The 72089-nt window shown below is 47.2% G+C and overlaps 1 long non-coding RNA gene across 1 annotated transcript; it reads left to right on the top strand.

The window, feature by feature from the left end:
- Positions 1-1991: 1991 nt before the first annotated feature.
- LOC130357643 (uncharacterized) lies at positions 1992-57340 on the top strand. The gene is made up of 3 exons (XR_008889208.1): positions 1992-2060; positions 3310-3423; positions 57232-57340. It is a non-coding gene; the product is annotated as an uncharacterized LOC130357643 (long non-coding RNA).
- The last annotated feature ends 14749 nt before the right edge of the window (positions 57341-72089 follow it).

The raw sequence follows: 72089 nt of genomic DNA on the forward strand, positions 1-72089 counted from the left end.
TCAAAACCTATGCTGAGGAAAAGTTGCCCATAGCAACCAATCTTTCTTTCATTTTTAAAAGTGCCTCTGCAAAATGAAAGAAACGATGTGATTGGTTGCTATGGGCAACTGGGCAACTTTTCCTCTGTTAAATCTCCCCCATAGTGTATAAGAAAAGAGTATAAATCGTTGAGTGATAAACCAGATGAAGCACAGGCCAGTGCTTTCCACAGGAGGGAGGGGGTGCTGGTGCAGTGTGTCATGCCTGCTTGAGAGACGCATTTCTCAGGGCGCTGCAGGTTACCTTGATTGATGCCCATTCCTGTCATATGTGCACTTATTGAGGAGGGATGAAATATGTATGTGTCCCTGATGAGGTTATTGATATACAGCGGTGAGACTCGTGGTATGTCATGCACACTGGCATATCATGAAAACAAAGACTGGAACACTATTTGTTTACAATAAAAACGCCCCAAGGTCTCACAGTTGCATAGACATGATTTTATATTCATTACATATTAGGTTCATGGTGAAAAACGGACGCAACAATACAGTACTGTGTGCTTACAGGGCGGTATTTATGGTTCGTGGTCCCATAGATATTGTTATTGTTCTCTGTCTGGGAAACTATGTATATATCCATGTCTATCAAAGGGAATATAAGCTCTGGTGCCTTATTATCCAAATCCCTCCCCCACCGCCGATCCTTAGATTAAATTGACCAGTTACCCCTAGCGTTATTATGCCTTTATCCATAAATGGCGCAGCCCCTGGTGCTTTAGGCAACCCAGGGATAGACACAAACCACACACGCAGCCCTATAGAAGAATATATGATCTCCAATACTTTATTGTAAAGCTCTCCCTTCTGGATCTTTACAGTCAACCAATCATTGTAAATCATGAAATTTGGTATGTATTTTTGCTTGTATTATGAGCCAAAGTACATGCCTAAAAACATGGCCCATTGTTGCCAATGGCAATACGTGCCGTAGTTCACACTCTGAATTGCAGTGCATATTTTTTTCGCCATGCATTTTCAAATATGCCAGAATATCTTGTCACTTTTTCAAGCATATTCCTTAGGAATGCATGTGTTGGAAAGGCAGGATGTATTATTTGTTTTAAAAAATGCAGCCCCAAAGTGACAAAACATGCTGCAAAAATTATCAGAATCCTTCGGGTCCATTCACACTGCGTATTTTCCGAGCAGAATTTTACTCCGGAATTCCTTGTTCTTAGGCTAAGTTTCCACTTGGGTTTTTTTCTGGTAGTTTTTGGAAAACTGCCACTGCAGTTTTTGAGCCAAAGCCAGAAGTGTATTCAAAGGGAATGGGAAATATAATGGAAGGACTTACACTTCTCCTCCCTTATGGATCCACTTCTGACTTTGGCTCAAAAACTGCAGTGGCAGCTATCCAAAAACTGCCAGAAAAAACCCAAGTGGAAACAGCCTAAATGGGATTCTGCTGCACCGGCCACTGATGGAGCTGGCTGAGGAGGTGCTTTTTTGTATTGCCGTGGTACAAACTTCTTTAGCACTTTCTCTTACTTGGCAATTGGTAAATTAAATTATTATAGTCAAAATAATTTTTGGCGACATGCTACATATGTCATGAAACCTGAATTCCAATCCTGGTGAGAACTGCTCATCTTAAATCTTCCCATAGCTGACTTTAGGGTTGAGCGCCACCTCAGCTTTAAATGAAGTGCGGCCTCACCTAATACACCTGTGCTTTGTATGTAATGATCCTTATTTGTGCTGGCTGAGAACACAGGGCACCATCCAATAAGGCTTACCCTTTCCTCTAACCCTGCGCAAGAAGCAACATTTTGTAGCGTCTTGTACCATTGAGTAGTTATGCATTTTTTGGTCCTTCCGCTTTTGGTCCTCCAGATTACTGGCTACTAGAGGGGATAACTGCATACTAGGGGGAATTACTGGCTACTGGGGGGGGGGGGGGGGGGGGATAACTGCCTACTAGGGAGACTACCTAACTGCTGTGGGAGATGAACTTAAAGGGGTACTCCGGTTGCCAATGTGTTTTTTCAGTTTCTACTTTCTACTTACCCTTGCAGGTGAGTTTTCTTGTTATCTCTGGTCTCGTGCTTGCTCTTTGTTTGTCTTTCTTTTCCTTTCTATGCACAAGTGTGTCCATGTAGTGTAGCATCTATTTCCGTTTTGCCTTGGTTTTAGAAACTACAGCTCCCAGCATGCCTTGTAGCCTGTCTCTTTCAGTGCCCTCCCCAACATGTTTTGCGTTGCCCCGCTTTTTTTCTTTCCCCTTTAGCACTCCCTTTCCCCGCCCTGCTCATTAGTATACTCATCCCACCATCACTGTCAGCTTCTCACCCCACAGTCCCCACATCAGGGAATGAATGAATTGTCAGGAACTAATCATATGTGACCCACCGGTGCTGCTCTTCTCCCCCCCCCCCCCCCCCCTCAATGAATTGTTATCTGCAGCTTACTGTCCCCACATTAGGGAACTAATCATATGTGACCCGTGGGGGCGCTGCTCTGCTTCCTGCCCATCCCCCCCTCTCCCCCCCAAAGTGATGTTCCCGGAAGGGTTAAAGGACATCTGTACTGATGAATTTTACATATTCCTGTGCCCGGGCTGCAAAAATAAACAAAATAAACTTTGACTCACCTTTCTGCATTCCCCCTTTGCTACGGTAACGGCCTCACAGTCCTCCGCTGCGATCATCATGCTGCTTCCTGGGGACAGGAACGTCACAGAGCCGTCAGCGTATCACCGGCCGCAGCGATGTCCCGCTGACAGCTATGTGACGTTCCTGTCCCGAGGAAGCAACATGAGGATCATGAAGCCATTACCGTAGCAACGAGGGAACGCAGGAAGGTTAGTCAAAGTTTTGTTTTCTTTATTTTTGCAGCCCGGGTACAGATGTCCTTTAACCCTTGTGGGGACATCGCTTTGGGGGGTGGAAGGGCAGGAAGCAGAGCAGCCCCTGCGGGTCACATATGATTAGTTCCCTAATGTGGTGACAGTGCGCTGTGGATTAGTTCCCTGATGTGGGGTGAGAAGCTGACATTGCGCCCCTGGGGGGGAATCATGATAGCGCTGCAGCTGATATGTTACTAATTCCCCCGCCACGGGGACCATGCGCCCCCGAGGGGAATCATGATAGCCTATTCCCCTGATTCCTCCCATGGGTACACGGTCTCCATGGCGGGGAAGGGGTTATATGTCAGCCGCAGCGCTGATACAGGATATTCAGTACATTGTGAGCTGGGCGCAGGGATGGCTGACAGCGGGAGGAGACATCCATCCTCCCGCAACAATTCAATGAAAATTCATTACAGGGGTGTGGAAAAGGGGCAAAACCATTGCAGGAGAACAAAAACAGCAACGCCTGCAGCACTGACGTCTTGTCGACAACAGTGAACAAACTACTGAACTTCAGTCACATAAAAGAGGTCAGTAAAAAAACATATATGCCATGGACAGATGTATAACATATGAATTACAAAAGTGCTAAACTCGCTACAAGCACGCTAAATAACCATAAAACTGTGGTACCGGAGTACCCCTTTAATGGGGGGCCTACTTACATACCAACTTTTACTGTTTGGATCTCCCCTGGGTGGCAAATACTCTAGGTATGCACCTGCTTGTTTCTGGAGTTTATTTGATATATGTCTTGTGTTATTAATCAAATGACTATAAAGTAATGAAATAAAATGGTGACTTTTTTATACAATTAGAATGTACATCCCCAATATAGAAGTCTCTGGACGTAATTAACCCAGTTTTACATTTTTGTCTCATAAATCGGTAGATGTACAAAGGATTTCTGCCTTGTAGGTTGATGCATAGTTGAGAGACTAATACAAGGTGATCATCCCCTATGGACTGTTTGAGTGAATGTGCTGCATTGCTATGATGATGCTAATAAATAATAAGATATATGTGATGCTATATAGTTAGCAGCATGTTGCTGTATCATATCATACAATGGGTGGTCACCTGTGACTGTGTTTTTTTCTTTTTCCCTTTTTCCTTATTCCTGCCCCCTCCATCCCGGTAGATTTTAAGGGGTACTCCAGTGGAAAACTTTTTTTTTTTTTAAATCAACTGGTGCCAGAAAGTTAATTTACTTCTATTAAAAAATCTTAATCCTTCCTGTACTTATTAGCTGCTGAATACTACAGAGTAAATTATTTTCTTTTTGGAACACAGTGTTCTCTGCTGACATCATGACCACAGTGCTCTCTGCTGACATCTCTGTCCATTGTAGGAACTGTCCAGAGCAGCATATGTTTGCTATGGGGATTTTCTCCTCCTCTGGACAGTTCTTAAAATGGACAGAGGTGTCAGCAGAGAGCATTGTGCTCATGATTCAGCAGAGAGTTCTGTGTTCCAAAAAGAAAATAATTTCATCTGCAGTATTCAGCATCTAATAAGTACTGGAAGGATTAAGATCTTTTTTATAAAAGTAATTACAAATCTGTTTAACTTTCTGGTACCAGTTGATTTAGAAAAAAAAAAAGTTTTCCACCGGAGTACCCCTTTAATATGCTTTTTGTGTGTTGCTGCTTGACTTTCATATGCACTACATTATATCACCCTGGATAGGTCTGTGTCACCATTCTTCCTTATGTTATTGTTTATATAGCATTTGCTATAATGTGACAGGTAAGGGGGGGGGGGGGGGTGCAGAGATGGCAATTTATACCAGAATCTCTGTCACTTAACTAAATTCTCCTAATATCAGGAATGTATCCAGAACAGTTTAGTGATATGGCTCATTCACAAATTATGTGTATGGCAAAGTTGGGTAAGGCATGTGGAATTCTGTCCATAAACTGAACATCTTCTTTAAAGGGGTACTCCGGTGAAAACCTTTTTTTCTGTTAAATCAACTGGTGGCAGAAAGTTAAACTTATTTGTAAATTACTTCTATTAAAAAATCTTAATCCTTCCAGTACTTATCAGCTGCTGAATGTTACAGAGGAAATTCCTTTCTTTTTGGAACACTGATGACATCACGAGCACAGTGCTCTCTGCTGACATCTCTGTCCATTTTAGCAACCATGCATAGCAGATGCATAGCAGATGTATGCTAAGGGCAGCATGGTGGCTCAGGGGTTAGCACTGCTGCCTTGCAGTGCTGGGGACTTGGGTTCAAATCCCACTAAGGACAACAATAAATAAAGCTTTATTATTATTATAATAACGTCAGCAGAGAGAACTGTGGTCGTGATGTCATCAGAGAGCATTCCAAAAAGAAAAGAATTTCCTCTGTAGTATTCAGCAGCTAATAAGTACAGGAAGTATTAAGATTTTTTAATAGAAGTAATTTACAAATATGTTTAACTTTCTGCCACCAGTTGATTCAAAAGAAAAAAGGTTTTCACCGGAGTACCCCTTTAACCCCTTGGGGACGGAGCCCATTATGACCCTAAGGACGGGAGCATTTTTTGCAAATCTGACCACTGTCACTTTAAGCATTAATAACTCTGGAATGCTTTTACTTATAAATTTGATTCCGAGATTGTTTTTTCGTGACATATTCTACTTTATGTTAGTGGTAAATTTTCGGCGATACTTGCATCCTTTCTAGGTGAAAAATGCAAAAATTTCATGAAAAATTTGAAAATTTTGAATTTTTCTAACTTTGAAGCTCTCTACTTATAAGGAATATGGATATTCCAAATAAATTATGTATTGATTCGCATATACAATATATCTACTTTATGTTTGCATCATAAAATTGATGAGTTTTTACTTTTGGAAGACATCAGGGGGCTTCAAAGTTCAGCAGCAATTTTCCAATTTTTCGCAAAAGTTTCAAAATCGGAATTTTTCAGGGACCAGTTCAGGTTTAAAGTGGATTTGAAGGGTCTTCTGGTTAGAAATACCCGATAAATGACCCCATTATAAAAACTGCACCCTCAAAGTATTCAAAATGACAATCAGTAAGTGTGTTAACCCTTTAGGTGTTTCACAGGAATAGCAGCAAAGTGAAGGAGAAAATTCAAAATCTTCATTTTTTACACTGGCATGTTCTTGTAGACCCAGTTTTTGAATTTTTACAAGGGGTAAAAGGAAAAAAATCCTCTCAAAATTTGTAACCCAATTTCTCTCGAGTAAGAAAATACCTCATATGTGTATGTCAAGTGTTCGGCGGGTGCACTAGAGGGCTCAGAAGCGAAGGAGCAACAATGGGATTTAGGAGAGTGAGTTTTTCTGAAATGGTTTTTGGGGGGCATGTCCCATTTAGGAAGCCCCTATGGTGCCAAGACAGCAAAAAAAAACACATCGCACACTATTATGGAAATGACACCCCTCAAGGAACGTAACAAGGGGTACAGTGAGCCTTAACACCCCACAGGTGTTTGACAACTTTTTGTTAAAGTCGGATGTGTAAATGAAAAAAAAAAATTTTTCCACTAAAATGCTGGTTTTTCCCCAAATTTTACTTTTTTACAAAGGGTAATAGGAGAAAATGCCCCCCAAAATTTGTAACCCCATTTCTTCTGAGTATGGAAATACCCCATATGTGGACGTCAAGTGCACTGCGAGCGAACTACAATGCTCAGAAGAGAAGGAGCACCATTGAGCTTTTAGAGAGATAATTTGTTTGGAATGGAAGTCGGGGGCCATGTGCATTTACAAAGCCCCCCGTGGTGCCAGAACAGTGGGCCCCCCCACATGTGACCCCATTTTGGAAACTACACCCCTCACGGAATGTAATAAGGGGTGCAGTGAGCATTTACACCCCACTGGCGTTTGACAGATCTTTGGAACAGTGGGCTGTGCAAATAAAAAAATTTAATTTTTCATTTTCACAGACCACTGTTCCAAAAATCTGTCAGACACCTGTGTGGCGTAAATGCTCACTGTACCCCTTGTTACATTCCGTGAGGGGTGTAGTTTCCAAAATGGGGTCACATGTGGGTATTTATTATTTTGCATTTATGTCAGAACCGCTGTAAAATCAGCCACCCCTGTGCAAATCACCAATTTCGGCCTCAAATGTACATGGTGCGCTCTCACTCCTGAGCCTTGTTATGCGCCCGCAGAGCATTTTACGCCCACATATGGAGTATATCCGTACTCAGCAGAAATTGCGTTACAAATTTTGGGGGTCTTTTTTTCCTTTTACCTCTTGTGAAAATAAAAAGTAAAGGGCAACACCAGCATGTTAGTGTAAAATTTTTTTTTTTTACACTAACAGGCTGGTGTAGACCCCAACTTTTCCTTTTCATAAGGGGTAAAAGGAGAAAAAGCCCCCCAAAATTTGTAGTGCAATTTCTCCCGAGTACGGAAATACCCCATATGTGGCCCTAAACTGTTTCCTTGAAATACGACAGGGCTCCAAAGTGAGAGAGCACATGCGCATTTGAGGACTAAATTAGGGATTGCACAGGGGTGGACATAGGGGTATTCTACGCCAGTGATTCCCAAACAGGGTGCCTCCAGCTGTTGCTAAACTCCCAGCATGCCTGGACAATCAGTGGCTGTCCGGAAATGCTGGGAGTTGTTGTTTTGCAACAGCTGGAGGCTCCGTTTTGGAAACACTGCTGTACAATACGTTTTTTATTTTTATTGGGGGGGACAATGTAAGGGGGAGTATATATAGTGTTTTACTCTTTATTAGGTGGTAGTGTAGTGTAGTGTAGTGTTTTTAGGGTACATTCACACTGGCGGGTTACAGTGAGTTTCCCGCTAGGAATTTGCGCTGCGGCGAAAAATTTGCCGCAGCTCATACTTGAAGCAGGAAACTTGCTGTAAACCCGCCCGTGTGAATGTACCCTGTATTTTCCAACCAGTGTGCCTCCAGCTGTTTCAAAACTACAACTCCCAGCATGCACGGTCTGTCAGTACATGCTGGGAGTTGTAGTTTTGCAACAGCTGGAGGCACACTGGTTGGAAAACCTTCAGTTAGGTTCTGTTACCTAACTCAGTATTTTCCAACCAGTGAGCCTCCAGCTGTTGCAAAACTACAACTCCCAGCATGCACGGTCTGTCAGTACATGCTGGGAGTTGTAGTTTTGAAACAGCTGGAGGCACACTGGTTGGAAAATACTGAGTTGGGTTCTGTTACCTAACTCAGTATTTTCCAACCAGTGTGCCTCCAGCTGTTGCAAAACTACAATTCCCAGCATGTCTGATCACAGAAGGGCATGCTGGGAGATGTAGTTATGCAACAGCTGGAGGTACGCAACTACAACTCCCAGCATGCCGAGACAGCTGTTTGCTGTGTGGGCATGCTGGAATTTGTAGTTTTGCAACATCTGGAGTGCTACAATTTAGAGACCACTGAACAGTGATCTTCAAACTGTGGACCTCCAGATGTTGCAAAACTACAACTCCCAGCATGCCCAGACAGCAAACAGCTGTGTGGGCATGCTGGGAGTTGTAGTTTTGCAAGATCTAGAGGGCAGTATAGAGATCACTGTGCAGTGGTCTCTAAACTGCAGACCTCCAGCTGTTGCAAAACTACAAATTCCAGCATGCCCACACAGCAAACAGCTGTCTGGGCATGCTGGGAGTTGTAGTTTTGCAACATCTGGAGGGCTACAGTCTAGAGACCACTATAGTGGTCTCAGACTGTAGCCCTCTAGATGTTGCTATGCAACTACTCACCGGCTTCCGTCGCATCCGGGAGCCGTCCTCTTCTGCCGCACGCCGCCGCAGATCTCCGTCGCCGCCCGCCGATCCCCGTGGCTCCGCTGCCTCCGGAGGGGTAAGTGGACGTCGGCGCCGCTCCTCTTCGTTTTCCCCGTTCTGCCCCGCCTATTGTGGGAGGGCAGGATGGGGAAAACGAAAGTAAACCCCTCCGCCCCAGATCTGCTATTGGTGGTCGCGTCTAGACCACCAATAGCAGAGATAGGAGGGGTGGCACCCATGCCACCTCACTCCTATCGCTTTAGGGGGATCGTGGGTGTCTTAGACACCCGCGATCCCCCTTCTATTCCGGGTCACCGGGTCACCATAGACCCGTAATGACCCGGAATCGGCGCAAATCGCAAGTGTGAATTCACTTGCGATTTGCGCCGATCGCCGACATGGGGGGGTCTAATGACCCCCCTGGGCATTTGCACGGGGTGCCTGCTGATAGATATCAGCAGTCACCCCGGCCCGGTCCCCGCCCGGCGCGCGGCGGGGGCCGAAATTCCCACGGGCGTATTGATACGCCCTTCGTCCTTAAGTACCAGGACGCAAGGGCGTATGCATACGCCCTTCGTCCCCAACAGGTTAAGTTTATCTTAGGAATGTCATCTCTAGCAAACAGCATCCACCAGAATAACTGTACAGATTGAAACATTTACTATTGAGCCTGCACCAAAATTCTGGTAGAATTTGTGCCACAAAAGAACTGGCTTACTTGACCTTTGCCACATTTAACACTTGTCACCACTACTATCAGCATGTCCCCAATCTTTTCCAAACAGAATACAAGGATTACATTCAAGAAGCTTTAAGAGTTTTAACCCCTTAGGGACTCAGCCTATTTTCACCTTAAAGGGGTACTCCGGTTCTTAGACATCTTATCCCATATCGAAAGGATAGGGGATAAGATGCCTGATCGCGGGAGTCCCGCCACTGGGGACCCCCGTGATCTTGCACTTGGCACCCCATTTATAATCAGTCCCCGGAGCATGTTCGCTCCGGGTCTGATTACCGGCGACCACAGGGCCCGACGGCGTGTGACGTCACGCCTCCGCCCCCATGTGATGTCACGCTCCACCCCTCAATGCAAGCCTATGGGAGGGGGCGTGACACGGAGGCGTGACGTCACATGCCGTCGGCCCTGTGATCGCTGGTAATCAGATCCAGAGCGAACATGCTCCGTGGACTGATTATAAACGGGGTGCCGCGTGCAAGATCACGGGGGTCCCCAGCGGCGGGACTCCCGCGATCAGGCATCTTATCCCCTATCCTTTGGATAGGGGATAAGATGTCTAAGCACCGGAGTACCCCTTTAAGGACTCAGCAAATTTTCGTTTTTGCTTTGATAGGAAAGGGGTTAATGAACCTTTATTACAATTTTTTGTTTTTTAGCCTCCATAGGGGGCTACAACATGCAATCTTCTGATTGCATACACTGATCAGTGCTTTGCAATGACAGATTGTAATAAAGTTCATTGTAATAAAGGTTCATTAACCCCTTCCCTATAAAAAGTTGAAAAAAACACCCCCCTTTTCCCATTTTAAAAATAAAATAATGTAATAAAGAATAAAAATAATCAGGCATGGAGCAGTAGAGCAGTAGATCGCCGATCGGACAACGGAGAGGCAGGTGACGTCCCTCCCGTCGTCCGGGAAGCTGACTGGGACATCACGATTTTGTCGTGATAGTCCCGATCAGCTCCGCTAAGCTGCTGGGATTATTTTACTTTCGTTTTAGATGCCGCAATCAACTTTGATTGCGGCGTCTAAAGGGTTAATGCCGGGCATCGGCCCGATCGGCTGTGCGCGGAATTAGCCGGGGGTCCTGGCTGCCCGTAGCAACCGGGACCCACCGGGTTTAACCCGTTCTCTGCTGGTGAGAACGGTTTAAATCCGATAAACGAGACCAGGGCGTACAGGTACGCCCTGAGTTCTTAGGGATCGGGGATGCAGGGCATATGCATACGCCCTGCGTCCCCAAGAGGTTAAAGAGGGCACAAAGTCGCTGTAGAACCAGACGAACATGAGTACGATGCTCCTCTAGGTTGGAAGAAAAGATCAGGATGTCATCTAGGTATACGACAACACAGGTGTAGAGAAGATCACGGAAGATATCATTAAGGAACTCTTGAAAAATGTCTGGAGCATTGCAGAGACCAAAAGGCATTACAAGATACTCAAAATGTCCGTCATGAGTATTGAAGGCCATTTTCCATTCATCTCCCTTGCGGATATGAATGAGGTTATACGCACCGCGTAAGTCCAACTTGGAGAAGACCTTGGCACCACGTAGATGGTCAAAAAGTTCTGAGATAAGAGGTAGAGGGTAACGGTTCTTGACCGTGATTTTATTAAGTCCCCTGTAGTCAATGAATGGACGGAGTGAGCCATCCTTCTTCCCTACAAAGAATAAACCTGCTCCAGCAGGAGAAGAGGACTTACTGATATATCCCTTTTGGAGATTCTCCTGGATATACTCAGCCATGGCTTTGGCCTCAGGAACTGATAGAGGGTATATCCTCCCACAAGGAGGAGTGGTACCAGGCAGAAGATCAATAAGGCAGTCGTAAGGACGATGTGGAGGCAGAGACTCAGCCTGTTACTTGCAGAAAACATCAGAAAAATCTTGGTAAGGTGGCGGCAGGCCAGGTAAAGGAGGAAGACCAGAAACAACTTTACGCAGAACAGGTTGGAGGCAAAAATTTTGTACAGGATTGTCCCCAGCGAATTATCTCTCTAGTTCTCCAATCCAGTTGTGGGGAATGGTGTTGAAGCCAGGAAGGCCAAGAAGAATCTCAGAAGTACAGTGTGGCAGAACATAGAATTCAATCTTTTTTTTATGCGATACTCCCACATGACGAGAGATTCAGTATGTAAGTGAACCTTACAGTCCAGAATTTGTTCATTAACAGAGGAGATGAACAAGGGCTTGGCAAGCCGGGTAAGGGGAAGATGATACTTGTAGACTAAGGCCGCATCAATAAAGTCACCTGCTGATCCAGAATCCAAAAATGCTGTAGCGCTGAAAGAAGACTTGGCTTAAGCGAAAACTTGTACAGGAATAGTTACGCGGGGAGAGGTAGTATTCACACCCAGGGATGCCTCTCCAAGGTGCGGGCGAACTGTACAGTCCTTGAGAAAGTGCTCCAGGCTAGCACAATACAAACACAAATTCTCATTACGTTGTCGTGACCTCTCCTGTTGTGTAAGACGAGAACGATCTCCTTGTATAACCTCTTTGGCGTGAGGCGCAAGAAACTGAAGAGGTGGACGTTGAAACACGGGTGTCAGGGGGGCAGGTTCCCTCTCTAAGCGCAATTCCTCCTGTCTCTCGGCAAAACGCACATCAATGCGTGTGGCTAAGTGGATAAGTTCTGTCAAAGAAGATGGAGGATCACGTGCTTCAAGGGCATCTTTAATCCTGATTGACAGTCCTTTTTTTTGAATGTGGCACACAAGGCTTCATCATTGCAGGCAAGTTCAGAGGCTAGAATGCAGAATTGAACCGCGTAGTCACCAACGGTAGAATTCCCTTGACAGAGGTTCAGCAACGCCGTCTCAGCTGAAGAGGCACATGCGGGTTCCTCAAAGACACTGCGAAATTCTGCCAAGAATACCGACAAATTGGAGGATACTGGATCACCACGGTCCCAAAGGGGTGTAGCCCAAGCCAGGGCTTTTCCAGACAGTAGACTAATGACAAAGGCCACCTTACTACGTTCCCTCGGAAACAGTTCAGACAGGAGCTCCAAGTGGATGGAGCACTGTGTAACAAAGCTTCTGCACAACTTGGAATCCCCATCATACTTGGAAGGCAAAGGCAAGCGCAGCTGGGAGCCAGAAGACATGGCAGGAGCTCGAGGCGGTAGTGGGCCAGATTGTGGTACCTGCTGCTCTTGCACGGACAAAAGCTGTTGCATCATGGCTGAAAATTGAGAAAATTGCTGTGCCTGTCGGGCCAACTGCTGCGACTGACGTACCACAACGGAGGGAAGATCTGCGACTTCAGGCAGGGGTACCTTAGTGGGATCTATGGCCGGATCTTACTGTAACACTCACGTTTCTGAAGACAGGAACCCCGGTGGATGTGGATCTGCTGGACCTGTGTGCCAGATGACTCAGACCGTACCAGGGAGCGAAGTCTAAGGTGCCACTGGTTTTCATCAGAGCCTGCTGCAAAGCGGGATGGACTTGCTGCTGCATGGCGGCACCCAGGTCGCTACCCCTGGCATGGCTCGACCACACAAGCGGCTGAGGAGATGCGAGGCACAGGAGGGATAAGGCAACTCGTCTGGATAGCAGAAAGTCAGGGCTGGTGGCACAGTAGTGTAGTCAAAGCGAAGCAGGAGTTCAGTAGGCAGGCGGCAGAGGAGCAAGGTCAAGTCACAAGAGCAAGAGATCTGATACACGGCAAGGCAATACAGAGGAATGCTTCCTCAAAGGCACAAGGCAACAAAGATCTGGCAGGGAACTGAGGAGGGTGGAGGAATTTATAAATGTGCCACAGGTGGATTACACTAATAAGCATACTGGCCCTTTAATCTTAACGCAGAGCAGAGAGGCCGAGGCAGGAGAAACACCCGGAGAGTGACACACTCGGGCTCGCATGTGGGCGCATCCCGCGATGCGAGTCCCAGCCTCGTCAGCAGCAGAAGGTAAGGGGGCCATGCGCGTGTTGCCGGAGCACATAACGTTACATAATTTACAAGTCTGTTTAACTTTCTGGCAACAGGTGATTTTTTAAAAATAGTTTTCCACCAGAGTACACCTTTAACTTTCTGGCACCAGGGGATATGAAAAAAAATGTTTCCACTGGAGTACCCCTTCAACCACTGTATCTTACTATGATGGTATGGTATGCTTTTTATGGAGCTTTTTTGGTACTTCTTTTAAACATATGACAATACTTAACAATGGGTCATTTTATGTTATTGTGGTTATTGATATATAAGTATATTCATAGGCATACAAAGGCAGCCTGTGTAGATTCTATGTGAACTACAAATAAGGGACATCCTTTAGCTGATGATAAGGGTTCATGGCATGAATCAATACTGCAGCTCTATGTGAGACAATGAATATAGTTGTGACTAGAGGGAAGTGCAGTTATGGAAGCCATATTCTATGTTGATACATGATCATCAAGAAACACTCAATATAAGTAGTGTAGACTTGGACTGCTCAGCAGCATCTGCCTCACTAACATATAGATTGTTATCACTTCTTAATTGAGTGTTGTCCTGAGCTACACAACAACACAAAGAGGGAGATGTATTAAGACCATTTTATGCAGTAATCTTATACTAAAGTTTGTTACAATAAGGTGTGTGAAATATAATAATGTCTTTGAATACATTTGGCAAATTATTTACTGCGTATACACCTTTAGGCTGGGTTCACACATAGTACGGTATTTATAAAATTGCTTGTGCCTGCAAAATTGGGTGCATAGTGTATTTTTATTATGCGCATTGACTTGCGCTGAAGTTATAATCTAATTTTCATGTTGCCTGCTTTGGCTTTGTCATTTTTCTTGTTGTGCGCTGCAGGGGGTTTTTATTAAAAAAATTATAGAGAGACCATAAAAATATGAAAAAGATTCTGACGCGTTTCTTCGTGTCGGGATCTTTTTCATATTTTTATGGTCTCTCTACATTTTTAAATTGATCTAAATAAATCTGTTATTTTTGAACCTGTTAAGGACGGCGGGCGTATCCATACGCCCCCGTTTTAAAGTCCTTAAGGACTGAGGGCGTATGGATACATCCGTGGGAATTCCGGTCCCCGCCGCTAGCCGGTTGGGGACCGGATCGGGATGCCTGCTGAAATCATTCAGCAGGCACCCCGGCACATCGCCCAGGGGGGTCCTGAGACCCCCCCATGTCGGCGATCGAAGAAAATTGCATGTCAATTCAGAAATGCGATTTTCTCCAATTCCGGGCTGATCAGGTCTCTGGTGACCCGATCACCCGGAAAATAGGGATGATCGGAGTTGTCAGTGACAGCTCCGATCAGCCTAAGGGATAGGAGTGAGGTCGCAGTGCTGTGATCTCCTCCTATCCCCTGCCATTAGTCAGAACTGAGTTCTGACCAATGGCAGCGCAGGACAAGGGGTTGCCATGGAAACCCCCCGTTCTGCCCACCCCTGGATGTCGGGCAGAATGGGGGGGGGGGGGGAGAAGATGGAGGCCTTTACCTGAGGACCAGATGCGTGGGGCCCAGCGATCATCGCAGACATCCAATGGAGATCACGGCTCAGGTAGAGAATCGACGGTGGGGGGGAGAAATGAAAGTAAATGTAATGTGATCTTTATTGCGGCAGCCACTAGGAAGGCCGGACTGCAACTCCCAGCATGCCCAGACATTTTATTTGTAAATAAAAATAAAATGTATTTGGAATATCCATTTTCCTTACAAGCAGAGTGCTTCAAAGTTAGAAAAATGCAAAATTTTCAAAATTTTCATGGAATTTTGGGATTTTTCACCAAGAAAGGATGCAAGTAACGCCAAAAATTTACCACCAAAATAAAGTAGAATTTGTCACGAAAAAACAATCTCAGAATCAGTATATTCGGTAAAAGCGTTTTAGAGTTATTAATGCTTAAAGTGACGGTGGTCAGAATTGCGAAGGTGAAAAAGGGCTCAGTCCTTAAGGGGTTAAACATTTTTCTGTGCCTGGATTGGAAGTGCTGGAATTTTTTTCTTTTTTTTTTTTGGATTCTATTTCTTTGCTATTCTTCTTGCATGACAGCTCCATGTCCTGAGTACCTGGTCGGTCAGAAGTCCTTGGATGTAAATACTACCTGTGGAGGGGTGAACGAACATTCCTATTTTTTCTATTATCTTTGCTTAGTATTTTAAGGCAAAATCAGGAAAGCGTTCAAAACAGAGATGTTTCTGGCGCGGAAATTCAGATTCTGGCATCCGCAGAAAGAATAGTAATGTAAATTTTTTCTATGGAATCCACAGGGAAATGCATTGCCGTCTATGAGGCGTGCATTTCCGAGCAGCCCTTGCGCTGGCATGTTCTTCTTCTGGTGCTCTTCTATCAGTGGAATGTTTTTTTTCCTTGCAGATATTCACCCATGTGAACATAAACTAAGGCCCCTTTCACACTACAGGTATCATGCTGCTTTTTTTTACTGCTGTTATTTTACAATAACGGATGAAAAAAAAAACGGATGCAATAACTGGTAATAACGGATGATAACTGATGACAATAATCCGTTATTTTTAATGGGTTTTCTCTTAACCCCTTAAGGACGCAGGACGTAAATGTACGTCCTGGTGAGGTGGTACTTAACGCACCAGGACGTACATTTACGTCCTGTGCATAACCGCGGGCATCGGAGCGATGCCCGTGTCATGCGCGGCTGATCCCGGCTGCTGATCGCAGCCAGGGACCCGCCAGCAATGGCCGACGCCCGCGATCTCGCGGGCGTCCGCCATTAACCCCTCAGGTGCCGGGATCAATACAGATCCCGGCATCTGCGGCAGTGCGCGATTTGAATGAATGATCGGATCGCCCGCAGCGCTGCTGCGGGGATCCGATCATTCATGACGCCGCACGGATGTCCCCTCTCCTTCCTCCGTCCGGCTCCCGGCGTCTCCTGCTCTGGTCTGTGATCGAGCAGACCAGAGCAGAAGATCACCGAAAACACTGATCTGTTCTATGTCCTATACATAGAACAGATCAGTATTAGCAATCATGGTATTGCTATGAATAGTCCCCTATGGGGACTATTCAAGTGTAAAAAAAAATGTAAAAAAATGTAAAAGTAAAAAAAAAGTGAAAAATCCCCTCCCCCAATAAAAAAGTAAAAAGTCTGTTTTTTCCTATTTTACCCCCAAAAAGCGTAAATTTTTTTTTATAGACATATTTGGTATTGCCGCGTGCATAAATGTCCGAATTATTAAAATAAAATGTTAATGATCCCGTACGGTAAACGGCGTGAACGAAAAAAAAAGTCCAAAATTCCTACTTTTTTAATACATTTTATAAAAAAAAAAATTATAAAAAATGTATTAAAAGTTTTTTATATGCAAATGTGGTATCAAAAAAAAGTACAGATCATGGCGCAAAAAATGAGCCCCCATACCGCTGCTTATACGGAAAAATAAAAAAGTTAGAGGTCATCAAAATAAAGGGATTATAAACGTACTAATTTGGTTAAAAAGTTTGTGATTTTTTTTAAGCGCAACAATAATATAAAAGTATGTAATAATGGGTATCATTTTAATCGTATTGACCCTCAGAAAAAAGAACACACGTCATTTTTACCATAAATTGTACGGCGTGAAAACGAAACCTTCCAAAATTAGCAAAATTGCGTTTTTTGTTTTAATTTCCCCACAAAAATAGTGTTTTTTGGTTGCGCCATACATTTTATGATATAATGAGTGATGTCATTACAAAGGACAACTGGTCGCGCAAAAAACAAGCCCTCATACTAGTCTGTGGATGAAAATATAAAAGAGTTATGATTTTTAAAAGGCGAGGAGGAAAAAATGAAAACGTAAAAATTAAATTGTCTGAGTCCTTAAGGCCAAAATGGGCTGAGTCCTTGAGGGGTTAAAAAACCTAATGTTGTTTATCCGTTATCATCCATTATTACCAGTTACATCCGTTTTTTAATCAGGTTTTTAACCCTTTTTTTGTAAAGCTGTACTGAGCACGCTCAGTACAAAAAACAGATGTTAAAAAACCTGACAATAAATGATGATAACGGATGTTTTTTATGAACATCCGGTTCCCACAGACTGCAATGTAAAATTTTAACGTCTGTTTTTAACCATTTTTTTTTGCCGGACCAAAAATTTGTGCATGCAGCATCTGTTGTGCCGACAAAAATAACTGACATTAGTAAAAACGGACATAACTGATTCAAAAGGATGGTCAAAAAATCCCATTGACATGAATGGGATTTTTTGACGCCATGTTCAGGACTTTTTGCCGGGAGTAATAACGGAGGCTTTTTACAGGATGATACCTGTAGTGTGAAAGGGGCCTAAGCATGCCATTCTTTTTCTTTTCATTTGTTCCAAAGTATAACATAAGAAAAACAACTACTATGCCTAAGAACTGGCTCATACAATAAAGTTATTGATCCCAAGACAGACAAGACAATGCATGAGACGGAGATTCAATCGATTATATAGTTGGAAATTCATGTGTGAATCTTTCATATTCGTCTTATTATCATAGCGCCGAGGCCTTGGACCGGTAATGGTTAATCCATGGTCTGTTTAGAAAGTCAGGCAATCACTTGATAGAGAGACACCGTTGCCTGTCAGCGCCCCTCTATTTCATCCATGGATTGTCAGGAGAGAGAGATGGCGAGTGAGACAGAAGCGCAGAGCCGCAAATCTCCCTGGACCGAAGGAAATAAACAGCTCATTTTGTATCGTCTCAATAAGAAGTGCCATTCCCTGCGCTGAGTGACAAGTGAAATTACAGCAACAGGAAATGAAAACCGGCAGAAGCACCTGTCAACTCAAGAGCCTCACCCCCTCCTCCTACCCAGGATGTGTTTGACTTGGGAACTCCTTTTAGCAGTGCCGGAATGTACATATGGAATTATATGGTGTTTTTTATTTTATATTACCTGATAAGAGGTTATAAAAAAAATTATGTCTAACAATGGTGGCAAAAAATTTAAAGAAATTGTGTAACAATCGTAGAACAAAGTTTAAAAAAAATCTACTTTTCTCCACCGTTAACCTTTTGCATAGCGTGACATTTAAGATGATGGATTCCTAATTCTTGCCCTTCTTTGCTGCATCAGTATGCCATGTTGTGTTGCTTTGAGATCTATTTTCTTTATTGTATAGAGGCTTCTCATTTTCTCTTAAAGTGGCTCTCTCAGAATAAAAAAACAAGGCTAGAAAACTATAGTGCTAGTTGTACCACGCTCCTTAGGCAATTTTTGTTTGTTTACTAAAAAAAATGCCACAAAAGAAAAAAATGGCCTTGTTATTTTGCACTTCCAAGATGCAGTTTTTTGGAAGTTCAAAAAATAATGGGTTTTAGATGGGGTGTTTTTTTTTTTTTGAGATTTTCTCTTGACAAGTCACGTCATTCTTTCATCATGTGACTCAAGGATTTCTTATAAAGAATTGGTGAAATAAATGCCAGAAAAAATATGAATGCTAAATACTAATGCCCCCATAGAGTTTTGCGGGAAAAAACACCAAGAATTTTTTTTTTTAATGACATAGTCTTAACCCCTTAAGGACTCAGGGTTTTTCCGTTTTTGCACTTTCGTTTTTTCCTCCTTACCTTTTAAAAAGCATAACCCTTTCAATTTTCCACCTAAAAATCCATATTATGGCTTATTTTTTGCGTCGCCAATTCTACTTTGCAGTGACATTAGTCATTTTTCCCAAAAATGCACGGCGAAACGGAAAAAAAAATCATTGTGCGACAAAATCGAAGAAAAATGCATTTTGTAAATTTTGGGGGCTTCCGTTTCTACACAGTGCATATTTCGGTAAAAATTACACCTTAACATTATTCTGTAGGTCCATACGGTTAAAATGATACCCTACTTATATAGGTTTGATATTGTCGTACTTCTGGAAAAAATCATAACTACATGCAGGAAAATTTATACGTTTAAAAATGTCATCTTCTGACCCCTATAACTTTTTTATTTTTCCACGTACAGGGCGGTATGAGGACTCATTTTTTGCACCGTGATCTTAAGTTTTTATCGCTATGATTTTTGTTTTGATCGGACTTTTTGATCACTTTTTATTCATTTTTTAATGGTATAAAAAGTGACCAAAAATGCGCTTTTTTTGACTTTAGAATTTTTTTGCGCGTACGCCATTGACCGTACGGTTTAATTAATGATATATTTTTATAGTTTGGACATTTACGCACGCGGCGATACCACATATGTTTATTTTTATTTTTTTTACACTGTTTTATTATTTTTATGGGAAAAGGGGGGTGATTCAAACTTTTATTAGGGAAGGGGTTAAATGACCTTTATTAACACTTTTTTTTTACATTTTTTTTGCAGTGTTATAGGTCCCATAGGGACCTATAACACTGCACACACTGATCTTTTACACAGATCACAGGCGTGTATTAACACGCCTGTGATCAGTGTTATCGGCGCTTGACTGCTCCTGCCTGGATCTCAGGAACGGAGCAGTCAGTCGCCGATCGGACACCGAGGAGGCAGGTAAGGGCCCTCCCGGTGTCCTGCCAGCTGTTTGGGACGCCGCGATTTCACCACGGCGGTCCCCAACAGCACGACTGAGCAGCCAGGTCACTTTCACTTTCACTTTAGAAGCGGCGGACAAATCTTCTAAAGGGTTAATACCGCACATTGCCGCGATCGGCGATGTGTGGTATTAGCCGCGGGTCCCGGCCGTTAATGAGCACCGGGACCGACGCGATATGATGCGGGATCGCGGCGCGATCCCACTTCATATCGCAGGAGCCGGCGCAGGACGTAAATATACGTCCTACGTCGTTAAGGGGTTAAAGGGGTACTCTGGCGCTTAGACAACCTAACCCCTTATCCAAAAGATAGGGGATAAGATGCCTGATCGCGGGGGTCCTGCCGCTGGGGACCTCCGTGATCTTGCACGCAGCACCCCAGTTAAAATCAGTCCCCGGAGCATTTTCGCTCCGGGTCTGACTACCGGCGACCACAGGGTCGGCGGCGTGTGACGTCGCCCTCCCATAGGCTTGCACTGAGGGGCGGAGCGTGATGTCACACGGCGGCGGAGGCGTGACGTCACACGCCGCCAGCCCTTTGGTCGCCGGTAATCAGACCCGGAGCGAACATGCTCCGGGGAATGATTTTAACTGGGGTGCTGCGTGCAAGATCACGGGGGTCCCCAGCGACGGGACCCCCGCGATCAGGCATCTTATCCCCTAAGATGTCTAAGCGCCAGAGTACTCCTTTAACATGCAACAATTTTTAAAACTGCCACTGAGGCAAAAAACGCCTATGAAGAATGCCACAAACTGCAAAAAAAAGTGAATTTGGTTTTTCATAAATCCCTATTGACTTTCAGCTAACATGTGGTGCAGCAAATGTGATTATAATATTTTTTTTTTTTTTGGAGGGGGGGGGGGTTTGCTGGTAAAAAAAAAAATATATATTAGCCATAGGCCATCTTCACACGTAAAATTCCACAAAATTTACTGCATATTGAGATGGATCGGGATTCAGCTGTCCCATTCACACGGCAGAATTTTCACTGCAGAAATTCTGTTTTCTGGATTCTGCAGGAGCATTGAACAAATTTTGCAGAATTTCGGGTAGAATCCAATTGAACTGTGTGGAGCTTTGAATTTCGGCAGAATTCAGCCTCTTAAATTCTGCAAAACTGCAAACGTTCTGCAGCAAGCTTTCCAGAACGGCATTTTAGTGGACTAGCAGAATTTCCATTGTGCGAACATAGCCTTATAAGGATTTCTGGATAAAAAATTATGGCCAGTGGGCTGTTCTGCAGGGGGCTGTGGCGATCATCAAAATTTATGCCCAGAAAACCCTTTTTATATAAGCTAAAATTCAGTTCTGCTGCATCGATTTGGGACCTGTGGCTTTTAAAGAAGTGACTCTATATGTCAGGGCTTGAAAAATGTTTTGAATCTAGGAGTCGACAAAAAAATAAAATTAAAAAAAAGCTAGTAGCCAGTATGTATTTTTTAAACGAACAGCGCGATTATTCATTTTTATCATCGTGAGCTGTAGTTTTTATAAAAAAAAAATTCTGGGATATGAATTTGAGACCAAACAATCTGCCATTTTGGTATTTAGAATTATTTTGCATGTATTACAAATATAATGTTGTCCTTATCTATCTGGGTATGCAGTACGTCTTTGCTCCCCTGCTGGCGATTACATGGCGTTCTGGTCCTCGCATGTCACTTTCAGGTTTAGGAATGTGACATCATAGGCTCAGTCAGCCAATCAGTGGCTACAGCAGTGTCCCATGTCGTGTGATGTCACATCACCAAACATTTTTTATTTACCACCTCCCAGAGCAGAAAAACATGGCTTCTTTTTTCCCCAGGTCCTTTCTATGGGTTGTATCTGGTGCTGCAGCTCAGATTCCCTGACATGAAATTAGGCTGAGAAACACAAACACCTCTGAATAGATATGGCCCTAGCACAGATCCAAAAAATAAATAAATAAATAAATAAAAATAAGGGAAAAAAACAGAAAATAGTTGCATGCAAAAAAACAAGTTAATTTATTTAATAATTCTGAATTCTCTACGCTGGACCAGGGGAGCTTGTTTATTGCGGAGAAAAGAGAGGACAGATACCAATATACGAAAGGGTTCATAACATTTAGAGCGGCTATGGAATGCTCATTCCCAAATTATAGTAATGGCAGCTACAATGACAGCAATCAGTGGGCTTCCCTTTAAGAATAATGGCAAAAATAATGGTTGAACAAAAACATTTGGCTCCTGACCCTTGGCTATATTTCACTGGTCCCTGGATGTAAGTGCACATTATTATTTTAACATGGAATGTATGTGTGGAATTACTTGTTGAGTCACACCCAAGGCCCACCTACTCATTAGTGGGCATGCAAGTGTACATATACACTGCTCAAAAAATAAAGAGAACACTAAGATAACACATCCTAGATCTGAATGAAGGAACTAATCGTATGAAATACCTTTGTCTTTACATAGTTGAATGTGCTCACAACAAAATCACACAAAAATTATCACATTTATCAACCCATGGAGGGCTGAGCCAAAGAAATGCCACCCCACACCATTACTGACCCACCGCCAAACCGGTCATGCTGGAGGATGTTTCAGGCAGCAGAACATTCTCCACACGTCTGTAACATGTGCTCAGTGTGAACCTGCTTTCATCTGTGAAGAGCACAGGATGCCCATGGCGAATTGGCCAATCTTGGTGTTCTCTGGCAAATGCCAAACATCCTGCACGGTGTTGGGCTGTAAACACAACCCCCACCTGTGTACATGAATTATGTTAAGTCAGTCTTGGTATCTTAAGGGTTGGTTACCCTGAGTAGACCTTTGAGAAGGTGTTAGTGAGGGGTGACAGGAATGTTATTCTCAGAGGAGCTGAGAGAGCCACCTACTTACAACTACTACAACACCTACAATTTTTTTTCTTTTTATGTACACGTGCATTGTTACGCCGAGCGCTCCGGGTCCCCGCTCCTCCCCGGAGCGCTCGCAACATCCTCGCTACTGCAGCGCCCCGGTCAGATCTACTGACCGGGTGCGCTGCGATACCGCCCCCAGCCGGGATGCGATTCGCGATGCGGGTGGCGCCCGCTCGCGATGCGCACCCCGGCTCCCGTACCTGACTCGCTCTCCGTCGGTCCTGTCCCGGCGCGCGCGGCCCCGCTCCCTAGGGCGCGCGCGCACCGGGTCTCTGCGATTTAAAGGGCCACTGCGCCACTGATTGGCGCAGTTGGTCTAATTAGTGTGTTCACCTGTGCACTCCCTATGTATACCTCACTTCCCCTGCACTCCCTCGCCGGATCTTGTTGCCATTGTGCCAGTGAAAGCGTTTCCTAGTGTGTTCCTAGCCTGTGTTCCAGACCTCCTGCCGTTGCCCCTGACTACGATCCTTGCTGCCTGCCCCGACCTTCTGCTACGTCCGACCTTGCTCTTGTCTACTCCCTTGTACCGCGCCTATCTTCAGCAGTCAGAGAGGTTGAGCCGTTGCTAGTGGATACGACCTGGTTACTACCGCCGCTGCAAGACCATCCCGCTTTGCGGCGGGCTCTGGTGAATACCAGTAGTAACTTAGAACCGGTCCACTAGCACGGTCCACGCCAATCCCTCTCTGGCACAGAGGATCCACCTCCTGCCAGCCGAATCGTGACAGTAGATCCGGCCATGGATCCCGCTGAAGTTCCACTGCCAGTTGTCGCCGACCTCACCACGGTGGTCGCCCAGCAGTCGCAACAGATAGCGCAACAAGGCCACCAGCTGTCTCAACTGACTGTGATGCTACAGCAGCTACTACCACAGCTTCAGCAATTATCTCCTCCGCCAGCTCCTGCACCTCCTCCGCAGCGAGTGCCCGCTTCCGGCCTACGACTATCCTTGCCGGATAAATTTGATGGGGACTCTAAGTTTTGCCGTGGCTTTCTTTCGCAATGTTCCCTGCACTTGGAGATGATGTCGGACCAGTTTCCTACTGAAAGGTCTAAGGTGGCTTTCGTAGTCAGCCTTCTGTCTGGGAAAGCTCTGTCATGGGCCACACCGCTCTGGGACCGCAATGACCCCGTCACTGCCTCTGTACACTCCTTCTTCTCGGAAATTCGAAGTGTCTTTGAGGAACCTGCCCGAGCCTCTTCTGCTGAGACTGCCCTGCTGAACCTGGTCCAGGGTAATTCTTCCGTTGGCGAGTACGCCATCCAATTCCGTACTCTTGCTTCCGAATTATCCTGGAATAATGAGGCCCTCTGCGCGACCTTTAAAAAAGGCCTATCCAGCAACATTAAAGATGTTCTGGCCGCACGAGAAATTCCTGCTAACCTGCATGAACTCATTCATCTAGCCACTCGCATTGACATGCGTTTTTCCGAAAGGCGTCAGGAGCTCCGCCAGGATATGGACTTTGTTCGCACGAGGCGTTTTTTCTCCCCGGCTCCTCTCTCCTCTGGTCCTCTGCAATCCGTTCCTGTGCCTCCCGCCGTGGAGGCTATGCAAGTTGACCGGTCTCGCTTGACACCTCAAGAGAGGACACGACGCCGCATGGAGAATCTTTGCCTGTACTGTGCCGGTACCGAACACTTCCTGAAGGATTGTCCTATCCGTCCTCCCCGCCTGGAAAGACGTACGCTGACTCCGCACAAAGGTGAGACAGTTCTTGATGTCAACTCTGCTTCTCCACGCCTTACTGTGCCTGTGCGGATATCTGCCTCTACCTTCTCCTTCTCTACTATGGCCTTCTTGGATTCCGGATCTGCAGGAAATTTTATTTTGGCCTCTCTCATCAACAGGTTCAACATCCCGGTGACCAGTCTCGCCAGACCCCTCTACATCAATTGTGTTAACAATGAAAGATTGGACTGTACCATGCGTTACCGCACGGAGCCCCTCCTAATGTGCATCGGACCTCATCACGAAAAAATTGAGTTTTTGGTCCTCTCCAATTGCACTTCCGAAATTCTCCTTGGACTACCGTGGCTTCAACGCCATTCCCCAACCCTTGATTGGTCCACAGGAGAGATCAAGAGCTGGGGTACTTCTTGTTTCAAGGACTGTCTTAAACCGGTTCCCAGTACTCCCTGCCGTTACCCTGTGGGTCCCCCTGTAACCGGTCTCCCTAAGGCTTATATGGACTATGCTGACGTATTTTGCAAAAAACCAGCTGAGACTTTACCTCCTCACAGGCCTTATGACTGTCCTATTGACCTCCTCCCGGGCACTACTCCACCCCGGGGCAGAATTTATCCTCTGTCCGCCCCAGAGACTCTTGCTATGTCTGAATACATCCAGGAAAATTTAAAAAAGGGGTTTATCCGCAAATCCTCCTCTCCTGCCGGAGCTGGATTTTTCTTTGTGTCCAAAAAAGATGGCTCCCTACGTCCTTGCATTGATTACCGCGGACTTAATAAAATCACGGTAAAGAACCGCTACCCCCTACCTCTTATCTCAGAACTCTTTGATCGCCTTCAAGGTGCCCACATCTTTACCAAACTGGACTTAAGAGGTGCTTATAATCTCATCCGCATCAGGGAGGGGGACGAATGGAAAACTGCATTTAACACCAGAGATGGACACTTTGAGTATCTAGTCATGCCCTTTGGCCTGTGCAACGCCCCTGCCGTCTTCCAAGACTTTGTTAATGAAATTTTTCGTGATCTCTTATATTCCTGTGTTGTTGTGTATCTGGACGATATTCTGATTTTTTCTGCCAACCTAGAAGAACATCGCCAGCATGTCCGCATGGTTCTTCAGAGACTTCGAGACAATCAACTTTATGCCAAAATGGAGAAATGTCTGTTTGAATGTCAATCTCTTCCTTTCCTAGGATACTTGGTCTCTGGCCAGGGACTACAAATGGACCCAGATAAACTCTCTGCCGTCTTAGATTGGCCACGCCCCTCCGGACTCCGTGCTATCCAACGTTTTTTGGGGTTCGCCAATTATTACAGACAATTTATTCCACATTTTTCCACTATTGTGGCTCCTATCGTGGCTTTAACCAAGAAGAATGCCAATCCTAAGTCCTGGTCTCCCCAAGCGGAAGACGCATTTAAACGGCTCAAGTCTGCCTTTTCTTCTGCTCCCGTGCTCTCCAGACCTGACCCATCTAAACCCTTCCTATTGGAGGTTGATGCCTCCTCAGTGGGAGCTGGAGCGGTCCTTCTACAAAAAAATTCTTCCGGGCATGCTGTTACTTGTGGTTTTTTTTCTAGGACCTTCTCTCCGGCGGAGAGGAACTACTCCATCGGGGATCGAGAACTACTGGCCATTAAATTGGCACTTGAGGAATGGAGGCATCTGCTGGAGGGATCAAAATTTCCAGTTATCATTTTCACCGATCACAAGAATCTCTCCTATCTCCAGTCTGCCCAACGGCTGAATCCTCGCCAGGCCAGGTGGTCATTGTTCTTTGCCCGTTTTAACTTTGAAATTCATTTTCGCCCTGCCGACAAGAACATTAGGGCCGATGCTCTCTCTCGTTCCTCGGATGCCTCGGAAGTAGAGGTCTCTCCGCAACACATCATTCCTCCTGACTGTCTGATCTCCACTTCTCCAGTCTCCATCAGGCAAACTCCTCCAGGGAAGACCTTCGTTTCTCCACGCCAACGTCTCGGGATTCTCAAATGGGGTCACTCCTCCCACCTCGCAGGCCATGCGGGCATCAAAAAGTCCTTGCAACTCATCTCTCGTTTCTATTGGTGGCCGACTCTGGAGACGGATGTTGTTGATTTTGTGCGGGCCTGTACTGTCTGTGCCCGGGATAAGACTCCTCGCCAGAAGCCTGCTGGTCTCCTTCATCCTCTGCCTGTCCCCGAACAGCCTTGGTCTCTGATTGGTATGGACTTTATTACAGACTTACCCCCATCCCGTGGCAACACTGTTGTTTGGGTGGTCGTTGATCGATTTTCCAAGTTGGCACATTTTATTCCTCTTCCTGGTCTTCCTTCAGCGCCTCAGTTGGCAAAACAATTTTTTGTACACATTTTTCGTCTTCACGGTTTGCCCACGCAGATCGTCTCGGACAGAGGCGTCCAATTCGTGTCAAAATTCTGGAGGGCTCTCTGTAAACAACTCAAGATTAAATTAAACTTCTCTTCTGCTTATCATCCTCAATCCAATGGGCAAGTAGAAAGAATTAACCAGGTCCTGGGTGACTATTTACGGCATTTTGTTTCCTCCCGCCAGGATGACTGGGCAGATCTTCTACCATGGGCCGAATTCTCGTACAACTTCAGAGTCTCTGAATCTTCTGCTAAATCCCCATTTTTCGTGGTGTACGGCCGTCACCCTCTTCCCCCCCCTCCCTACTCCCTTGCCCTCTGGTTTGCCCGCTGTGGATGAAGTGACTCGTGATCTTTCCACCTTATGGAAAGAGACCCCAAATTCTCTTTTACAGGCTTCATCTCGCATGAAAAAGTTTGCCGATAAGAAAAGAAGAGCTTCCCCCATTTTTGCTCCCGGAGACAAGGTATGGCACTCCGCTAAATATGTCCGCTTCCGTGTCCCCAGTTACAAACTGGGACCACGCTATCTGGGTCCTTTCAAAATCTTGTGCCAAATTAATCCTGTCTCTTACAAACTTCTTCTTCCTCCTTCTCTTCGTATTCCCAATGCCTTTCATGTCTCTCTCCTTAAACCACTCATCATCAACCGTTTCTCTCCCAAACTTGTTTCTCCCACTCCTGTTTCCGGTTCTTCTGACATCTTCTCCGTGAAGGAGATACTGGCCTCCAAGACGGTCAGAGGGAAAAAAAATTTTTGGGTTGATTGGGAGGGCTGTGGTCCTGAAGAAAGATCCTGGGAACCCGAGGACAACATCCTAGACAAAAGTCTGGTCCTCAGGTTCTCAGGCTCCAAGAAGAGGGGGAGACCCAAGGGGGGGGGTACTGTTACGCCGAGCGCTCCGGGTCCCCGCTCCTCCCCGGAGCGCTCGCAACATCCTCGCTACTGCAGCGCCCCGGTCAGATCTACTGACCGGGTGCGCTGCGATACCACCCCCAGCCGGGATGCGATTCGCGATGCGGGTGGCGCCCGCTCGCGATGCGCACCCCGGCTCCCGTACCTGACTCGCTCTCCGTCGGTCCTGTCCCGGCGCGCGCGGCCCCGCTCCCTAGGGCGCGCGCGCCGGGTCTCTGCGATTTAAAGGGCCACTGTGCCACTGATTGGCGCAGTTGGTCTAATTAGTGTGTTCACCTGTGCACTCCCTATGTATACCTCACTTCCCCTGCACTCCCTCGCCGGATCTTGTTGCCATTGTGCCAGTGAAAGCGTTTCCTAGTGTGTTCCTAGCCTGTGTTCCAGACCTCCTGCCGTTGCCCCTGACTACGATCCTTGCTGCCTGCCCCGACCTTCTGCTACGTCCGACCTTGCTCTTGTCTACTCCCTTGTACCGCGCCTATCTTCAGCAGTCAGAGAGGTTGAGCCGTTGCTAGTGGATACGACCTGGTTACTACCGCCGCTGCAAGACCATCCCGCTTTGCGGCGGGCTCTGGTGAATACCAGTAGTAACTTAGAACCGGTCCACTAGCACGGTCCACGCCAATCCCTCTCTGGCACAGAGGATCCACCTCCTGCCAGCCGAATCGTGACATGCATAAAGCAAAATTTTTCGTGCACAAGAACCAATTACATCTGGTTCAACCTGAGAACAACATTTACTGAATTACAACAAGTTTCAGGTGCATTCACCTGATAAGTGTAACTGTTACGCCGAGCGCTCCGGGTCCCCGCTCCTCCCCGGAGCGCTCGCTTCTCTCTCGCTACCGCAGCGCTCCGGGCAGCTCCACTGACCCGGTGCGCTGCGATACCGTCTCCAGCCGGGATGCGATTCGCGATGCGGGTAGCGCCCGCTCGCGATGCGCATCCCGGCTCCCGTACCTGACTCGCTCTCCGTCTGTCCTGTCCCGGCGCGCGCGGCCCCGCTCCCTAGGGCGCGCGCGCGCCGGGTCTCTGCGATTTAAAGGGCCACTGCGCCGCTGATTGGCGCAGTGGTTCCAATTAGTGTGTTCACCTGTGCACTCCCTATTTATACCTCACTTCCCCTTCACTCCCTCGCCGGATCTTGTTGCCATTGTGCCAGTGAAAGCGTTTCCTTGTGTGTTCCTAGCCTGTGTTCCAGACCTCCTGCCGTTGCCCCCGACTACGATCCTTGCTGCCTGCCCTGACCTTCTGCTACGTCCGACCTTGCTTCTGTCTACTCCCTTGTACCGCGCCTATCTTCAGCAGTCAGAGAGGTTGAGCCGTTGCTAGTGGATACGACCTGGTCACTACCGCCGCAGCAAGACCATCCCGCTTTGCGGCGGGCTCTGGTGAAAACCAGTAGTGACTTAGAACCGATCCACTAGCACGGTCCACGCCAATCCCTCTCTGGCACAGAGGATCCACTACCTGCCAGCCGGCATCGTGACAGTAGATCCGGCCATGGATCCCGCTGAAGTTCCTCTGCCAGTTGTCGCCGACCTCACCACGGTGGTCGCCCAGCAGTCACAACAGATAGCGCAACAAGGCCAACAGCTGTCTCAACTGACCGTGATGCTACAGCAGCTACTACCACAGCTTCAGCAATCATCTCCTCCGCCAGCTCCTGCACCTCCTCCGCAGCGAGTGGCCGCTTCTGGTCTACGACTATCCTTGCCGGATAAATTTGATGGGGACTCTAAATTCTGCCGTGGCTTTCTTTCCCAATGTTCCCTGCACTTGGAGATGATGTCGGACCAGTTCCCTACTGAAAGGTCTAAGGTGGCTTTCGTAGTCAGCCTTCTGTCTGGAAAAGCTCTGTCATGGGCCACACCGCTCTGGGACCGCAATGACCCCGTCACTGCCTCTATACACTCCTTCTTCTCGGAAATTCGAAGTGTCTTTCAGGAACCTGCCCGAGCCTCTTCTGCTGAGACTGCCCTGTTGAACCTGGTCCAGGGTAATTCTTCCGTTGGCGAGTACGCCGTACAATTCCGTACTCTTGCTTCAGAATTATCCTGGAATAATGAGGCCCTCTGCGCGACCTTTAAAAAAGGCCTATCCAGCAACATTAAAGATGTTCTGGCCGCACGAGAAATCCCTGCTAACCTACATGAACTCATCCATCTTGCCACTCGCATTGACATGCGTTTTTCCGAAAGGCGTCAGGAGCTCCGCCAGGATATGGACTTTGTTCGCACAAGGCGTTTTTTCTCCCCGGCTCCTCTCTCCTCTGGTCCCCTGCAATCCGTTCCTGTGCCTCCCGCCGTGGAGGCTATGCAGGTCGACCGGTCTCGCCTGACACCTCAAGAGAGGACACGACGCCGCATGGAGAATCTCTGCCTGTACTGTGCCAGTACCGAACACTTCCTGAAGGATTGTCCTATCCGTCCTCCCCGCCTGGAAAGACGTACGCTGACTCCGCACAAAGGTGAGACAGTCCTTGATGTCTACTCTGCTTCTCCACGTCTTACTGTGCCTGTGCGGATATCTGCCTCTGCCTTCTCCTTCTCTACTATGGCCTTCTTGGATTCCGGATCTGCAGGAAATTTTATTTTGGCCTCTCTCGTCAACAGGTTCAACATCCCAGTGACCAGTCTCGCCAGACCCCTCTACATCAATTGTGTAAACAATGAAAGATTGGACTGTACCATACGTTTCCGCACGGAGCCCCTTCTAATGTGCATCGGACCTCATCACGAGAAGATCGAATTTTTGGTCCTCCCCAATTGCACTTCCGAAATCCTCCTTGGACTACCCTGGCTTCAACTCCATTCCCCAACCCTGGATTGGTCCACTGGGGAGATCAAGAGTTGGGGGCCCTCTTGTTTCAAGGACTGCCTAAAACCGGTTCCCAGTACCCCTTGCCGTGACTCTGTGGTTCCCCCTGTAACCGGTCTCCCTAAGGCCTATATGGACTTTGCGGATGTTTTTTGCAAAAAACAAGCTGAGACTCTACCTCCTCACAGGCCTTATGATTGTCCTATTGACCTCCTCCCGGGCACTACTCCACCCCGGGGCAGAATCTATCCTCTGTCCGCCCCAGAGACTCTTGCTATGTCGGAGTACATCCAGGAAAATTTAAAAAAAGGCTTTATCCGTAAATCCTCCTCTCCTGCCGGAGCCGGATTTTTCTTTGTGTCCAAAAAAGATGGCTCTCTACGTCCTTGCATTGACTACCGCGGTCTTAATAAAATCACGGTAAAGAACCGCTACCCCCTACCTTTTATCTCTGAACTCTTTGATCGCCTCCAAGGTGCCCACATCTTTACCAAACTGGACTTAAGAGGTGCTTATAATCTCATCCGCATCAGAGAGGGGGATGAATGGAAAACGGCATTTAACACTAGAGATGGACACTTTGAGTATCTGGTCATGCCCTTTGGCCTGTGCAACGCCCCTGCCGTCTTCCAAGACTTTGTTAATGAAATTTTTCGTGATCTCTTATACTCCTGTGTTGTTGTATATCTGGACGATATCCTGATTTTTTCTGCCAATCTAGAAGAACACCGCCAGCATGTCCGTATGGTTCTTCAGAGACTTCGTGACAATCAACTTTATGCCAAGATAGAGAAATGTCTGTTTGAATGCCAATCTCTTCCTTTCCTAGGATACTTGGTCTCTGGCCAGGGACTACAAATGGATCCAGACAAACTCTCTGCCGTCTTAGATTGGCCACGCCCCTCCGGACTCCGTGCTATCCAACGTTTTTTGGGGTTCGCCAATTATTACAGGCAATTTATTCCACATTTTTCTACCGTTGTGACCCCTATCGTGGCTTTAACCAAAAAAAATGCCAATCCCAAGTCTTGGCCTCCTCAAGCGGAAGACGCCTTTAAACGGCTCAAGTCTGCCTTTTCTTCGGCTCCCGTGCTCTCCAGACCTGACCCATCTAAACCCTTCCTATTGGAGGTTGATGCCTCCTCTGTAGGAGCTGGAGCGGTCCTTCTACAAAAAAATTCTTCCGGGCATGCTGTTACTTGTGGTTTTTTTTCTAGGACCTTCTCTCCGGCGGAGAGTAACTACTCCATCGGGGATCGAGAGCTTCTAGCCATTAAATTAGCACTTGAGGAATGGAGGCATCTGCTGGAGGGATCAAGATTTCCAGTTATTATTTACACCGATCACAAGAATCTCTCCTATCTCCAGTCTGCCCAACGGCTGAATCCTCGCCAGGCCAGGTGGTCTCTGTTCTTTGCCCGATTTAATTTTGAAATTCACTTTCGGCCTGCCGATAAGAACATTAGGGCCGATGCTCTCTCTCGTTCCTCGGATGCCTCGGAAGTTGAACTCTCTCCGCAACACATCATTCCTCCTGACTGCCTGATTTCCACTTCTCCAGCCTCCATCAGGCAAACTCCTCCAGGAAAGACCTTCGTCTCTCCACGCCAACGCCTCGGAATCCTCAAATGGGGTCACTCCTCCCATCTCGCAGGTCATGCAGGCATCAAGAAATCTGTGCAACTCATCTCTCGCTTCTATTGGTGGCCGACTCTGGAGACGGATGTCGTGGACTTTGTGCGAGCCTGCACTGTCTGTGCCCGGGATAAGACTCCTCGCCAGAAGCCCGCTGGTTTTCTTCATCCTCTGCCTGTCCCCGAACAGCCTTGGTCTCTGATTGGTATGGATTTTATTACAGACCTACCCCCATCCCGTGGCAACACTGTTGTTTGGGTGGTCGTTGATCGATTCTCCAAGATGGCACATTTCATCCCTCTTCCTGGTCTTCCTTCAGCGCCTCAGTTGGCTAAACAATTTTTTGTACACATTTTTCGTCTTCACGGGTTGCCCACACAGATAGTCTCGGATAGAGGCGTCCAATTCGTGTCAAAATTCTGGAGGGCTCTCTGTAAACAACTCAAGATTAAATTAAACTTTTCTTCTGCATATCATCCTCAATCCAATGGACAAGTAGAAAGAATTAACCAGGTCTTGGGTGATTATTTACGACATTTTGTTTCCTCCCGCCAGGATGATTGGGCAGATCTTCTACCATGGGCCGAATTCTCGTATAACTTTAGAGTCTCTGAATCTTCCTCCAAATCCCCATTTTTCGTGGTGTACGGCCGTCACCCTCTTCCCCCCCTCCCTACTCCCTTGCCCTCTGGTTTGCCCGCTGTAGATGAAGTGACTCGTGATCTTTCCACCATATGGAAAGAGACCCAAGATTCTCTTTTACAGGCTTCATCTCGCATGAAAAAGTTTGCCGATAAGAAAAGAAGAGCTCCCCCCATTTTTGCTCCAGGAGACAAGGTATGGCTCTCCGCTAAATATGTCCGCTTTCGTGTCCCCAGTTACAAACTGGGTCCACGCTATCTTGGTCCTTTCAAAGTCTTGTGCCAAATTAATCCTGTCTCTTACAAACTTCTTCTTCCTCCTTCTCTCCGTATTCCTAATGCCTTTCATGTCTCTCTTCTTAAACCACTCATCATCAGCCGTTTCTCTCCCAAATTAGTTTCTCCCACTCCTGTCTCCGGTTCTTCTGACGTCTTCTCAGTGAAAGAGATACTGGCCTCCAAGACGGTCAGAGGAAAAAGGTTCTTTTTGGTGGATTGGGAGGGCTGTGGACCTGAAGAGAGATCCTGGGAACCTGAGGACAACATCCTTGACAAAAGTCTGCTCCTCAGGTTCTCAGGCTCTAAGAAGAGGGGGAGACCCAAGGGGGGGGGTACTGTTACGCCGAGCACTCCGGGTCCCCGCTCCTCCCCGGAGCGCTCGCTTCTCTCTCGCTACCGCAGCGCTCCGGGCAGCTCCACTGACCCGGTGCGCTGCGATACCGTCTCCAGCCGGGATGCGATTCGCGATGCGGGTAGCGCCCGCTCGCGATGCGCATCCCGGCTCCCGTACCTGACTCGCTCTCCGTCTGTCCTGTCCCGGCGCGCGCGGCCCCGCTCCCTAGGGCGCGCGCGCGCCGGGTCTCTGCGATTTAAAGGGCCACTGCGCCGCTGATTGGCGCAGTGGTTCCAATTAGTGTGTTCACCTGTGCACTCCCTATTTATACCTCACTTCCCCTTCACTCCCTCGCCGGATCTTGTTGCCATTGTGCCAGTGAAAGCGTTTCCTTGTGTGTTCCTAGCCTGTGTTCCAGACCTCCTGCCGTTGCCCCCGACTACGATCCTTGCTGCCTGCCCTGACCTTCTGCTACGTCCGACCTTGCTTCTGTCTACTCCCTTGTACCGCGCCTATCTTCAGCAGTCAGAGAGGTTGAGCCGTTGCTAGTGGATACGACCTGGTCACTACCGCCGCAGCAAGACCATCCCGCTATGCGGCGGGCTCTGGTGAAAACCAGTAGTGACTTAGAACCGATCCACTAGCACGGTCCACGCCAATCCCTCTCTGGCACAGAGGATCCACTACCTGCCAGCCGGCATCGTGACAGTAATTAGGCAAGGAAACAACATATTACTGTTAGAGTATATACATTTGGATAGACGCGCAAGGATCATCAGTCCACCTGCACTAGGAGTCCATGGGACACGGCTACCACATTTAGCCGGGCATACACTTACGAATCTCCTAAGGGCTAAGAGTCTCTTGACCCAAGGGTCAGGCACAAGCTTGATGGTTGCCTGGATAACTCAAACTGTCTTAGCCAAGTTCTGCTAGGTGCCTCCTTAAACAATTTCAACAGTCTATGATAAAACAAAGATTAAGCATGAAAGTTAATCCTTTAAAAGAAGCTCTTTCGATGCTGTCCAGCTCCTCTTGTAGAAGCCCTGCCCCTCTTGACTTCAGAACTGGGCAAATGATTGACGTTGGTGTCCCACACGACATTAGAGATGGTAGAGTGGGACACTGTAGAGTTAACATTGACCATATAATTAATGGCCACTGCTGAGGATGCCAGTGGTAAAATGGTTTGTGCCGGTTGATCCGACCAAACCTCCTCAGTAGGAGTAGGCTGCGGCACTTTTGTTGGTGCCTGATGGGCAGGCCAAACCTCCGGGCAGGGAGTAGGCCTAGGCACGGTTGTTGGTGCTTGCAGTTTAGGCCCCACCTTCTTGGCAGGAGTAGGCCTGGGCACTTCACTGAAGATAGAGGTATCCAGCTGCTGCTGTAGAGTCTCCCTCTCAGTAGGCTCGTCAGTGGAGGCAACAGGAGCAGGCCTCAGCTGAAAGGGGTCCGCCTCCCAATCGTCGGAGGGGAAGTACTGGAAAGAAAGCTGGGTAGGGGCTGCAGGTCTGGTGACTGTGGCAGCCCATTCTCCTCGCAGACCCTGGACAGGTGTACATTCAACTATTTCACCCACCTCCAGTGTATGGAACTTTTTGTCAGGCCTTTGGACAGCTCAACAGTTTACGAGGATGGTATAGCCGGTCTGGGAATCAATGAGGGTACCATAACCTCTGACCTTGTCAAAATTGGCCACCGTGGCACGGCGCTCTAAAGGCTTTTCCCCTTCTCGGGGATAGTCCCAAATACGGATGAAGAGTGCTTCCAATTCCTTGGTATTTTGTTGGTAGCCAATCCTCTCCTCATAAGGCAAAGGAACATGCTTGGGGGCATGAAGTTCTTGGTGTCGGGCCTTTAGTTTTGCCATCAATTCGGCCATTTTGGCCTCCTGACGGGCCCTTTCCCTCTGTACTGTGGGAATCGGTGGGAGTGGCTCCCCAGGCAGGGGTTGAAGAACATCATGCATATATTGGATCATCTTTGGTTCATCCCCGAATGTCCATTTAGGCAAACGTAGCGAATGTGGTCGTGCACTCAGCAAATTTAAATCAGGCAGGGGTACTTCTGGCTCTGGGCTGGAGGAGGAGGAAAAAGCAGCTTCTAGTGGGGTACTTACAGAAAATTCCTCCATCGGGATCTCAGCCCACAAACCCCATGTCCGGTGGTGAGGGGACAGCCTCACTGGTGAAGATGCTCCAGGTGTCCCAGCAAATTCTCCTGAAGGGGTGTCCGGCCAGTTGTCGTCATCGTCAGGTAAAAGGGGAAGATTGCAGGCCCCCTCTGGATCCAACGATAACTGCTGCAGACGGTCGGCAAGGTCTTGGAATAGTTGGGCTGCGACCGCCACAACTTTCCTCTGTTCCGGCGCCATCTTGGAACTCTCACGCGTGGAACGCTGCTCTCCGCCATGTCTATACACTCCATCTCCTTCTCGTGCAGACTGAAGAGGTGTGCAGGGCTCCTTTTATAATGGGCTTCTCCAAAATGGCTGCCAGCCAGAAATTAACTGTTCATCCCGTAATCCTGGCGACTGACTAAATGGCAAGTGTCACGTTTGAGCTGCCACTGATTGACATTGAAGTTTCACAGGAGAGTCCCCCTATGCGCTTGGATCATCAAGAAATCGGTGATGGCTTTTCTCTGTATAGTCGGTCCAATATATGAAGTGTGGAATTCCAACATGTGGAATCGTCGCAGATCAGACTATGCTGGGGGATGCTGTTCTGATGCTGCTCAAGGAGGGCTCAAGGAGGGTGGGCTTTGCGGTGTACGGGTGCCTGAAGTGCATGCAAAGTTTCCTTCCCATTGTTAAAAGGTTTTGCAGATGGGGGGAACACTTCAGGAACTGCTTGAAAACCAGATTTAACACGTGTGCCACGCAGGGTGCATGGCTCAGGCTTCCCATTTCCAGTTTTCATGGAGTAAGCCATGATTCGATTTCTTGATGAATGACCTTTAGCAGTTCCTCCCCTGTGTGACTCTGTTCACCAAGGCAAACCATGTGAAGAACAGCATGACACCGCCGTGCCCTGCACACATGGTATGCTGGAGGGGCACTGAGATTTGTCCGTGCAGTGGAGGCTGAGGAGACGGTGGAGGATGAGTAGGCGGAGCCGCACACTGTCACAGGACCAAAGGCCTGAGCGTGGAGGTGGAGGTGGCGTGACCTGTCCAAGTTGCTGTTGTGGCTGTGCAGGAACCATATTCACCCAGTGGGCCGTAAAGGACATGTATTGTCCCTGACCGTAGTTACAGCTCCACATGTTGGCGCTGTCGTGCACATGCTCAAGGACTAGCCCACCTTCTGTTCCACAAAACTGTGCAGGGCTGATACTGCCTTTTTCGCAAAGAAATGACGGCTTGGGACTCTCTGCTTCGGCTCGGCACAAGCCATCAGTTCTCTGAAAGGTGCAGAGCCCACGACTTGAAAAGGGAGGGACTGCAGCACCAGCAACTTGGACAGGAGCACATTCAGTTTCTGCACCGTTGGATGAGTGGGCGCATACTGCTATAAGTTGCAGCAGTGAAAAAGCTTGTACTTGTATCTTAAAATCGAGCTGGTGGTCTGCCGCAAGGCCAGCTGTTGCCTGTCCCAGCCTATGCCTTTAACCCCCCCCCCCCTCCATGTTTATGACTGAGTGTCCTGGGTGCCCGAAGCGGTTTCTTTGAAAAAATACTGTCAAACTACAAGATCAATATAACAAGGATATCACATGGCAGCACTATGATAGAGCATAGATGTGTGTTACGCCTAGCGCTCCGGGTCCCCGCTCCTCCCCGGAGCGCTTACGGCGTCTCTCTCTCCGCAGCGCCCCGGTCGGTCCCGCTGACCGGGAGCGCTGCACTGTCATGGCCGTCGGGGATGCGATTCGCACAGCGGGACGCGCCCGCTCGCGAATCGCATCCCAGGTCACTTACCCGTTCCCGTCCCCTGCTGTCATGTGCTGGCGCGCGCGGCTCCGCTCTCTAGGGCGCGCGCGCGCCAGCTCCCTGAGACTTAAAGGGCCAGTGCACCAATGATTGGTGCCTGGCCCAATTAGCTTTATTGGCTTCCACCTGCTCCCAGACTATATCTGATCTCTGCCCCTGCACTCCCCTGCCGGATCTTGTTGCCTTAGAGCCTAGTGAAAGCGTTACTGTGTTGTCCTTACTGTGTACTTAACCTCCTGCTATTGCCTTATTGACTACGATTCTTGCTGCCTGCCCCGACCTTCTGCTACGTCCGACCTTGCTTTGTCTACTCCCTTGTACCACGCCTATCTTCAGCAGTCAGAGAGGTTGAGCCGTTGATAGTGGATACGACCTGGTCACTACCGCCGCAGCAAGACCATTCCGCTTTGCGACGGGCTCTGGTGAACACCAGTAGTGACTTAGAACCGGTCCACTAGCACGGTCCACGCCAATCCCTCTCTGGCACAGAGGATCCACCTCCTGCCAGCCGGCATTGTGACAGTAGATCCGGCCATGGATCCCGCTGAAGTTCCTCTGCCAGTTGTCGCCGACCTCACCACACTGGTCGCCCAGCAAGCCCGACAGATCGCCCAACAAGATCACCAGCTGTCGTACTTGACCACCATGACACAGCAACTCCAGTCGCAGCTACAGCAGCTTCAGTCACAGCTACAGCAATTTCAGTCTCAGCTACAGCAGTATCAACCATCTCCTCCGCCAGCTCCTGCACCCCTTCCGCAGCGAGTGGCCACTCCTAGCCTCCGCTTGTCCCTGCCGGACAAATTTGATGGGGACTCTAAGTTTTGCCGTGGCTTTCTTTCGCAATGTTCCCTGCACTTGGAGATGATGTCGGACCAGTTTCCTACTGAAAGGTCTAAGGTGGCTTTCGTAGTCAGCCTTCTGTCTGGAAAAGCCCTGTCATGGGCCACACCGCTCTGGGACCGCGATGACCCCGTCACTGCCTCTGTACACTCCTTCTTCTCGGAAATTCGAAGTGTCTTTGAGGAACCTGCCCGAGCCTCTTCTGCTGAGACTGCCCTGCTGAACCTGGTCCAGGGTAATTCTTCCGTTGGCGAGTACGCCATACAATTCCGTATTCTTGCTTCTGAACTATCCTGGAATAATGAGGCCCTCTGCGCGACCTTTAAAAAAGGCCTATCCAGCAACATTAAAGATGTTCTGGCCGCACGAGAAATTCCTGCTAACCTGCATGAACTCATTCATCTAGCCACTCGCATTGACATGCGTTTTTCTGAGAGACATCAAGAGCTCCGCCAGGAAAAAGACTTAGATCTCTGGGCACCTCTCCCACAGTCTCCGTTGCAATCTACGCCTAGGCCTCCCGCCGAGGAGGCCATGCAAGTGGATCGGTCTCGCCTGACCCAGGAGGAGAGGAATCGCCGTAGGGAAGCAAATCTTTGTCTGTACTGTGCCAGCACCGAACATTTCTTGGTGGATTGCCCTGTCCGTCCTCCACGTCTGGGAAACGCACGCTCGCACCCAGCTCTCGTGGGTGTGGCGTCTCTTGATTCAAAGTCGGCTTCTCCACGTCTCACGGTGCCCGTGCGGATTTCCCCTTCAGCCAACTCCTCCCTCGCAGCCGTGGCCTGCCTGGACTCTGGTGCCTCTGGGAATTTTATTCGGGAGTCCTTGGTGAATAAATTCCGCATCCCGGTGACCCGTCTCGTCAAGCCGCTCTGCATTTCCGCGGTCAACGGAGTCAGGTTGGATTGCACCGTGCGTTACCGCACGGAGCCCCTCCTAATGTGCATCGGACCTCATCACGAAAAAATTGAGTTTTTGGTCCTCTCCAATTGCACTTCCGAAATTCTCCTTGGACTACCCTGGCTTCAACACCATTCCCCAACCCTGGATTGGTCCACAGGGGAGATCAAGAGCTGGGGTACCTCTTGTTTCAAGGACTGCCTTAAACCGGTTCCCAGTACTCCCTGCCGTGTCCCTGTGGTTCCCCCTGTATCCGGTCTCCCTAAGGTCTTTATGGACTCTGCCTGCCATAGGAAGTGCCTCTCCCCCCCTCCCAGTCCAGTCAGGCAAGCCTCGGTGCCTCCTCATGGCCCCCGTCCTGGTGTCACACTGCCCCGTGCCAGGTCTCGCCCTCTGCCCTCCCTCCCCATTCCCACTCCTGCTGTACTGCCTGCCGTTGAGGAATCCCTCCCTTCTTTCCCGGTGTCCTCATCCCAGGGGAGGCAGTCACCGGACAAAAAGAAGGGGAGACCTAAGGGGGGGGTACTGTTACGCCTAGCGCTCCGGGTCCCCGCTCCTCCCCGGAGCGCTTACGGCGTCTCTCTCCGCAGCGCCCCGGTCGGTCCCGCTGACCGGGAGCGCTGCACTGTCATGGCCGTCGGGGATGCGATTCGCACAGCGGGACGCGCCCACTCGCGAATCGCATCCCAGGTCACTTACCCGTTCCCGTCCCCTGCTGTCATGTGCTGGCGCGCGCGGCTCCGCTCTCTAGGGCGCGCGCGCGCCAGCTCCCTGAGACTTAAAGGGCCAGTGCACCAATGATTGGTGCCTGGCCCAATTAGCTTTATTGGCTTCCACCTGCTCCCAGACTATATCTGATCTCTGCCCCTGCACTCCCCTGCCGGATCTTGTTGCCTTAGAGCCTAGTGAAAGCGTTACTGTGTTGTCCTTACTGTGTACTTGACCTCCTGCTATTGCCTTATTGACTACGATTCTTGCTGCCTGCCCCGACCTTCTGCTACGTCCGACCTTGCTTTGTCTACTCCCTTGTACCACGCCTATCTTCAGCAGTCAGAGAGGTTGAGCCATTGCTAGTGGATACGACCTGGTCACTACCGCCGCAGCAAGACCATCCCGCTTTGTGGCGGGCTCTGGTGAACACCAGTAGTGACTTAGAACCGGTCCACTAGCACGGTCCACGCCAATCCCTCTCTGGCACAGAGGATCCACCTCCTGCCAGCCGGCATCGTGACAATGTGGCAGCAGTATGAGTAGACCATATGAGTGGGGTGGTGAGTGTTAATACCAGTACCTGGTGATGAAAGTGGGTGAAAGAAGGAGAATCAGATGTGTGGCATCAGGCAGGTGGCAGGATCAGAATAGTAGCTGAGAAAACAGAAGAAAAAGGCAGAAGAAAACAGTCTCTTTTGTCAAAGTGTTGGTGTGCACAAGTAAGTATTAAGGATATGCATTACGTAAAACTTAACTTTTACTATTATTCTCTGAATAAAATACATGGACCCAAAATTTTTTTTCATTCATTTTTTTTTTTTAAGTATTGATGCGATACAAAGACCTCTCAAAGGTGGAAGGGAAATACGTATGTTCCTTTGAACAGGTGGATGTAAAAACTTCCCCTGTAAGTCCCTACTCTCGCACTATTAATTCCCATCATGGCAAGTGTTACTTGCCCTAAAAAAAGGGTGGCCCCACACAGGAACCTCTCCCTTTTTACACCTATAAACACTGCCATTCCCCAGGGTTTATAGTTGGAAATAGGGAGAGGTTCCTCTGTGGGGCTGCCCTTTTTAGGACCAGTAACACTTGCCTCAAAAAGGTGGAAAGGAACAACGTATTGTCCATTGTGGCAGGTGGGGGTAAAATCTTCCCCTGTAAGGCCCTACTCTGGCCCTATTAATTCCCTTTTTGGCAAGTGTTACTCGCCCTAAAAAGGGCAGCCCCACACAGGAACCTCTCCATATTTCCACCTAAAAACCCTGGGAAATGGCAGTGTTTTTAGGTGGAAATAGGCAGAGGTTCCTGCGCGGGGCTGCGCTTTTTAGGGCGAGTAACACTTAAAAAGAAGGAAATTAATAGTGCGAGAGTAGGGCCTTACAGGGAAAGTTTTTACCCCCACCTGTCGACCATACATTGTTCCCTTCCACCTTTTAGAGGTCTTTGCATTGCATCAATACTTGGTGGTATAGGTGGCTCGTGGTGTTTTTTGCACACCTCTCCTTTTGTTAGATTTAAAAAAAAAATTGGGGTGCATATATTCAATTCTAAGAAAAGTTACGTTTTAGCTAATGCATATCCTCAATATTTGCTTGTGGTCTGATGCGGAGGGATTTCTGTAACTGGGGAGAAGCACCTTAATTATGTTTGGCAGTATCCATGGAAGCACAATGAGAGAGCCTGGAGATGGCAGCATCAACATGAGGAGACCATATAACGGCACAATCACAGAGCCTGGAGGTGGCAGCATCAGCATGAGGAGAGCATATGGCGGCACAATGACAGAGCCTGAAGGTGGCAGCATCAGCATGAGGAGAGCATATGGGGGCACACTGAGAGAGCCTGGAGGAGGCAGCATCAACATAAGGAGACCATATGGTGGCACAATGACAGAGCCTGGATGTGGCAGCAGCATGAGGAGATCATATGGCAGCACAAAGAGAGAGCCTGGAGGTGACAGCATCAGTATGAGGAGACCATATGGTGGCACAATGAAAGAGCCTGGAGGTGGCACCAGCAGCATGAGGGCTGCGACTCCTGCTGCCACACGCCCCTACTCTGCTGCGACCTCTGCCTGGGCCTGATGAATGTATGCCTCTGCCACTCCTATGTGCATGTCCTGACACTTCTCTGCCTGATATACTTATACACCAGCTGAGTGCGTATATGTTACACTTATGAGAGGAAAAAAATACGCTCCATTACGCTTACAACTGTATTTGGCTACAAAAGCAGGTGTGTAGTTTTGGCTGGCTTTTCAGAGTAACTAGGCCCTTATGACTTTACAGGAACAAAATCGTACACCACGTAGGTGTTCGTACAGTATACACTTATGAGAGGAGGATTATGCGCTTCACTAGGCTTAAAACTGTTTTAGACTACAGAAACAAGTGTGTAACTTTGGCTGGCCTTTCACCGTAACTAGGCCCAAATTAGTTTAACAGGAAAAAAAAAATGTACACACGTAGATGTACATACAGTTTATACTTATGAGAGGTGGACAATACGCTCCGCTTAAAACTGTATTAGGCTACAAAAACAAGTCTGTAGCTTTGGCTGGCCTTTCACAGTATGTAGGCCCAAATTAGTTTGACAAGGGAAAAAAAGGTTACACTTATGAGAGGACAACACGCTCCGCTCCACAACCTGTATTAGACACTGAAATCAGGTGACTATGGCATTTCGTCCTCACCCTAACTGGCCTCTGTTAGATTTAAAATTGTAGTACACACTAGTGCTATTCTGGGTTTTCTGTAATTGTTTCAAGCTTTAACAATGCATATAGTAAAATCCATAATTTCAGCAACTTTACCTCTGGACAGGTTTTAATAAATCTATCCTAAATGTTCTTACACAACTCCTCATCGTGGCTGCCTGCCTAATCCTAGAGGTAGCAAAGACAGCAATGATGGGACAGACTGTCTAGGAAGGACATTTCCACTATGCCATTTAACTGTAGACGATGAGGTATCCACTGGCCCCTGACTTAATGTAATATTTTGAGACTCTTCCTCCTCCTGAGATGACAGAGAACAAGCCAACCATTCCACAATAAACATATTATCCTCCAAAACAACTCAACCCCTGCAAGAAATTGACAACTTTTGTTTGCTTATGCTGCTGCTACCGGTACTGGTCCTGGGCAAATGGGTACTGACATCAACATGCCAACTGACACAGCACATGGCAGGGGCTCTGTTTCCACTCCCCAGTCGTAGTCCACCATTCCTTTCCCAGACATTGTTTTTTATTTTTTTAAAGGCCTAGTCAAATTTTACTCTCACAGCTAGAAATGCAGCTTTTTATTAAAGACAGCTAGAAATGCTCTGTTTTCAATACAACCAAGAAAATACAGGTAACATTGACACAGCCAATTTAATTTTTTTGTTTTCGTTTTTTCCTCCTCGTCTTCTATAAATCATAACTCTTATATTTTCATCCACAGATCCATGTGAGGGCATGTTTTTTGCGCGACCGATTGTGCTTTGTAATGACATCACTCATTTTACCATAAAATAAACAGTATTATTTGTTTGAGGAAATTGAAAGAAAACTGAAAGTAGGCAAATTTTGGAGGGTTTCATGCTTTCATTTGGCGCTGTACACTTTACGGTAAAATTGCATGTTTTCTTTATTCTGTGGGTCAATACAATTAAAATGATACTAATGTTTACATACTTTTCTATTATTGTACTTCTTTTAAAAAAACTCAAACTTCTTTTACAGAACAGGTATGTTTAAAATTGCCCTATTTTGACCACCTATAAGTTTCTCATTTTTCTGTATAAGCGGCTGTATGATGGCTAATTTTTTTTGGGCTTTAAAAAAAATAATTTACACTTTTTATGTCCCCATAGTGCCGCAGCAATCGCTGATGTCCGCCCTTACCAGACGGTCCCTGGCTGCTGTTCCAGTGCCCACGTCATGTACAGGACATAAATGTGCATCCTGGTGCGCTAAGTCCCAGCAGAGCAGGACATGCATTTATGTCTAATGTCCTTAAGGGGTTAAAAGGCCTAGAAAAATTTCACACTTACCGCTAGAAATTTGTTTCCTTTGCTAAACTCGGGTAGAAATGCTCTATTTTTGTTTCAATCCAGAATATACAGGTAAACCACAGGTCAGCCCACTGCACAATGCTTTGTTCAAATTTCTTTGCATTGTAGTGTGATAGCTTTCTATGGGCTTGTTCTACAGTCACGCTGCTGGGATTTGTAGTGCAGCAACTGAACACAATAATGCAGATCATCATGGTCAGCCAACAACACAATTTGTTTAGTTTTGCATTGTATTGTGACATTTTTCTGGGATCAGTAGTTCCACAATGAGTTGTTCTGTGCACTGCTCACTGCTCAGCTTTCTCTCCATGATGACAGCCACAACGTAGGTAATAGGCTTTTATCAGTCTCTTAGACCCAGCTATATGCGGTCTCCTGATTGGCCAGGGAGTCATGCAATGATTGGCTAAACTGTAGTCATGTGATCTTGCTGAAAAGTATTTTGGGCTACCATTACATAATTTCACTGTTCCTACTTCCTTATCTTATGCTAAAATGGTGCCAAAGCGCTATGTGTTCCTCATCCATTCTCCTACAATAGCGCCGTTGTCAGGCTTGCTTTGTGAGTTCTGAGCGAAGCTGGCTTTTATCGGTTCGGCCCTCTCATCTCTAATGCATAAATGACAGCTGATTCTGAAATGTCACCTGAAATTACAGGTTTTCTGCTATTCATTAACAAGGAATTCTCTTTGTCTTACTTCAATAAAATATTATTAGAGCACAAGATATACCGTATTTATCGGGGTATACCACGCACCGGCCTATAACACGCACCCTCATTTTACCAAGGATATTTGGGTAAAAAAAGTTTTTTACCCAAATATCCATGATAAAATGAGGGTGCGTGTGTGCGCGTGTATACCCCGATATACCCCCAGGAAAGGCAGGGGGAGAGAGGCCGTCGCTGCCCGCTTCTCTCCCCCTGCCTTTCCTGGGGTCTAGAGCGCTGCTGTCGGCCCTTTTCACCCCCTGGTTATCGGCGCCGCTGCCCGTTCTGTCCCCCTGACTATCGGTGCCGGCGCCGATAGCCAGGGGGAGAGAAGCGGCGCCGACAGCCAGGGGGAGAGAAGGAGCAGCGGCACCCATTGCCGGCGCCGCTGCCCCGTTGCCTCCCCCCATCCCCGGTGGCATAATTACCTGAGTCGGGTCCGCGCTGCTCCAGGCCTCCGTCGTTCGTCCCCAGCGTCGTTGCTATGCACGGCGTGGCGCTCTGACATCATGCGCCGCGCCGTTCAGCGCATAGCAATGCCGCCGAGGACGCACGACGGAGGCCTGGAGCAGCGTGGACCCGACTCAGGTAATTATGCCACCGGGGATGGGGGGAGGCAACGGGGCAGCGGCGCCGGCAATGGGTGCCGCTGCCCCTTCTCTCCCCCTGGCTGTCGGCGCCGCTTCTCTCCCCCTGGCTATCGGCGCCGGCACCGATAGTCAGGGGGACAGAACGGGCAGCGGCGCCGATAACCAGGGGGTGAAAAGGGCCGACAGCAGCGCTCTAGACCCCAGGAAAGGCAGGGGGAGAGAAGCGGGCAGCGACGGCCTCTCTCCCCCTGCCTTTCCTGAGGGTGTATCGGCGTATAACACGCACACAGACTTTAGGCTAAAATTTTTAGCCTAAAAAGTGCGTGTTATACGCCGATAAATACGGTATTTACAATAATTCCAGGAGTTACTGAGGACACCCAGCTATACATCTGTTATCATTGACAGTATCCCTTCTCTGTGAAACATTAGCAATTGTCAGATGCCTCTATCATTATTTTTTTTTTTTGTCAAAAATATAATCTTTAAAAAAAGTGAACTTCCTTCCTCTACAAAATTTCCTAAACCTTATATCTCCTTTTTATTGTGTGGTACAAACAGAATTGCAAGACAACACACTGACTGTCCTTGATGAGCTGGCAGTTGTGTTCTATAGAATAATCCCAAGTACTAGTTGACCTTTCCACATCTCACAACTTTTCGAAACTAACACAGGCTATGTTCCCTAATTACTCCTAACACTCTTCCCACCCTTAAAAAAATCTTCAGAGCTTTAAAAAGCTCTGTATCTTACCGTTCTTCTTGCTCACATAGTGCAATCTCCCAGCAGGAGAAAGTGGGTGTTCCCAGCAGGCATGACATAACTGAAGCCTGCTCGGGGACCACTTCCACCCTCACATCTGTGCAGCGATGTGACCTCAGACTCTGTGCAGCTTTCAGTAAGGCTCTGTGCAGCTTTCAGTGAAGCTCTGTGCAGCTTTTAGTCTATGCAGCTTTAAGTCTGTGCCCCTTTCATTAAGGCTCTGTGCAGCTGTCAATCAATCTCAGTGTAGCCAGAAGCACTTCCTTAATTTGGTCGCCTGCCATGCTGGGAGGAGACCAAACTCACTGTATTAACTGTATTAACAGAACAGAGCCACCTAGTGGCCGATTTTTCTATTACATTTTAAACATATTTATGTTGATAATTTTAAAAGCAAGTGAAAGGGAAAGTGTCTGCTAATTACACAAGGAACACTATATTAAAAGTTTTATTTGATGACAGGTACTCTTTAATCTACCATTCTGCCTTTATTACCGCTTTCCCACTGTCTTTCCAGTACCCCAAGTCTACTATACTCTCAGGCTATCTCACACTATGGAACATCCACCTCGGGAAATCCCTTGCACAGCAGACGCCAACTGAATTAGTCAACACTAGGACTGCTCGAGAATACGCCATCTCCATAGGTGGCAATGGATTTCCAAGTATATTCTGCGGAAGGAAGGAATCTGGAGTTAAAATTTCAGCAGTGTGCATGGTGCAGCAGAATCCTATTGAAGATGTAGTGTGAACATAGCACCACAAGATTCTAGACCTATAGAGGGGCATCTGCAGGGAAATTTAATATCCTATAGTTACCCCTGGAACCCATTAGATAACTCCAGATGTCAATAGACAGAAAATGACATGTGAGCAAATGCGACATCTTCCCCTTTTCTGATCTTCTGAGAAACAGAAATTATTAGGACAAAAGGAGATCAATGGCACAGCAGAGCCTGTCCACTCCTACTTCCATCTCGGAGCTCAGTTATAAAGTTAGATTTGGCTCAAATTAACAAGTCAGCAGCCTTTGGCATTGAGTCCCCCTCCTACTGCCAAGCTCCCTATCAATGATATGTCCTGGTGTTATGTTGCTCCCTAAACTGTACTGCTGCTAGTCACACATTGATCCTACCTTGCAGCCATTAGCATCGACAAATGATCCAGATAAAAATCTCTACAAATGCTAGAGATGGAAGTAACAATAGTAACTTATTGATAACCTATAAAAGTGTGCTTCATGAGGAAGAAAACAATCTTGTGCCTGAGTTTCACACTGAGGCCCCGTGATCTGATTGAGTGGAGGGTCTGCCTCTGCCTTTGATACGCCTTAACTGCATCTGACATCACTCACTGGGGTACACTTTATAATGTTCTCTATGCTGCTACTGCTTCTGAGTTTATGAGGATAGGGTGTGCTGTATGTATGGGAGGCGACATAGTAGCTAGGTTCGGCCCAATGGGAACATGAGTTCAGGAATGACTGACATATATATGAAGTCTGCAGAGGGGAAAACTGCTAAAAAGGTCATAGTTGCAAAAAAAAATTAAACAACCTGCAAACAAATATTTATTTATTTATTTTATTTATATAGCGCCTACAGATTCCACAGCGCTTACAATTATGGGGTACAAACAAAGACAAGTATCAGACATAAAATTACACAATAACTATTCAAACAAGAGGTGTGGGGATATATTGAGGATATGTTGGGGATATGTTGGGGATATGTTGAGGATATGTTGAGGATATGTTGGGGATATGTTGAGGATATGTTGGGGATATGTTGGGGATATGTTGGGGCCAATTAGAGACTGTTATAGGCCCGTCTGAAGAGATGTGTTTTTAGGCCACGTTTGAAACTATGGATGTTGTTGTTGAGTCTGAGGGATTGAGGGATAGCATTCCAGAGAACCGGTGCAGCACGAGTGAAGTCTTGGAGACGGGAGTGAGAAGTTCGGATTATAGAAGATATTAGTGTGAGGTTATTAGCAGATCGGAGAGAACGTGTAGGATGGTAGACAGAGATGAGAGAGGAGATGTAGGGAGGTGCAGCATTGTGGAGAGCTTTGGGTGTGAGACTGAGGATTTTCTACTGTATTCTGGACTGAATTGGTAACCAGTGTAGTGACTGGCACAGGGAGGAGGCGTCGGTATAGTGGCTGGAGAGGAAGATGAGTCTGGCTGCGGCATTAAGGATGGACTGGAGAGGAGAGAGTTTGGAGAAAGGAAGGCCTATTAGTAAAGAGTTACAGTAGTCGAGGCGGGAGTGAATCAAAGCAATAATGAGAGTTTTAGCAGTTTCAGTAGTGAGAAACGGGCGGATTCTTGAAATGTTTTTGAGATGCAGGTGACAAGAATGTGAAAGGGACTGAATATGGGGAGTGAAAGACAGATCAGAGTCATGTATAACTCCAAGACAGCGAGCCTGCTGCCCGGGAGTTATGGTAGTACCACATACCGAGATGGAAATGTCAGGGTTAGGTACAGTATCAGTTGATGGAGAAAAGACGTTCTGTTTTAGAAAGATTTAGTTTCAGATATAAAGAGGACATGATGTCTGAGACGGCAGAGAGACAGTCACTGGTATTCTGTAGGAGTGCAGGGGTGATGTTGGAGGAAGAGGTATAGAGTTGGGTGTCATCAGCATAGAGGTGGTACTGTAAACCAAATCTACTGATTGTTTTTCCAATGGGGGATGTGTAGAGTGAAAAGAGTAGAGGACCCAGGACCGATCCCTGGGGAACCTCGACAGCAAGGGGAAGAGGAGAAGAAGTAGAGCCAGAAAATGAGACGCTAAAGAAGCGGCCAGAGAGATAGGAGGAAAACCAGGCGAGAGCAGAGTCCTTGAGACCGATGGAGCGGAGACTACTGAGGAGGAGTTGGTGATCCACAGTGTCAAAAGCCGCAGACAGGTCCAAGATAATCAGTAAAGAGAAATTTCCATTTGATTTGGCCGTCAGAAGATCGTTAGTGACTTTGGTTAGGGCCGTTTCTGTGGAGTGATGGGAGCGGAAACCAGACTGTAAGGGGTCAAGGAGAGAGTTCTCGGAGAGATAGCGGATAAGGCAGGAGTAGACCAAGCGTTCCAGGAGTTTGGAGATAAAGGGGAGATTTGAGACGGGTTGATAGTTGGCTGCACAGGACGGGTCCAGAGATGGTTTTTTCAATAGTGGGGTTATGATAGAGTGTTTGAAGGAGGAGGGAAAGACCCCAGAAGAGAGGGAGAGGTTAAAGATTTTAGTTAGGTGACAGCTGATAGCAGGAGAGAGAGACTGGATGAGGTGTGAAGGCATGGGGTCACTAGAGCAGGTAGTGGGGCGCGCAGAGGAGAGGAGCCTGGAAATCTCATCCTCCGTTACAGGCATAAAAACATAGAAATACATACCATGGCTGCAATCCCTTTTTTAGACCCCTGTTTTAAAACCAAACATTTCTGTACTGTATGTGTATGGACAGCACTGTATGACAACAAATTACATAATTTTTCCTGTATATGGTATTGAAACGGTTACATAGTCTTGCTAGCCTCTTGTGTTTGTTATCGACCTGGCTCCAGCGGACTGGGGCTCGTTTATCAGACAGCGGTTCAGACGCCCTTAGTGGGGGGACTCAGCCCCTGCCCTGGCACTCTTTAAATTGCTTTCTGCTGAGCCCAATTTAAGTAGCGTGATAAGAATGTAAAGTTCTTCATACTGACAGCTCAGAGACTGCTGCGCTCCCAGGGACAGCTCTAATAAATAGGAACCTCCCCAAAAACAACAATGTTTACTTTAGGGGGGGGGGAGCTGCCCTTGGTCTATGGGCTGGCAGGGAGGCTCGGAAATGTCTTGTATAATTAGAGCCGGATCCAGGACGGATACAAAGAGATTATCACCAATTATGATCAGAGACTTAATTGATATTGTTTGCACACAGTGACTGGAGGATACAGTGCGTGATTCAGAGCATGGAGGAGGCACTGGGGCTGACACTGCCTGGAGAGGGCTGTATCCTACCCAAAGGCCCTTTATGCAGGAAATATGCATCCATGTCACTAGCTATCTGAATGTATAAAACATCTGTAGCACAGTCCTTTCATGAAGCTCCTTTATTGGATTTTACAGTCTTGAACAGCTGTCCTTGAAAAGGTTATTTTCTGTATAAAACATGGTCAAAGTAGCAAAGATGTCCCTATGTGCACCGAGTATTTACACTGCTGGTTTCTTATTCAGTCACTTTTATATTACAAAAAAAATATTTTGTGTTTATCAAGGGGGCTGTAACACGGGAAATTGTCTGTAGTCCTGTTATATGACATGTTGCTTCAGTTACATAAGTCAAGGACTATTATTAGGCTTTATGATCCCATTTTTGACCAGGAATGTAACTTTATGTAGGTCAGTCGTTCACACTTGTGAATGTATTGCAAAAGATTATGTACAGTTAATGTACAGTAGGTACTCCCAGAGGTGTAGGTTCACGCCTGTATCCATTATGTCATGCCCCGCTTTTCTCACAGTTGATCAGTGAAAACTATGCCTGTTATGGTATAATATAACATCTGTGCAAGTACTGTAGGCATTTACTATTTAACCCCTTAAGGACCAGGCACGTACTCATACGTCCATGGGAATTTCGCATCCCGCCGCGTGCCGGGCGGGTTGCAAAACCGGACGCCTGCTGAAATTGTTCAGCAGGCGTCGGAGGCAAACGCCGAGGGGGTTCCTGAGATCCCCCCATGTCGGCGATCTCAGAAAATCGCATGTCAATTCAGACATGCGATTTTCTGCTATTCCGGGCTTATCGGGTCTCTGGTGACCCGATCACCCGGAAAATAGTGATGATCTGACCTGTCAGTGACAGCCCAGATCATCTTGCAGGGTAGGAGTGAGGTCGCAGTGATGCAATCTCCTCCTATCCCCTGCCATTGGTCAGAACTGATTCTGACCAATGGCAGAGCAGGACAGTGGGTTGCCATGGTAACCCCCGTTCTGCCCGCCCCTGGATGTCGCGGGGAACATGGGGAGAAGATGGAGGTCGGTACCTGCAGGAGAAGATGCCTGGGAACAGCTGATTGTCGCTGCAGACTGCTGGATCCTGGCTAAGGTAGGGAAGCAACGTGGGGGGGGGGGGGATAATGAAAGTGAAAGTAAAGTGATCTTTACTGTGGCAACCACTAGGAAGGCCAAACTTCAACTCCCAGCATGTCACAGTTTGGGGACCACTGTTACAGTGGTGCCCAAACTGTAGCCCTCCAGATGTTGCCAAACTACAACTCTCAGCATGCCTAGACTGCCCAGGCATGCTGGGAGTTGTAGTTCTGTTACATCTGTCCCTTCAGATTTTGCAATTTTCATGACATTTTTGAAAATTGCTGCTCTACTTTGAAGCCCTCTAATTTTTTCAAAAAGTAAAAATATGTCCATTTTATGATGACAACATAAAGTGGACATATTGTATTTGTGAATAAAAATAAAATTTATTTGGAATATACATTTTCCTTACAAGCAGAGAGCTTCAAAGTTAGAAAAATGCTAAATTTTCAAAATTTTCATGACATTTTGGGATTTTTCACCAAAAAAGGATGCAAGTAACAACGAAAATTTACCACCAAAATAAAGTAGAAAATGTCACGAAAAAACATTCTCGGAATCAGAATATTCGGTAAAAGTGTTTTAGAGATATTAATTAATGTGTAAAAAAATGCTCTGGTCCTACAGTGAAAATTGGCCTGGTCCTTAAGGGTTTAAAGCGCACCACCAATACAAATAAAAGCCTTCACATTGTTCTTAGTTCCTCATGCACAGTACTTTTGTGGATCCTTTCCTTTTAAATCTTAAGGTCCTTTTACATGGGCTGATTATTTGCTGAATGAGCATTCCAACAAGCATTCGGGCCAGCAAATGCAAGTGCTTGTTCATTGGCTGATTGGGTGTTTTGTGCGGCCACTTAAATTGTTGGTGTCGGCCCTAAATTGTCCTGTGTAAACAGGTGATGTGTGGCAGATAATGGTGCACAATGGATTGAGTCTTGTGGATGTTCAGTAAACTAGCACTAATCGCAGAGATTAGCATTCGATATCACGGCAGCATCGACCCTTCTAAAAGGCTGCAAACCTCTCCTTTCTACTTCACTAAGGCTATGTTTACACCTCGGAATTTCTGTGCAGAATTTTGGTGCCAGTAGTTTCTGGCATGGAAATTCAGAATTCCGTGCCCGCAGAAAGAATGAACCTGTTCATTGTTTCTGTGGACTTCACACAGAATGCATAGCTCATAGACGCATTTCTGCACTAGCCGAGCCCCAGCATATTGTGACGACGCCTGCAGTCTCATGTCCACACAGAGATTTTCCGTGCGGACATTCCGAAGTGTGGACATAGCCGTACAGAATGCTGTTATCATGATAGGATTCGATATGAGTCGCAACTTGGTCATGATTACAATCTCTAGTAGTCTGACAGCTGACAGGATTATAGTTGCAAATTCTACCACCTCTTATCCCTCCCACAATACAGGGTTATATTGCTTGACTCTGCTGTGATCACAGGAATGTATTGACTAGCAAGTTCTATGTATGGATAAATGGCTTGAAATTCCCTGTTTGGGTAAAATGTTTAGTCTACCTATGTATCTATCCATCTATCTACAGAAAAAATGCAGGCAGCACACCACAGCTTGTATCAAAAAGGAAAGTGAGTTTATTCCATGATGTGATAGAGACTACGTTTCTCCAGCCTCACGCTGGCTTTCTCAAGTGCAAGCACTTGAGAAAGCCAGCGTGAGGCTGGAGAAACGTAGTCTCTATCACTGTTACGCCTAGCGCTCCGGGTCCCCGCTCCTCCCCGGAGCGCTTACGGCGTCTCTCTCTCCGCAGCGCCCCGGTCGGTCCCGCTGACCGGGAGCGCTGCACTGTCTTGGCCGTCGGGGATGCGATTCGCACTGCGGGACGCGCCCGCTCGCGAATCGCATCCCAGGTCACTTACCCGTCCCGGTCCCCCGCTGTCATGTGCTGGCGCGCGCGGCTCCGCTCTCTAGGGCGCGCGCGCGCCAGCTCCCTGAGGCTTAAAGGGCCAGTGCACCAATGATTGGTGCCTGGCCCAATTAGCTTAATTGGCTTCCACCTGCTCCCAGACTATATCTGATCACTGCCCCTGCACTCCCCTGCCGGATCTTGTTGCCTTAGAGCCTAGTGAAAGCGTTACTGTGTTTGTCCATACTGTGTACTTGACCTCCTGCTATTGCCTTATTGACTACGATTCTTGCTGCCTGCCCCGACCTTCTGCTACGTCCGACCTTGCTTCTGTCTACTCCCTTGTACCGCGCCTATCTTCAGCAGTCAGAGAGGTTGAGCCGTTGCTAGTGGATACGACCTGGTCACTACCGCCGCAGCAAGACCATCCCGCTTTGCGGCGGGCTCTGGTGAACACCAGTAGTGACTTAGAACCGGTCCACTAGCACGGTCCACGCCAATCCCTCTCTGGCACAGAGGATCCACCTCCTGCCAGCCGGCATCGTGACAATCACATCATGGAATAAACTCACTTTCCTTTTTGATACAAGCTGTGGTGTGCTGCCTGCATTTTTTCTGTGGATTGAGGAACCAGTGGGCCGAGGTTCGGAACATGCGTGCACCCCTTTTCTCTTTTTGCCATATATTTTTGGATGTGCTGTTTCTATTGCAATTTTATCTATCTATCTAGTCTACATATCTATCTATCTATCTATCTAGTCTACATACCTATCTATCTATATATCTATCTATCCATCTATCTATCTATCTATCTAGTCTATCTATCTATCTAGTCTATCTATCTATCTATCTATCTATCCATCTATCTATCTAGTCTACATATCTATCTTTCTAGTCTACATATCTATCTATCTCCTATCTATCTATCTATCTATCCATCCATCTATCTATCTATCTATCTATCTATCTAGTCTACATGTCTATCTATCCATCTATCTATCTAGTCTACATATCTATCAATCTATTTTTCTTCTGCTCTCTGTCTTCCTCTTCAAGGAGAGAGTAAAGGACTGTAGTAAATCAAGTCTCCCAATGGCAATTTAAATAATTTCAAAATTAAAACTACTCGCTTACAACGTATAGAGCAGATGGTTATAGTTAGATCTTTGTGAAGCCCCAACCTTAATTTCCTGTGCACACCTTTAAGGACAGGATAAAATTATAGTTATCTTTAAAAAAAGAGATTCTTACCTCAAGAGCCTGTGTTGGATTAGGATTTTAGGATCTTGTTGATAGAGCACAAGTAATTTACAATGAGTGATTCACCCAGCGACTAGCATCTGTTACTAATGTGAAGAGATCCTTGGTAAGATAAAAAGAATGGAGACAAAAGCTTGGAACACCTGATGTAAAATGCCGCTAGCTACTCTGATATTGCTGATAACCAAGCACTGTACATAAAAGAGATATTGACCTAATGTCAGTAGGTAGAAGATGGAGAAGATGTTGTTAGACTAACTGCAGTCTGAGAGGCTCATGGACGCTGAAGGGAACTTTTCTTCTAATGCTAGAACAAGGAAGCCCTATCACATTTATAACCATGTACTGGATCTATCACGTTAGTTATGTTGCGGAACAGTGAACAGATACCCTGGATCCAGACGGTGGCCTGCAGGTACCTGATTTTCTTGTACAGACACTGGAAGCGTAAAACTTATTATATAACATTGTTATTGTCCTTGAATTTACAACACGTGGAGGAACAAACAGACAGTGACATTTCTATTTATTTTCCAACAATTATGTGATACTTTAGTCTTTTTACAGTGCAAATTCCAAACATGAATCCTCCCATACATTTTGCATATAAAACATCAGCAGTAGAGATGAGCGAACTTACAGTAAATTCGATTCGTCTCGAACTTCTCGGCTCGGCAGTTGATGACTTTTCCTGCATAAATTAGTTCAGCTTTCTGGTGCTCCGGTGGGCTGGAAAAGGTGGATACATTCCTAGGAGACTCTTTCCAAGGACTGTATCCACCTTTTCCAGCCCACCGGAGCACCTGAAGGCTGAACTAATTTACGCAGGATAAGTCATCAATTGCCGAGCCGAGAAGTTCGTGATGAATCGAATTTACTGTAAGTTCGCTCATCTCTAATCAGCAGTTTATTTCTGTATGTAGTACCGTATTTTTTGCCGTATAAGACACACTTTTTCTTCCCCAAAACTGGGGGGGAAAAGTTTGTGCATCTTATACGGCGAATACACCCCTATCGCGGCGGTCCCTGCGGTCATCAACGGCCGGGACCTGCGGCTAATACAGGACATCACCGATCGCGGTGATGCCCTGTATTAACCCTTCAGATGCGGCGATCAAAGCTGACCGCCGCGTCTGACGTGAAAGTGACACTAACCCGGCTGCTCAGTCGGGCTATTCGAGACCGCCACGGTGAAATCGCGGCATCCCGAACAACTTACAGGACACCGGGAGGGACCTTACCTGTCTCATCGGTGTCTGCTCCGTGCTGGGATCCCCTGCATGGCCGAAGCTCTCCTTCGACGTCATCACGTCATCGCGCACGCCGTCCTGTCATCCAATAGAAGCGGCGTGCGTAGCGACATGATGACAGCGAAGTGATTACGGTGACGGAGAGCGTGGATCCTGGGGAAGACGACATCCGGAGCGTCGGGGACACCACGGGGACGCGGCGACAGCGATTGAGCGACGAGTCCGAAGCGGCAGGGACACGGGAGTATTACCTCCTATCCAGTGGTCTTCAACCTGCGGACCTCCAGATGTTGCAAAACTACAACTCATAATAACCAAAAAAGAGGGGCACAAAATACTGACCTATGGTCCAACCTTGTCTCTGGCATACAGAGAAATACAAGTAATACCCAAGGAAATTACACAGAGACATAAAATAGTGAAAAAGTATATATATTCTTTATTAATAGTGACTGATTTTTAAAAACAGAATTTAAAAGGAACGACAATGGACAGACTACTAAGGCGTCTGGATGAGGGATAGAAACAGAGCTGGGCTACAGAACATCAATAAGAAATGGGAGATAATAAAGTGACCCCCATCCGGGTGTATATACATGTAAAAGGTATAGGCTGTACAGAGATATACTAGCAATTGAATACCAACATATGTAAACATATACACTCAGGATAACTATGTAGATGTAAATCCCGTATTGCACAATGCCCAGAAAAAAATTATAAATTTTTATGACCGCGCCATGGAACAAAATAAAGTATGCAATTATGAGAGTGATAAACGGGTGAAAGAGTAGAGAGTCCCAGGAATCGGGATAAAACCATAACCAAGGTTCAGCAATCACCAAGGTCCTGGAAAATATGACTCAAATATAAATCACCCATCTCACATCACAAGAGCATACAGCGGACATCTTACCCTAATACAGAACGCCACCCCTACAACGTTGTTTCGCAACAAGCTTCCCCTGTAGCCCAGCTCTGTTTCTATCCCTCATCCAGACGCCTTAGTAGTCTGTCCATTGTCGTTCCTTTTAAATTCTGTTTTTAAAAATCAGTCACTATTAATAAAGACTATATATACTTTTTCACTATTTTATGTCTCTGTGTAATTTTCTTGGGTATTAAAACTACAACTCCCAGCATGCCCTGACAGCTGTCCGAGCATGCTGGGAGTTGTAGTTTTGCAACATCTGGAGGTCCGCAGGTTCAAGATCATTGTTGGGTTCAGAATCTTTATTTTTCTAGAATTTGCACCTATAAAATTGTGTGAGTCTTATATGCCGGTGCGTCCTATAGGGCGAAAAATATGGTAATTCTGGCACATTTTAGTAAATATTGCACCTTCTTTACTGAGGAAAATGTGTCAGAACAAATACACTTTTTTATACACATGCCCCATTAGGTGTTTAGGATAATAACCTGTTACTACATTATCATCCTCACAGATCACTAGCACATGTTTCGATCCCTTGGGTTTTGATGGTGGTTGTTAGTTTTGCATTAAATATATATGTGTCTCCGACACAGCTATTAGGAGAATCTTTGAGGCTAACTGTTAGTGATAAATTTGGCTCAGCACGTGTTATTGTCTGGGGCACAGAACACATGGAGGGATATGGTAACGTAATTTATATATAACATGGTTCACATTATGCTATATGTAGAAAATTGTAAAACTAATAAGGAACCATTGAATGGGTATGGAACAGGGATTTATAAAAGCAGATAATAGGAAAGCATTTCCGGGGTAAACAATAGCCTATTACATATTTGCATCAGTCCTGAATAATTTGGTTGCATTTATTTTTTTCAGGGAACACTTTACAGACTTTCAGGGTACCTAAAGTTTAAAAGAAAAAATCCGACTTCCGGTTCCGGTGCCATGGTATAAGGTCGCACGGAACACCAGCTCCCGGCCCTCCACCGCATATTGAACCCTGCTTACCCACAATTAATCTTTGGTGCCCAGTTATTTTGCCTACAAGTGATGGAGACACTGCATTGAATGTTACCTCTTCCCTATGGGCTGGAAGAAAGGGCAAAGGATCACGGGTGTAGACCTCATGGCAGGAGCGGCCGTTCCAGTATGGCGTCTTCTCTGGCCTCCAGCAGAGCAGCGTCTCCGGCTCCCTTTCTCTCCAGCCTGGCGGCGGGCGATGAACCCTTGTAGCTCCCTAACATTGACTATAACAGAATCTGCAGCAGACCGTCTCCCAACAGGATGCCCATCTCTCAGCTGTGGAAGACAGGGTAAGGGTGTCTGATTAAGCAGGGGAGGAAGCGGGATCCCGTATTGCCACCCTGGAATCAGATTGCAAGTGATTGTGGGACAGGGTTGAGGACCTGGAAAAGAGGTCCTGGCATAGCAACCTCCGTGTTGTCGGGGTGAAGGAGTTGGTCCCTGCTATGGACCTCTATCACTGCTGGGCTTGCCTCGGCCCTGCTAAGTGGAAAAGTCCCACAGATTAGGCCCAGATCTCTGGGGGGGCTCTGAACGAGGGGCTCCAGTCGGCATGACACCCTACAACCATCCCCGCCAGGTCAATGCCAAATATCTGGACTTCCAAGACAAGTCGGCCATACTGCGCAGACGAGATGATCTCATAATTGATGGTGCAAAATTGCTAATATTTGGAGACTTTTTAGCTGAGGTGAGAAGACACCGCAAGCTGTTTACACTGATTTGTATGGCCTTACACAACAAAGGGACTCGGTTTGCTTTAATGTATCCAGCGAGGGAGGTGCATTGGGGTGTGCAGTGTTTGGGTAGTAGGGAGGGGACTGGATTGGGGGAAAAGATATTACACAAAACCAAACAAAAAAAAACGCATTCATATTTATGGTTCGTACTCTTTTTGGTGTGTTTACCATAATATGTTTCCTGTTACGCCTGACCGATTATTACTATGGGGCTATATGTTGCTGATCTCACCCACGGGGCGTTATGTGGGGTTTTATCCAGTTTCATGGGTGTTTTCAATGGAGCTCTTATGGGGGTGGATTTCTGGGCGGTTCACATCTCGGATCCTGATTGTACAGGTCCTAGGACCTTCTGCGTATGATGCACGAGGGGGAGGGGGCAGGGTTGCCATACTTCTCATCCCTCTCTTCACTTTTAGGTCCATAATAGTCGAGATAGGGGGTGGATAGGAGGGGGGGTTTATAGGTCCATACTGACTAACCGAGTTTAGGATTTTCCTATAGTTTTTTCTGGGGTATCTGTTTAATTGTCTAGTGCTATTTTGGGTTGGGAGCTGGTGTTAGGATTTGTCCTCTAGTGGTTATTACCCTTAAACCTTGGAAGAATGGGAGTCCATAGGGCAAGGAGTCTACATCACCCCCAAAGGGAGACGGGGGACTTGCCCACTGGGATTGAGTGATTGTTCGTGGTTGAATAGGGGGTGGAGGGAGGGGAAGGTTTTCCAGGAGGGGGAGGAAAGTTTTGATTGTTATGTTTTGATGGCTGTAAGTACAGCTCAGTTCTCATATGTCTGTTCCTTTGCTAGGACATGCGGATAGTGTCCTGGAATGTCAAGGGGTTGAGGTCCCTGCACAAGTGAAGCATGGTTTTATGTGGGGATGTCCCGATACCATTTTTTTAAGACCGAGTACAAGTACCGATACTTTAATTCTAGTACTCACCAATTACAAGTACTTTTATTTTAAAGGGAATCTGACACCAGGGTGACCCGGTCTCTGACGCTGCTTACTGTGGTGATATGTGGGTTCCTTGTTGTGCGCAATGGAGGCGGCTGCAGTAGTATGAGCCAAGATTTCTCTCTTCTCCATTGGGCAGAACAAAGAATTTGCATTGGCGGCCAGACTGATGACCACATGGTGAACAGCGGTAGAACCGGGTCACCTGCATCTACCTATAAATTCAAGTTAGTGCAGGTGACTCTGCTGTAAGATTACGTTTAATATTAGGTAGTATCCCCTTGCAGACATTATCAGCAGCCCCCTGTAGACATTAGTAGCAGCCCCCCTGTAGAACACAGCCCCCCCTTGTAGACAGCCCCCCCCTTTGTAGACAGCAGGCCCCCCCTGTAGACATTATTAGCAGCCCTCCTGTAGACCCCAGCCCCTCTTGTAGACAGCAAGCCCCCCTTTAGACAGCAGCCCCCCTGCAGACGTTAGCAGCAGCCCTCCTGTAGACCGCAGCCCCCCCTGTAAACAGCAGGCCCCCCCTTTAGACATTAGTAGCAGGCCCCCTGTAGACTGCAGCCCCCACCCTTGTAGATAGCTCACCTGCGATTGTCCTCTGATGAGTGCTGCCGCTCCCGCTGCCCCGGTCTCCCGTCCGCATCATGGCATTCTATGGAGGAGCATGTGACATACACGTCACTCTGCTTACTCCGTAGCGTTACGCTGGGCGCAGTGGAGGAGGTGGAGTAACATGTGTGTCACATGCTCCTCCATGGAATGCCATGATGTGGACGGGAGAACAGGGCTGCGGAGCGGCAGCAGGTATCGGATTTGGTATCGGGGACATTGAACAAGTCCCCGATACAAGGGAAAGGACTAGTATTGGCCCCCGATACCGATACTAGTATCGGTATCGGGACAACCCTAGTTTTAAGGCACCTTATACGTCTGTCCCCGGATATTGTTCTCCTATAGGAGACCCATGTGATAGAGGAAGATTTTGGCCGAATGTGCAAGTGGTGGGTGGGAAGGGTGGAAGGGTAGATAGGAAGGCTGGGGTACTCATTCTATTCCACAAGTCTCTCACCTATGAGTTGCTCTCAATCTCTTCAGATAGTGAAGGAAGATTTTGTAGTGTACATATCAAAACTGCCTCAGATGACTTTGAGATTACTAACATTTATGGTCTGAACATGGGCCAGGGCCCTTTCCTGGATGATTTAGCTGGAAGATTAGCCTCTATCCCAACCCCGAATAAGATTGTAGCTGGGGATTTCAATATGGTGATGCTCCCTTTGGAGGATTGCCGGAGTAATAGACCGACCCAGCCTCTCTTACGACGACATGACGCGCTACTGGGACAATGAGCCATGGGAGAACAGTTCACCCGAAGGGGAGGGAGTATAGCCATTATTCACATGCCCATGACTCGTGGTTGCATATAGACTATTGCTTCCTACCTGACTCCCTAATCCCCAGGGTTGACCTTGTCTCCCTTGAAAATTTGGTAATATCTGACCATGCCCCCCTGTTACTTTTGGATTCTGTTCCTCATGGCACAGATTTTCTCTGGAGATTTCCCTCTAGTCTGGCAAGAGATGAACAGTTATAGGCCATGCTCAAAGGGTGGTGGTTAGAATTTTCTGGGGACAACGCTGGTAATGTCAGCAATAGCAAATTGTATTGGGACACTGCAAAGGCTGTCTTACATGGACGCATTATGTCGTCTACAAGCTCTCTAAAAATGAAAATTGCTACTCAACTGAAGCTCCTGGGCTCGCCTTTGCAGCAAGCATACACGGTATTTGTTGCCACGCCAAATGAATATACTAAACGAGCTTGGGTCACGGCTAAGGCATCCTATGATACTTGGTCGGCCAAACGAGACAACTTTAAACGGTCTCATTTTGAGGCTTTTCTCTTCTGCTTCGGCAAAAAAACAGGTAGGCTAATAATAACATCTTGGCCCTTAAAGACCGCTCTGGTCAACTCCATCGTGATCCAAAAAAGGTCAATGACATTTTACGACATTATTTTCAAGATCTCTATGCTTTGGGGATGTTGCCTCTGCGAACTGGTTAACTGATGGTTCCCTCCCTTCCCTAACAGCTGATGAGAGGTACGCCTTGGTTGGCCAATACTGCGGGAAGAACTGGGTAGGGTAATCAAGGGGCTACAGTCTAGTAAAGCTCCAGGCCCGGATGGGTACTCTGGAGACTTTTATAAGATTCTACCTACTCTGCTCTCCCTGTACGACTCTTATTTGATGGGGTTGTCCATTTCACCTACCTCCTACACAGCGTATGTCAAGGTATTGCCTAAGCTGGGGAAGGACTCGTTGTCTCCGGGGAGCTATCGTCCCATCTCATTGATAAATGTAGATCTCAAGATAATTTCCAAAATATTAGCTGATAGATTGGCTTTGATAATGCCTTGGCTGATTTCCCCAGGTCAGGTAAGTTTTATCAAGGTGCAATCGGCGGTATCTCACAAACACACTGTGTTGGTGGTGTTGGATGATTTTCAACTTAACGCTCAGGTCCATTCCACAGCGGCAATTTTGTTCATAGACGCTGAAAAGACATTTGACAACGCTCGATGAGAATGGCACTGGGAGGTTCTCCAGCACATGGGCTTTGGGGGACCTTTTGTGACTTACCTTAGGGCCATTTACATGTCTTGCTTGATTTGACACCTTTCCATGCTTTATATTGAGGGGCCTTGCCAGTTGACCTTACTGTGACACGGGTGTCCTTGGTGGGTAGGTCTCCCTCTTCTCTTTACTCCCTCAACTTCCCACCTCTGCTGCATAAGATTGCAGATGAGCTTCGTCGCTGGACCTCTATACTACTACCATTGTTGGCCCGCTGCCACCTAATAAAAATGTTGAGTTTCTCAAAATTACTTTACCCGATGCAGACTATCCCAGTCCTGTTAAAAAGAACGGACATCCAATTCCTGATTACGGCTTTTACAAAATTTATCTGGGCTAATAAGGGGCCGCAAATCGCTCTCTGCAAACTGATGCTACCGAAAGACAAAGGGGGACTGGGTTTCCCAGACAACAGTCATTATAATCTTTTCTGTTTATTTAGATTGGTTACGGTGGAGCTCCTGGTTCTCTAATATGTTATTGGAGGGACAAATGATTTTGCCTTGTACTCTGCCAGCGATTCTTCAGTCTACATTTGCGGCCTTGCCGCGTCCTATCAAGAGTAGTGCTCAGGGACACCATAGTGGCATGGAAGCACTGTTGGGCACTAATGCAACTTCCCTTTGTTCATTCCAAGCACATGCTGCTATGATCTCACCCTGAGTTCCCCCAGGGGAGGGATAGTAGACCCTATGTGCAGTGGTGTGCAGCTGCTATCCTACAGACTAGTCATCTCTTTCACACCTCTGAACCTCGCTATCTGACTTTCTCTGAATGGTCTGGGGAGGGGGCACTATCTCTGTTATTGTCAAGTTATGGCCTTCCTTAAATCACGGTTATCCGACCTGTCTAGGGAATGCATCCCCACCTTCTTTGATAGGTTCCTTTCCTCCTCAGAACCCTATCACTCTTTATCGTGCCTCTACCGTTATCTCCGTAGGAAGCGAAGTGATGCTGCTCAGAACTCTGTTTCATTACTAGGAGGGCAAACTGGGAAAAGGAGATTTAGCTCTCCCCATTTTGGATGGTTGGGCTAAGATGAGCAAGGCAATGGTAAATGAAGGCTGGAGAGAAACCCAATTCAGGATCATGCACCATGCTACTTATGGCTTCACCCTGCCTAGAACCCCAGACAGGCCAGATAGGTTGGAACACTGCCCTAACTGCGGGGACTTCCATAAGGATTTGCTACATGGACTGGTGACTTGTAGTAAATCCACTGCTTACTGGACCTTCTTATTTAGTTTTCTTTGTTGCAATCTAAGACTCACCTTACCAGTTGACCCTTTTCTCATTTTGCTTCATGTTGCTCTTGATGATGTATCGCTGACTTTGCTTTTGCACACAATAATTCTAGTGGCTAAACGCTGCCTTCTGACCCACTGGTTAGAGCCAAGAATGAAAAGTATTGCAGAAGTTCCTCAGCAGGTGAAGCGATACATGTTCATGGATCAGCTTGAGGTGATGAGGATGAGAAAAAAATTTGCCAAAATGTTTTTTTTTTAAATGGTAAACTTTTATGTTAGCTTTTCTGACTAATTCTGAAATTGCATCTGTAGTGGGTCCCTTCACCTCTACATCTTGGTACCTCTCGCGACATATAGCAGGGTCATTGGGTCAGCTGGAGGTGCCCTCATCCTGAGAAGTTCTCCACTACTTAGCTACACTGGATGTGACTAACATTTGGGTCACAATGGAGCGCCTGTAACTAATGCTGCGCTGTGGGAAACCTAATTATTCCCCTTCTCGTTGGTCATAACCTAACCAAACTGTGTCTGAGCCATGTCACTATTTTACCTGTAGCTGCTGGGCTGTTGGTCATCATCACTGCACTTTGTCACTGGGGGAGGGAGGGGGAAGTTGGATTGTTGGGAATTTCGACATAGGGTTGGGTGTTCTTGCTTAGTACTTGGGATTTAAAGCACTTTGTTTCTTTCAGTCATTACTCTAACTGTCCTATGTTCATGAAACCAAAAGAAAAAGAAACCACTTGAGAACGGACCATGTATAAACTAAAATGAGTTTTATTGAGAATAATATCAAGACATATAATGATTACACACACAGCATGGACAAACAACCTGCAACGCGTTTCACCCAACGGGGCTTTATCCAGGAGTGACTCCTGGATAAAGCCCTGTTGGGTGAAACGCGTTGGAGGTCTGGTGGGTAACTGGGGAGCGGAGGGAGTCTCACTGTTTTATGTCACTATTATATCTGGTTTTCTCTGTGATCCGTTTTGTGTGCGTTTTTAAGATATTGGTCCTATTTACTCATGGCACGTTGCTGGCACTTTAAATTGTTCAGCACACTTGGACACTATATATACTATTGTTACTTTCTTTTTATCTCCCCCTGCTCCCTGGTTCCCACTTTTTGTTTGTTCATGCTGTGTGTGTAATCATTATATGTCTTGATATTATTCTCAATAAAACTCATTTTAGTTTATACATTGTCACGATGCCGGCTGGCAGGAGGTGGATCCTCTGTGCCAGAGAGGGATTGGCGTGGACCGTGCTAGTGGACCGGTTCTAAGTCACTACAGGTTTTCACCAGAGCCCGCCGCAAAGCGGGATGGTCTTGCTGCGGCGGTAGTGACCAGGTCGTATCCACTAGCAACGGCTCAACCTCTCTGGCTGCTGAAGATAGGCGCGGTACAAGGGAGTAGACAGAAGCAAGGTCGGACGTAGCAGAAGGTCGGGGCAGGCAGCAAGGTTCGTAGTCAGGGTGGATAGCAGAAGTTCTGGTACACAGGCTTTGGACACACAAAACGCTTTCACTAGGCACAAGGGCAACAAGATCCGGCAAGGGAGTGCATGGGAGGAGGTCAGATATAGTCAGGGACCAGGTGGAAGCCAATTAAGCTAATTGGACCAGGCACCAATCATTGGTGCACTGGCCCTTTAAGTCTCAGGGAGCTGGCGCGCGCGCGCCCTAGAGAGCGGAGCCGCGCGCGCCAGCACATGACAGCAGGGGACGGGAACGGGTAAGTGACCTGGGATGCGATTCGCGAGCGGGCGCGTCCCGCTGTGCGAATCGCATCCCCGACGGCCATGACAGTGCAGCGCTCCCGGTCAGCGGGACCGACCGGGGCGCTGCGGAGAGAGAGACGCCGTACGCGCTCCGGGGAGGAGCGGGGACCCGGAGCGCTAGGCGTAACAGTACCCCCCCCCCCTTAGGTCTCCCCTTCTCTTTGTCCGGTAACTGCCCCCCCTGGGATGAGGACACCGGGAAAGGATGGAGGGATTCCTCAACGGCAGGCAGTACAGCAGGAGTGGGAATGGGGAGGGAGGGCAGAGGGCGAGGCCTGGCACGGGGCAGTGTGACACCAGGACGAGGGCCACGAGGAGGCACCGAGGCTTGCCTGACTGGACTGGGAGGGGGGGGAGAGGCACTTCTTAAGGCGGGCAGAGTCCATAACGACCTTAGGGAGACCGGATACAGGAGGAACCACAGGGTCACGGCAGGGAGTACTGGGAACCGGTTTAAGGCAGTCCTTGAAGCAAGAGGTACCCCAGCTCTTGATCTCCCCTGAGGACCAATCCAGGGTTGGGGAATGGTGTTGAAGCCAGGGTAGTCCAAGGAGAATTTCAGAAGTGCAATTGGAGAGGACCAAAAACTCAATTTTCTCATGATGAGGTCCGATGCACATTAGGAGGGGCTCCGTGCGGAAACGCACGGTGCAATCCAACCTGGCTCCGTTGACCGCGGAAATGTGGAGTGGCTTGACAAGACGGGTCACCGGGATGCGGAATTTATTCACCAAGGACTCCCGAATAAAATTCCCAGAGGCACCAGAGTCCAGGCAGGCCACGGCTGAGAGGGAAGAGCTGGCTGAAGAAGAAATCCGTACAGGCACCGTGAGACGTGGAGAAGCCGACTTAGCATCAAGAGACGCCACACCCACGAGAGCTGGGTGCGAGCGTGCGTTTCCCAGACGTGGAGGACGGATAGGGCAATCCACCAAAAAATGTTCGGTACTGGCACAGTACAGACAAAGATTCTCTTCCTTACGGCGATTCCTCTCTTCCAGGGTCAGGCGAGACCGATCCACTTGCATGGCCTCCTCGGCGGGAGGCCTAGGCGCAGATTGCAATGGAGACTGTGGGAGAGGTGTCCAGAGATCTAAGTCTTTTTCCTGGCGGAGCTCTTGATGCCTCTCAGAAAAACGCATGTCAATGCGAGTGGCTAGATGAATGAGTTCATGCAGATTAGCAGGAGTATCTCGTGCGGCCAGAACATCTTTAATGTTGCTGGATAGGCCTTTTTTAAAGGTCGCACAGAGGGCCTCATTATTCCAGGAAAGTTCAGAAGCAAGAGTACGGAATTGTATGGCGTACTCGCCAACGGAAGAATTACCCTGGACCAGGTTCAGCAGGGCAGTCTCAGCAGAAGAGGCTCGGGCAGGTTCCTCAAAGACACTTCGAATTTCCGAGAAGAAGGAGTGTACAGAGGCAGTGACGGGGTCATTGCGGTCCCAGAGCGGTGTGGCCCATGACAGGGCTTTTCCAGACAGAAGGCTGACTACGAAAGCCACCTTAGACCTTTCAGTAGGAAACTGGTCCGACATCATCTCCAAGTGCAGGGAACATTGCGAAAGAAAGCCACGGCAAAACTTAGAGTCCCCATTAAATTTGTCCGGCAAGGACAGGCGGAGGCTAGGAGTGGCCACTCGCTGCGGAAGGGGTGCAGGAGCTGGCGGAGGAGATGATTGCTGCTGAAGTTGCGACTGAAGTTGCTGCACAATGGTGGACACTTCCGACAGCTGGTGGGTTAGATGGGCGATCTGTCGGGATTGCTGGGCGACCACCGTGGTGATATCAGAGATATAAGGCAGAGGAACTTCAGCGGGATCCATGGCCGGATCTACTGTCACGATGCCGGCTGGCAGGAGGTGGATCCTCTGTGCCAGAGAGGGATTGGCGTGGACCGTGCTAGTGGACCGGTTCTAAGTCACTACAGGTTTTCACCAGAGCCCGCCGCAAAGCGGGATGGTCTTGCTGCGGCGGTAGTGACCAGGTCGTATCCACTAGCAACGGCTCAACCTCTCTGGCTGCTGAAGATAGGCGCGGTACAAGGGAGTAGACAGAAGCAAGGTCGGACGTAGCAGAAGGTCGGGGCAGGCAGCAAGGTTCGTAGTCAGGGTGGATAGCAGAAGTTCTGGTACACAGGCTTTGGACACACAAAACGCTTTCACTAGGCACAAGGGCAACAAGATCCGGCAAGGGAGTGCATGGGAGGAGGTCAGATATAGTCAGGGACCAGGTGGAAGCCAATTAAGCTAATTGGACCAGGCACCAATCATTGGTGCACTGGCCCTTTAAGTCTCAGGGAGCTGGCGCGCGCGCGCCCTAGAGAGCGGAGCCGCGCGCGCCAGCACATGACAGCAGGGGACGGGAACGGGTAAGTGACCTGGGATGCGATTCGCGAGCGGGCGCGTCCCGCTGTGCGAATCGCATCCCCGACGGCCATGACAGTGCAGCGCTCCCGGTCAGCGGGACCGACCGGGGCGCTGCGGAGAGAGAGACGCCGTACGCGCTCCGGGGAGGAGCGGGGACCCGGAGCGCTAGGCGTAACATACATGGTCCGTTCTCAAGTGGTTTCTTTTTCTTTTGGTTTCATATTTAGAGCATTTACCACAGGACCCTATACATTTATGAGCATATCTCCTCCCCCTTTTTTGGTGTTGTGTCCTATGTTCATGTTTATCTACTCAGGGTAAGCCCTGTGACCATGTTTGTAAAATTTTCATGACACAATGGGGAGCAGGATAGACGGGTGCGGACAAGAGGCTGGGGAGCACGGACAGGTGGGGAAGCAACAAATATTTCACAGACAGGCGGGGGAGCAACAAATGCTTTCAAGCGTGAAACATTTGTTGCTCCCCCACCTGTCCGTGCTCCCCAGCCTCTTGTCCGCACCCGTCTATCCTGCTCCCCATTGTGTCATGATCTTCATGTGATAGAATAGAGAATTTTCTAGACGACATTCGAGGTGAGTGTTTCAATTCTTTCTATATCTTTCAGAAGATTATTCAATGAACTGTTGCATTTTTTGTGAGCACCCCCCAGTCAAGTTGACATATTAGCCATTCAGCCAGGACATATCCAGGTGTGCGATATACCTAAGCATCCATGTTTCAAGATCTGCTCAATTTCAGAGGCTCTGGTGCCAGTGTATCCTCTCTCCTTGCATAGCAAATAAAAATATATTAAAAAAAAAATTCTGACACTTTAAAAAAACTTTAGGTACCCTTTATGCAAGGTGAATGGGTCAATTAAAATGGCAAGCAACTTTTAGAAACTCCTATGACGTTTCTGGGTCAAATTTCCAAAAACAGCACTTGAACAGTACCTGATATTTAGAACTTGTGGTATATTATAGAGACATATGAAAATGTTTTGTTAGCTGGGATCTGAGTGTTTAGACCACGACCGATCACGAGAACAAGCCAAGAGAGATACGTGCTTAGTGTGCTTCTCTCCCGGCTCTATGTCACATGTACTGGACAGACTTAGGCTCCTTTCACACTATCGATTTCGCCTGGCAGGTGACGTCCGTTAGGAAGATAGTGGGAGAAAAATTTGTGCATAACATGTCTTTTTCTCCCGCTATCTTCAGCCGCAATAACGGAAGTTATACCAGACGTTAGAGGAATCCCATTCAAGTGACTGGGATCCTCTTTGCCCATTATGACTCCTGTTAGGCTCCGTTACAGTAACGGACATTAAGGGCGGTCAAATTTGTAATGGAGCCACTTTGATAGTGTGAAAGTAGCCTTACAGTGCAAGTCTATGGGGCTGTTGAGATCTCATAGACAAAGAGCGGGGAGAGGAGCGCGCTAAGCACATATGTCTCTTGGCTCATTCCGCAAATGGTTGAGGTCTGAACACTCAGACCTCGACCAATAAAAACTCCCTAGGATGTCTAAAGTGTTTTTTTTTTTTTTTTTTTTTTTTAATATAGGTATGTCTACTTTGGAAATTATGGTCAAATAATAGAATGATAATTAAGTGAAACATCTGCTCATGAAAATTATTTATTTGATCTCTAGTCATTTGTAGGTTTATAAGTAGACATCTCTGAACTAAAAATCTGTTGAAGGTCTCCAAGTCTACTGGGGCAAGTGAGGATATACTGAACCATAATAATGTATCTTGTCAGGGAATGAGGTTGATACTACAGTCATGCCATACATAATTTAGCTCTCATTCTTATATTGAAAAAAACATTTGCATTACTTGAAATCACAGAATATAGACCAGAAAGAAAAGATGCTGGGCTGGTATCGATGGTAGGAGACATGTCTAAACTAATGGAAAAGGATTTTGGCAAACTAGAAGAATGGTCAGAACTTTGGCAACTGAAATTTAATGTGGATAAGTTCAAGATAATGCACCTAAGGCGTAAAAACCCTCGGCAGAATATAGAAAATTTGACATAGTCCTGACCTCAGTATCTGAGGAAAGGGATTTAGGAGTAATTATTTCAGAAGACTTAAAGGTAGGCAGACAATGTAATAGAGCAGCAGGAAATGCTAGCAGAATGCTTGGATGTATAGGGAGAGGTATTAGCATTAGAAAGAGGAAAGTGCTCATGGGTGTATAGGGAGAAGTATAAGCAGTAGCACAGCCTCCGAGTCTGCCGGGTCACAACTGCGGGGCCAGAGCATTGTGACGTCAGGACTCCGCGCCACGTGTGATGTATGTCACACCCCCTCGCATAGACTTGCATTGTGGGGACTCGGCATGACGTCACACGGGGCGGATTTTGGAGAGTGAATTTTTTTTTCCACTAAAGTGCAATTTTCCCCCCAAATTTACCATTTTTACAAAGGGTAATGGGAGAAAATGCCCCCCAAAATTTGTAACTCCATCTCTTCTGAGTATGGAAATACCCCATGTTAGGACGTAAAATGCTCTGCTAGCAAACTACAATGCTCAGAAGAGAAGGAGTCACATTTGACTTTTGGAAAGTAGCAAATTTTGCTAAAATGGTTTTTGGGGGGCATGTCGCATTTAATAAGCCCCTATGGTGCCAGAACAGCAATTTAAAAAAAAACACATGGCATACACCCCACAGGTGTTTGACGACTTTTTGTGAAAGTCGGATGTGTAAATAAAAAAATTAAAAATTTTCCCTAAAATGCAGTTTTTTCCCCAAATTTTACATTTTTACAAGGGGTAATAGGAGAAAATGCCCCCCAAAATGTGTAACCCCATTTCTTCCGAGTATGGAAATACCCCATGTGTGGACGTCAAGTGCTCTGCTGGCACACTACCTTGCTCAGAAGAGAAGGAGCGCCATTGAGCTTTTGGAGAGAGAATTTTTTTGGAATGGAAGTAAGGGGCCATGTGCGTTTACAAAGCCCCCCATGATGCCAGAACAGTGGACTCCCCCCCCCCCAATGTATGTGACCCCATTTTGGAAACTACACCCCTCTCAGAATTTAATAAGGGGTGCAGTGAGCATTTACACCCCACTGGTGTTTGACAGATCTTTGGAACAAATTTTCTCTCCAAAAGCCCAATGTGGCTCCTTCTCTTCTGAGCATTGTAGTGCACTAGCAGAGCACTTTTCATCCACATATGGGGTATTTTCTTACTCAGGAGAAATGGGGTCACAAATTTTGGGGGGATTTTTTTGCTATTTTACCTAGTGAAAATGAAAAATTTAGGGTAACACCAACATTTTAGTAAAAAAAAAAAAATAATTTTCATCTTCCCATCTAAATTTAACGAAAATTCGTCAAACACCTGTGGGATGTTAAGGCTCACTATACCCCTTGTTACATTCCGTGAGGGGTGTAGTTTCCAAAATGGGGTCACACATGGGTATTTTTTTTTTTGCTTTTATGTCACAACCGCTGTAAAATCAGCCACCCCTGTGCAAATCACCAATTTAGGCCTCAAATGTACATAGTGCGCTCTAACTCCTGAACCCCGGTTGTGCATCCGCAGAGCATTTTATGTCCACATATGGGGTATTTCCGTACTCAGGAGAAATTGTGTTGCAAATTTTGGGGTTCTTTTTTTCCGTTTACCTCTTGTGAAATTAAAAAGTATAAGGCAACACCAGCATGTTAGTGTAATTTTTTTTTATTTTTTTTTATACTAACAGGCTGGTGTAGACCCCAACTTTTCATAAGGGGTAAAAGATCCCTCCAAAATTTGTAGTGCAATTGTTCCCGAGTACGGAAATACTCCATCTGTGGCCCTAAACTGTTTCCTTGAAATACGACAGGGCTCTGAAGTGAGAGAGCACCATGCGCATTTGAGGACTAAATTAGGAATTGCATAGTGGTGGACATAGGAGTATTCCACACCAGTGATTCCCAAACAGGGTGCCTCCAGCTGTTGCTAAACTCCCAGCATGCCTGGACATTCAGTGGCTGTCTGGAAATGCTGGGAGTTGTTGTTTTGCAACAGCTGGAGGCTCTATTTTGGAAACACTGCCGTACGATATGTTTTTCATTTTTATTGGGGGGGGGGGGGGAGACAGTGTAAGGGGGTGTATATGTAGTGTTTTACCCTTTATTATGTGTTAGTGTAGAATAGTGTAGTGTTTTTAGGTTACATTCACACAGGCGGGGTTTCCCGTGATGGAAAATCTGCCGCAGCTCAAACTTGAAGTAGGAAACTCACTGTAAACCCGCCAGTGTGAATGTACCCTGTACATTCAAATGGGGGGGCAAACCTCCAGCTGTTTCAAAACTACAACTCCCAGCATGCACTGACAGACCCTGCATGCTGGGAGTTGTACTTTTGCTACAGCTGGAGGCACACTGGTTGGATAACCTTCAGCTAGGTTCTGTTACCTAACTCAGTATTTTCCAACCAGTGTGCCTCCAGCTGTTGCAAAACTACAACTCCCAGCATGTACAGATCGCCAAAGGAGATGTAGTTATGCAACAGCTGGAGGTACGCAACTACAACTCCCAGCATGCCGAGACAGCCGTTTGCTGTTCGTGCATGCTGCAAATCCCAGCATGCCCACACAACAAACAGCTGTCTAGGCATGCTGGGAGTTGTAGTTTTTCAACATCTGGAGGGCTACAGTTTAGAGACCACTGTATAGTAGTCTCCAAACTGTAAACCTCCAGATGTTGCTAGGCAATAACTCACTGGATTCCGTAGGATCGCCGCACCAGGGAGCCGCAGCACCGTCCTCTGCCGCCCGCCGCTGATCGCCAATGGTAAGTGACCTCCGGCACTGGTCACATCACGGTTACCCTGCTCTGCCCGGACTACAGTGGGTGGGCAGAGTGGGGAACCGAACTTTAACACCCCCCCCGCCCACGATCTGCTATTGGTCGGTCGCTTCTGACCGACCAATAGCAGGGATAGGAGGGGTAGCACCCCTGCCACCTCACT

Source organism: Hyla sarda, chromosome 2 (genome assembly GCF_029499605.1).
Source record: "Hyla sarda isolate aHylSar1 chromosome 2, aHylSar1.hap1, whole genome shotgun sequence".
Lineage (NCBI taxonomy): Eukaryota > Metazoa > Chordata > Amphibia > Anura > Hylidae > Hyla > Hyla sarda.